The 71523-nt window shown below is 42.9% G+C and overlaps 2 long non-coding RNA genes and 10 other non-coding genes across 14 annotated transcripts; 5 read left to right on the forward strand and 7 right to left on the reverse strand.

Annotated features, from left to right (window-relative positions):
• Positions 1 to 4702: 4702 nt before the first annotated feature.
• On the reverse strand, positions 4703 to 7925 carry LOC120318849. 3 transcript variants are annotated; one of them, XR_005559611.1, is made up of 4 exons: positions 7412 to 7925; positions 7168 to 7336; positions 6841 to 7074; positions 4703 to 5581 (listed from the first exon to the last, which is right to left on the reverse strand). It is a non-coding gene; the product is annotated as an uncharacterized LOC120318849 (long non-coding RNA). The 3 variants fall into 3 exon arrangements; XR_005559610.1 differs by lacking the exon at positions 4703 to 5581 and having other exon boundaries at positions 6207 to 7074; positions 7168 to 7316; XR_005559609.1 differs by lacking the exon at positions 4703 to 5581 and having other exon boundaries at positions 6207 to 7074.
• On the forward strand, positions 5334 to 5406 carry TRNAA-AGC. The gene has a single exon. It is a non-coding gene; the product is annotated as a tRNA-Ala (tRNA).
• A 9600-nt stretch (positions 7926 to 17525) lies between the features above and the next one.
• Positions 17526 to 17598, reverse strand: TRNAA-AGC. Its single transcript has one exon. It is a non-coding gene; the product is annotated as a tRNA-Ala (tRNA).
• A 2912-nt stretch (positions 17599 to 20510) lies between these two features.
• TRNAA-AGC lies at positions 20511 to 20583 on the reverse strand. The gene has a single exon. It is a non-coding gene; the product is annotated as a tRNA-Ala (tRNA).
• Positions 20584 to 23155: 2572 nt separating this feature from the next.
• TRNAA-UGC lies at positions 23156 to 23228 on the forward strand. Its single transcript has one exon. It is a non-coding gene; the product is annotated as a tRNA-Ala (tRNA).
• A 1788-nt stretch (positions 23229 to 25016) lies between these two features.
• On the forward strand, positions 25017 to 25089 carry TRNAA-UGC. Its single transcript has one exon. It is a non-coding gene; the product is annotated as a tRNA-Ala (tRNA).
• Positions 25090 to 26818: 1729 nt separating this feature from the next.
• Positions 26819 to 26891, forward strand: TRNAA-AGC. The gene has a single exon. It is a non-coding gene; the product is annotated as a tRNA-Ala (tRNA).
• Positions 26892 to 29774: 2883 nt separating this feature from the next.
• On the reverse strand, positions 29775 to 29847 carry TRNAA-AGC. The gene has a single exon. It is a non-coding gene; the product is annotated as a tRNA-Ala (tRNA).
• Positions 29848 to 33407: 3560 nt separating this feature from the next.
• Positions 33408 to 33480, reverse strand: TRNAA-AGC. The gene has a single exon. It is a non-coding gene; the product is annotated as a tRNA-Ala (tRNA).
• A 4058-nt stretch (positions 33481 to 37538) lies between these two features.
• LOC120318847 lies at positions 37539 to 42433 on the reverse strand. The gene is made up of 3 exons (XR_005559608.1): positions 42331 to 42433; positions 38673 to 39032; positions 37539 to 38032 (listed from the first exon to the last, which is right to left on the reverse strand). It is a non-coding gene; the product is annotated as an uncharacterized LOC120318847 (long non-coding RNA).
• TRNAA-UGC lies at positions 41415 to 41487 on the forward strand. Its single transcript has one exon. It is a non-coding gene; the product is annotated as a tRNA-Ala (tRNA).
• A 5675-nt stretch (positions 42434 to 48108) lies between the features above and the next one.
• Positions 48109 to 48181, reverse strand: TRNAA-UGC. The gene has a single exon. It is a non-coding gene; the product is annotated as a tRNA-Ala (tRNA).
• Between the last annotated feature and the right edge of the window lie 23342 nt (positions 48182 to 71523).

The following is a 71523-nucleotide window of genomic DNA, read 5'->3' on the forward strand; positions in this document are numbered from 1 at the left end:
TTGGAATTCGGAGGAAGTGAATTGAGGGCCGTTGTCAGACACAATGACATCTGGAAGCCTGTGTGCAGCAAAAATCCCCCTCAGTACCTGAATAGTCTTTGCAGTGGTGGTGGATGAGACAGGTACAACCTCAAGCCATTTGGAATGGCTGTCAACAAGGACCAAGAAGAACTGGCCCTGAAAGGGTCCAGCGTAGTCAATGTGCACCCTAGACCATGGGGACTGTGTTTCCTCCCATCTGTGCACGGGAGCTTGGGGCATCTCTGGGCGAGATCGTTGGCACAGGTGGCCTGCATGCACCTTAGCCTCAATATTTTTATCTAAACCAGGCCACCATAAGTGGCTGCGTGCAAGAGCCTTCATTACGAACAATGCCAGGATGACCCTCGTGGAGGGATTTCTAAGACCCTATTCCTCTTGAGGTGGTGGAATGACCAACTCTGTTTCCCCAAAGCAGACAACCCTGAGGAAAGGACAGTTCGTTGTCTCTATATTGAACCAGAAACTCTGAAACTCAGGACTTAGGTGCAAGGTGCTCAGGGCCACCCGGACAGGACCCAGGAGCTGACACTTGAAAGTGTGGTGAATCTGTACCCGTTTCAGCGGTAACATCCCGAGCACTAAGAGGGAGCTCGGGCAAGGCTTGGATTGATAGAATGTTGACAGCTGGCGCGGGGTCAGCTTCTACTACTGGCAGAGGCAACCTACTGAGGCCATCAGCATGGCCCATTTCTTTCCCATGCTTGTGGAGTAATGAAAAATCATATGCAGACAAGAAAATAGACCACCTAAGCATTCTAGGGGAAATGATGTGGGGAGTCTGCTTACGTGTGGTAAACAGTCCCCCAGATAGGCTATCTTGGATACAGTAAGACCGTGAAATGCCTGCCATATAGAAAATCGTGGAATTTTTTAATTCCAGCAACAACAGCCAGAGCCTCCCTGTCTATCTGAGCGTAGTTGCGCTCGGCAGAAGACAGTGTTCTGGAGTAGTATGCAATAGGAACCTTAGTTCCATCAGACCTGAGGTGACTCAGGACAGCTCCAACCCCGTAGGGGGACGCATCACAAGCGATGCACACAGGGAGAGACTCGTTGAAATGTGCAATAACACTGTTAGAAGTGAGCAAGGCCTTGACTTCTTTAAAGCAAGCCTCATGCGCTTGTGACCACAGCCACACAGCCTGTTTGTCTAGTAGCCTGTGAAGAGGCTCAGCTACACTAGCTTTATGTGGAAGAAAAGATTTGTAGAAATTCAGGAGGCCTAGGAAGGCCTGAAGTTCGGCCTTAGACTTTGGCCTGGGTGCATCTAAAATAGCAGTTAGTTTGGATTCAGCAGGATGAATCCCATCAGCATCAATTTTGAATCCCAGAAATTCAGTAGAAGGCACCCCAATCTGGCATTTGTCTTTTCTGAGCTTGAGGCCTGATTTCCTGAATCTTAACAGGACAGCCCTAATCCTTTCAGCTAGAATGTGTGTGGAGTCTCCTGCAATCAAGACATCGTCAAAGTAGGGGCAGACCCCTGGTATACCTCGTAGTGTGTTTTCCATAACGCTTTGGAAAATCCCAGGAGCGACATTCACTCCAAACTGTAGCCTTTTTACCTTAAAGGCTCCCCTGTGTGTCACAATGGTCTGAGCTATGGCAGCATCATCATCAACAGGCAGCTGTTGATATGCTTGAGCTAGGTCAAGCTTTGCAAAAACACGCCCCCCCTTGAGAGAGGCCAGGATGAGACTGACCACAGGAACAGGATAGGCATGTTGCTGCAATGCCTTATTGAGTGTGCATTTGTAATCAGCACAAATGCGAATGTCCCCATTTGCCTTTTAGTGAGGCGTGAAAATGGGGTCTCCACGGGCTGGAATCAACAGGTTCAGGATGTCCCTTTTGGATTAGTTTGTCTAATTCAGTGTCAATCTTACTTTTGAAAGCAAAAGGGACCCTTCGTGCTTTAATCCTAATGGGAGTGACAGTGGGGTCTAGCTTTAAGGACACAGGTGGTCCTTTGAATGTGCCCAGCTGGGGGCTGAAAACATCTGCAAATTCTTTGCAGACTTCCTGTAGGTCGAGTGTTTGTAGGCTGTTGAGCCCCGTGACGTGTATCCCCAAGGCCTCAAACCAATCGAGTCCTATGAGACTCGTTCGTTCACCCCCTACTACTAATAGTCTAGTGGACCTTCAAAATTCTTATACTGTACGTTCAGGGTGGCCTCCCCCTTAACACACACTCTTGAGTTCTGAAATCTGTTTAATACAATCTCAGACGGCCTTACTGGCCTTAGACCCACTTCCTTGAAACAAATCCTTCCTAAATGTATGCAATGAAATGATGGACAGGGCAGACCCTGTGTCTAGTGTTCGCATAGATAATTGACTCCTGTAGCTTCACGTTGAGTGACAGCTTTTTCTTCATGGGCTTGTGTGTGCCTGTTCTACAGATGCTTCTTCGCGAAGCGCAAAAACCTACCCTATTCTGGCTGGGTAATCTGGTACCCTTCAGGCGTTCTTCTTGGGGTTGTGCCTTTCGTCGGCCCAGGCACACAGCTGCAATGTGCCCTTGTTTACCGCATGCCCGGCAGGTAGCGGAGCGGAACTTGCAGTCGGTTCTCCTGTGGCGACCTCCACAGACGATGCACTTGAGCGGAGCCGAAGAGCTTCCCTTCTTGGTTCTCTCTCCCTCGCTGGGTGTAACGGGTCGACTTCTCGTCCCGGATCCTCCTCGGTGGTGATTTCGTTTGGACGTCTTCCTGGTGGGCACGGACGCACCCTCTGCACTGTTTCTGATCGGCTCCGCATGTTTTTGACGGCGCCGCCTGCTGCTTCTTCTGCGGTGACTTCCTTAAGTCGTCTTGGAAGGATAATTCTTCCTTTGCGAAAAGTCTCTGTTGTAGCTAGCGATGCCTTAAACCGCACATGAATCGGTCCCTCAGTCGTTCTTCGAGGTCCTTGAACTCGCAGGGCTTGGCGGCCTTCGTAACGCGGCGATGTATTCCTTGACTGACTCACCGGACCGTTGATCCCTTTGTTCGAAGGTGTGGCGCCATGAGATAACGGACACCTTGGGATGGAAATGCTCCTTCAGCAGCTTCTTCAAGTCTGCGTAGCTTACAGACTCTACTGGGACAGGTGCTGCAAGGTTTTCTGCGATTTTGAAGGCGTCTTGGCCGCAAACGCAAAGCAGGGTGGCCGCTTGGGTTATTTTTAAGACTTCAACTTGTCTTCCCTCACTTGGTTTCCTTGAAGTAGTTCTCCCATTCTGGATACGTTGGGACTCCCACCCGCTCTGGATGTTAGAAAACGTCGAATTCCGAAAGCCTTCCGATTTTGTCTGCGTGCTGCGAATCGTTTCGGATGCTTCAGGAGACAGGTTCTATCAGACCAGCCTTACCCCCGAAATGTCGCACTGGCGAATTGTGGCGGGCATGCTGCCGAGAGTATCAGACTCCTGTTCCTCTCTTCGAACCGCTTCAGGACTCCTTGGGTAAGCTTACCTTCTACGTTTTCCTTTCCAGGTAGTGCAAGGCATCCCATCCTCGTCGCCAGTGTTGCGTCCTTGGCGGGAAAACAGACACGAGAAGCAGCTGGAGTTCTCAAGTTCTTTTATTCAGCGTTCAGCTTACAGGAAGATGGCTTCAGCTCAGCCCAACGCCTCACAGCCTCTTATATAGGCAACTCCCGGGTAAATGGGTTACTTTTCCCGCGCCAGCACCCGCGCATGCGCACGGCGCTGGCGACAGCCTGTCTGGTCCCGGGCAGCTTTGCACCTGCCCGGGACTGCCTGCAAACGCCCAAGCCGTTTGCAAAGGCTCGGGACATAACAGGGTGGGCGCAGTTTCAGCATGACGCATCCAGCCTGCAGGCCGGCAGTTTGACATGCCTGCTTTAAATTTTATCTCTGACATTTTCCAACCTATCTATAATCTCTGATGTCTGTCTGTCTGTCTGTCTGTCTGCCTGCCTGCCTGCCTGCCTGCCTCTCTGTCTGTCTGTCTGCTGTCTGTCTGTCTGTCTATCTTTCAATCAATCATCTCTTTGACAAGGTTTTAAGAACCAAATGTGTGTTGTGCTGTATTGTGGAGCAATGCAAGAGGACAACAATACAAGATTATGCGAAGAGGACATAATCAAATGCTGAAGTGCCACCATCAGTTTGTAAAACAATAGTTCTTAGATCACCGTGATAATAATAACAACAACAACAATAATAATAGAATTGGAAGGGACCTTGGAGGTCTTCAACTCCCTGCTCAGGCAAGAGAACCTATACCATTTCATACAAGTGATTGTTCAGTCTCTTCTTAAAAACGTCCAGTGTTGGAGCATTCACAACTTCTGGAGGCAGGTTTTTCCACTGATTAATTATTCTAACTGTCAGGACTTCTCCTTAGTTCTAGGTTGCTTCTCTCCTTGATTAGTTTCCATCCGTTGCTTCTTGTCCTGCCTTCAGGTGCTTTGGAGAATAGCTTGACTCCCTCTTCTTTGTGGCAGCCCCTGAGATATTGGAACACTGCTATCATGTCTCCCCTAGTCCTTCTCTTCATTAAACTAGACATACCCAATTCCAGCAACCATTCTTTATACTGTATGTTTTAGCCTCCACTCCCCTAATCATCTTTGTTGCTCTTCTCTGCACTCTTTCTAGAATCTCAACATCTTTTTTATATCATGGTAACCAAAATTGGATGCAGTATTCGAAGTGTGGTCTTACCAAGGCGTTATAAAGTGGTATTAACACTTCACGTGATCTTGATTCTATCCCTCTGTTAAATGCAGCCTAGAACTGTGTTGGTTTGACCTGCCTGAAGTTTCACTTGGGATATGAGCAAGAGATTTTCTTTTCATAACTGGAAGCAGCAGGATTTTGACCATATTTGTTAGGTTGCTAGAGAAGCTCTCTTGCTTTGGAGGTGAAAATGTGTCAGCTAACCCTTGATTGGCTGACTATGGTTTAATGATTTCCCCAACTGACTGGATCATGACTTAACCAAATCCACCTGAGGTGGTGGGATGCCTCTTAGTGCTAATTCAGGCATCCCTCTAAAGATCTAAATCAGGGGTGTCAAACTGGCTGCCTGCGGGTTGGATGCGTCATGCACAGGCCATGCTCACCCTGGTTCCACAAAGGCAAAAAGCATGATATGTTACAATACATCACGATGGAGTTTAACACCCATGATCTAGATGTATTGACTTAGGGGTTTCCTTTGATGTAGGTAGGTTAGATTGCACTCTCTGTATGACACACCAATCTTCCCCTGCTAGTTTCTGTATGTTATCTTGGTTTCTTTCTTTCTTGGGAAATTGTGCAAGAATGCTGTCAGACAGCTGGGGAATTAGCTCAAATGGTAGAGCGCTTGCTTAGCATGCAAGAGGTAGCAGGATCGATGCCTGCATTCTCCAGCCATTCTCCTTTATTTTGCTCCCTCCATAGAAAGTCCTTCATCCAGTTTCTTCATCTCCTGCAAGGTTTTGTCCATGTGGTGCTTCTAAGTTGCTGAAAAATGTGTCCTAAGTCTGGGTGACCACTTAGCTTGAAGAGATGATGGGATCTTTTTCAATACAAGCTTTAGTGTAGCTGTGTGTGTAAAGGAGAGAAATAGATAAAGGGAAAGCAGTAAAGAAATGTTTGTTGTTACTGCTTGCTGTGTGGGCAGGAACCAACACTGTGCGAGCAGTGCTTATCAGACACAGCAAACCCAGGCTCCTTTCATTTTGGAACAAGAGTTTGTAAGGCAGACTTCTGAATCCTATAACCTGGAGTCACAGAGATGGATGACAGTTCTACACATCCTGGAAAGGATACCCCCATTTGCTTTACTGGGCATTTCAGTGTTTGCCATTGACAAGGGAGAGGTGGAACATTAAGCAGAAAGTGAATGATCAAACTAATGATTGCAACATTCTCTTTTACCTCTGTTAAAAGAGTTGCTGCTTTGCTTTCTGTTTTAAAACCTGTAGATGTTTTCTCTACCACGTCAGACTCTAAGATTATACTGGAATCCCCTACCTGCACCCTTATTTAATGAAGAGACTAGATAAAAGTGGGAGGACTTATTTGGTGATGGCTCTAGCTCAGTGTTTCTCAACCTTGACAATTTTAAGGCATGTGGACTTCAACTCCCAGAATTCCACAGCCAGCATTGCTGGCTGTGGAATTCTGGGAGTTGAAGTCCACATGCCTTAAAATTGTCAAGGTTGAGAAACACTGCCTAGCTCATGCAGTGTGCTCACTAGACAGAATCACCTTTTGATCTTTTGTGCAAGATGAAAAGTTTTTTTTTCTCTTTCCTAGGAAAGACTGAGATTTTTTAAAATGCTTTTCTATCTTTGTATTGTTCAATATTGCTGCTAACTTGACATTGCTTTTTGCTGCTGTGCTCTTCTTAATGTCATGTTCTTGTTTTTTTTTTTTCATTTATTTTTCAAAATACCTGTCCCTCCAGAAAACTTTAGGCAACAAAAAAAGTGCAACCTTACATGATGAAATCTGTTTCAGGATGCTGTATTAGCTTACTAGAGAGAATATTTATAGAAATCATTTTTGTTCTGGCATCCCCTTTTCTCTGTTGTGGGACTTTTTCCTTTCTCGAATGAAGGCAAATATACCTGTCCCAGGATAATGTTGTAGGAGCCAATCTGGGTCTTTTCACCAGGACTACAGGTTTTGACTTCCCAGCCCAACTTCAGGGAACTTCTTTCTAGCAGAGTGTGTGCTGTTCTGTGTGTGGTATTTACAGTGCCCATTGTAAGGGGCTTTTTAGATGTTGATTGGGGTGTGTTGATCACTAGCTTTTAAGTCATTAGCTGTTGTTTGCTTGTACTGCCTGCCCTCACCTTCTAAGTACTTGATAGGCTGGTGATGAACTCCAATCAACTCCTGTTGACTGACAAGAGGCCTGGTTCCCAGTTTTTTTTTTTTTTTTCCCTTTCTCATTCCATAAAGGCCTCTGGAATCCTCTTTGTTTAAAGTAAGACAGCAGAGCGGGGATGGTGGAATAGCTTAAGTGTGGAAGCTTTCCACCCCTGTTATAATGTGAGGGAATTTCCAAAGCAGATCTTCTCCTTTTCCTGTGGAAACAGTGGGAGAAAGCAAACTTTGTAGCAAGCTCTACTTTGCAGGATCACTGCTAGAGAAATGCAAATTCGAATACATTCTCAAACCTGGATTAGTAGCAGTACTTGGGTAAAAATGTCTCGAACAGTCACTAATTGCGAGCAGAATAGGATTCAGCAGTGTGAGGCGGTTGTAAGAAAGGCACACAACATTTTAGGCAGCATCATGAGAAGTTTCAAACAACAGTGGGGATCACCTGGGATCAAAAACCAAATTCTATGAGGAAAGATGGAAGAACTTGGGAATTTATAATTTTGAGAAGAAGAATAAGAGCGATAATATAACACTGACCTTCAAACTTCTGAAAGTCTCTCTGAGAAGCTCTTTTGAGAGTGAAACCCGCTGATGCAGAATGAGGTTGAGCTTCCTTCCTTATGCCTTCAAGCAGAGGGTGGACAGCCAAACCTTGGATATGTTTTCATTTGGATTCGTCTTCTGGGCAGGACTTTCTTTCCTGTTATTTAATTGGAAGGGTGAATAATCATGTTTTTTTTTTCTTTACAGAATCACAGGCAAATGTACCACTAACAAAACATTTTTCGGGGTGAACCCAGTGACATGAAGGCCACTGTGTACAGAGTTATTGATTTGTTTGCCAACCCCTGGGACTTTGTTTGGCTGCAGTATCAGCCTCTATTCCCAAAAGAAAACATACGCAAGAATCTTTTCCCCATGCCTTATTGGCTGATCTTGAAAGTTTGGTGAACGCACACTAGAAACCCAATCCCAGCTTGGAATTCTGTTCTTTATTCACTTTTTTGCTTGTTAATATTGGCTCAGGACATTTCCGCTTCAGATCCTAAAACAGGATGAATGTGATTTTTCTACTCGGGTTCCCTGCCCTGCTCCTCTGCAGTACTGGTAGGTATTTTCATGACTTTATAGACAGACAGTTTGAATCACAAGCCAGAGGATATGAAAAACTCTTGTAGGAGCATGTTGACTGAGCACCTAGCTTTGGGAAGGCCTTCTGTATTCTAATAGCATCAGGGAATGGATGGAAGGATAGAAAAAGAAGGGATTCAGTAAATAAAATGGCCGGTTGGTAAGATTCAAAATGGTGCTGATAGGCAGGAACCTGAAAAACTCACCATGGATGAGATTAGGTGGTGTGCCTAGTTCTGCAGAGCACACAGAGATATTCTAGGAATTCTCATCCATATGAAATGAAATTCAATGGTGAAAAAAGTAAGGTTCTACATTTAGGCAAGAAAAACCAAATGTACAGGTATAGTATAGGGGGTACCTTGCTCAATAGTAGTAACTGTGAGAGGGATCTTGGAGTCCTAGTGGACAATCACTTAAATATGAGCCAGCAGTGTGCTGCAGCTGCCAAAAAAGCCAACACAGTACTAGGCTGCATTAACAGAGGGATAGAATCAAGATCACGTGAAGTATTAATACCACTTTACAATGTCTTGGTAAGGCTACACTTGGAATACTGCATCCAGTTTTGGTCACCACGATGTAAAAAAGATGTTGAGACTCTAGAAAGAGTACAGAGAAGAGCAACAAAGATGATTAGGGGGCTGAAAGCTAAAACATATGAGGAATGGTTGCTGGAATTGGGTATGTCTAGTTTAATGAAGAGAAGGATGAGGGAGGACATGATAGCAGTCTTCCAATATCTCAGAGGTTGCCACAGTTAGAACAATTAACCAGTGGAACAACCTGCCTCCAGAAGCAGTGAATGCTCCAACACTGGAAGTTTTTAAGAAGAGACTGGACAGCCATCTGTCAGAAATGGTGTAGGATTTCCTGCCTGAGCAGGGGGTTGGACTCAATGACCTCCAAGGTCCCTTCCAACTTTATTGTTGTTGTTGTTGTTGTTGTTGTTGTTGTTGTTGTTGTTGTTGTTATTCAGATGTTTTCCCAGAATTTATCTATACATGAAAGGGAGAAATGATTTAAGCCAACGGTCCCCAATCTTTTGGGTACCAGGGACATGGAGAGAGGTTTTTCTGTGGACTGGAGGGGGTCTGGTTTTGCATGCTGCCTGCACTCTGCATCCTGCAGATGGGGCTTTGCTTGTTTGCATGGCCAGATTTCTGATATATTGCGGCCTAGTGCTGGTCCACAAGTCAGGGATTGGGGACCACTGACTTAGGCTGTCTACTCTGTCTACCTGTTTTTTCTAGGTAGATTCAAAACATCTCAGGATTTATTGTTTTCCAATCCTGTTCAAGATGTTCCTTCCCCTGGGACACCTCATTCATAGCTTGCATTTCCCATAGAATGAAGTAGACCGTGGTCCATCTACACTTGCCCTGTGCAACATGTTTATTGCTCCAAAGAGACTTGTTTTTATTAAGCAGTTGGAAGCTTCAGCTTTTCTTGACCTGCTGCCCAGCCAAATCATTTAACTGGGGTTAATGATGATTTGAATTGTGCAATTGCTTCAGTTTTTGAGGATCGAGAATGAGTATTAAATACAAAAATGGCAGCTCCCTTTCTGATTTTTGTTGACTGCAGGACCAAGTGGAGTACAATAAAAGGCTTAAGGTTTCCCACGTTTTCCATCTATTTCCTTACTAAAATTGATTTCTGCTCTTAATGCCATTTAAAAGCTTCATTAACTATTTTAAAGGGGCTCTAGAGCAGAAATCAGTTATCTTCATTGTAATTACAAATAATCTTTGTAAGAGGAAAACTGAATTTCCCAAAACAATCTGTAGAAGGTAGAGATTTAATCTTCCCTACATGCACAGTCATCTTAATTGTGATTGACAGAGAAGAGCAACAAAGATGATTAGGAGACTAGAAGCTAAAACTTATAAAAAATGGTTGCTGGAATTGGGTATGTCTAGTTTAATGAAGAGAAGGATGAGGGGGGACATGATAGGAGTGTTCCAATATCTCAGGGGCTGCCATAAAGAAGAGGGAGTCAAGCTATTCTCCAAAGCACCTGAAGGCAGGACAAGAAACAACCGATGGAAAATAACCAAAGAGAGAAGCAACCTAGAACTAAGGAGAAATTTCCTGAGAGTTAGAACAATTAATCAGTGGAACAACCTGCCTCCAGAAGCTGTGAATGTTCCAACACTGGAAGTTTTTAAGAAGAGACTGAATAACCATTTGTCTGAAATGGTATAGGGTTTCCTGTCTGATCAGGGGTTGGACTAGAAAACCTCAAAGGTCCCTTCCAACTCTGTTATTGTTATTGTGATTGGTTTCCAACTGCTTGCGGTGCTGTTAAAAAGATAAGTAAGATCTATCTTATCACTGTCTATTTTTTGCCTGAACAATTTGGATTTTCCAGTAATACTTTGCACTTGTTCCTTCTTGAAAATTGTCATTGGATTTGGCTGGCTGTTATATTTTATATACATTTTCTAATTTAGGGTTTTTATTTAAGTTAGGGGCACAAAATTGTGTCTAAATTTGCAGTAGGAAAATGTTGCTGTACAGTCAAACTCCCCCCCCCCCCACTCTCTCTCTGTGGCAAATCTCTGCCTCCTTGAAAAACATCTAAATAGGGTTATGGGCATCTTTTAGATATGCAGCATTGATGGGAAGCAAAAATGGTCTCAAATCAGGCAGAGAAAGAGATTTCTTGCAAAATGCATCAGCTTATCAAAACTTCCTCTATTAGCAGACAATTGTTGCTTCTCATTCCAACTTGAGCAGAACCACTTCAGATGCTCCTCACCTTTGTTTGCTGGGGTTTTTTGTTTGTTGGTTTGTTTATTTGTCCCTTTAACGGTCTCCTCTTCTCTGTCAGCCCAAGGTATCATCTGTAAAGTCTGTGACTCTGGAAATGACAAAGGTTGCTATGACAAAGAAGAGACTTGTAAGACTTACTCTGGACAATGTTATACATATGCAAGTTATATGGGTAAGATCCAAGGATGAAAACATGCAATAAAAGAAAGAAAGCCAGCCAGATATAGTGATGTGAATACAGTTTAGCACAGGCGAGGATCTTGAATGGTGGTTTTGATATTTTAAGAATGGTTCTTTTTAAGTTTGTCTAGGCTAACAGATGGTTTTCCGAATGGAGCATTTGACGATCATGTGATTCCACACATCACAGAGTAGTTGTTATTCTTTGCTTCATCCTGTTCAATGTTGTCTACATTCATCTTGTCCAACTCACAGACCTGTGATCCCCTCTTCTAGGTGGCACACAAGTCATGCAGTTAGTTCTATTACCATCTGCACACAAATGTGCCCTTCTTGTTGAAGGCAGAGGTTAAAAATGATGCAGACCTGGGCTAAAGCAGATGTCAGCAGACTGATTTCTTCTTAATCAGCAGCCAGTGTGGACAAGTGGCCAAAGACTATGAGAACTGTAGTCCAAAAGATCTGGAGGTTACTGACCCCTTGGATAGAAAAAAGATGGGCATTATTGTTATGATTGGCATGGCATGCAGTTGGTGGGATGTGTGGGGCAAATGTTAAAATTACACAGATCTTAGAGAACGTTTGGCACTGACCCACTGAAAGTCTTTTTAAAAAACAAGGATGGGAAAAACAAGGATGGGAATTGAAATCTTAGCAGCAAAATGTAGCTACTGAACTCCCATGGTAAGAACCACACTGATCTAAAATGGGATTTGGAGAGCTGGTTGTTTATTTTCTGGTATAGTCCAAACATTCTCATGGACAGCATTTTATGCTTTGGCCTTTTTTTCTTTTTCCTTTCCTTTTCCTTTCATGTAGACAGGGGACCATTGTTACTGTGAGATCCTGCTTTTATTTTGTACAACTCAAGGCAGTGTACACCCCAAGTGGGGATGACCTGAGAAAGAGTAATTGTCTCAAAGACACCAGCCAGCTTCCATGATTAAGGAAGAACTAGACTCACATTCTCCTGGTTTCTGGTTCATCACCTTCAAACTGGCTCCCACACTGAGTTGCATTTGAAACCACGTCATTGGGTGTATGTCTTCACATGTGTGTTATTAGATTTCAATCCCACATTTCTTTTGTACAACTCAAGAGGATGTGTGTAATGTTCCTACCTTTCACTTTCCCACAACAACAACCCAATGGTGACTTGAGAGGGGGACAGATCATCTGTCATCCAGCCAGCCTTCATGTCCAAAGTAGAACTGCAATTCATGATCTCCTAGTTCCTAGTCCATCACCTTCACCCAACAGGCTTCATCCATCTATCTTCCCTGATCCCCTCCTGCCACACTGAAAAGGCAGCCCCTCCCACAGAGGAAAGCAGCCAACAAACCTTGGTGTTTGCTCTAAAGCAGGTTCATTGGAGGGCCTGGAAACCTTTCAAGGTAGCGTTCTCACTTGGCAAGAGTTACTCAGCCAAAGAGATTGCAGGGACAGTAATAAGTAACAGAGAGGCACGAGGTGATTTCATTGCATGCAAGTTTTCAAAACACTCTCCCACGGTGTTATGTATATTTATATTTTAATGGTTATTTAAAGTGTGTTTTTACTGTGTTTTATGGCAAGCCTTCCAGAGTCACACACATAAGATGGGCAGCTATATAAATTTGATCAACCAATAAATAAAGTAACTGGTGTTCCCAGAGTAAGATTCAGGGATCACCCCCTGGTATCACTTACAATGTCCTGAAGATGTCTCATCAATTCTTTTTAAGAGATGTGTCTTCACAACATCTCTTCCAACTCATGTGCAAGCCTGTTGCAAATGCAGCCTATAGTCATCTTTAATTGTTTCATAGTGCTTTTTGCTCTCTTTTCAGTACAAACTTTGCTGTCCAATCTATAATGACTTGGTGAGGATTCTGCCAATGAACTGCCAAGCTACAATTAGCTGTTTAAGCCTGCTTAAAGCCATGATCCCCATTCCTATGTAGACCCTGGGCATTACCTTCTGTGTGAAAAGTTGGTTTCCTTCTGCAGATCCATTTGCCTATGTAATGCTTAACACTCACACACATACACACAAAGATAGACACACATTCTCTCTCTTTCCTCTGTCCTCTGTCTATCTTTGGCTGGAAAGAAGATAGAATGGAGAAGGGTGCAAACTCGAATAGGAGGGAGCTTGAATACACATTGACAGAACTCCCAATTTACATTAGATGGAGCTTATCTTATGCCCTACTAACATATCAACAGTGAGTTTTGTGTTATGTTGATCCCCATAGAAAACTGATGTGGGACATATGGGACATAATAAGACACTTTTGTACAATGCAAGCTTCAAGAAGAAGGCAGCTGCTTCCAAAGGAAACCTGCTGGGGGGGGGCTTTGTCAAGATATAGCTCATATCCCCAACATTATGTCAACAGTCAACTAGATCACTCTACTCCAGGGATCTTCAAACTTGGTCCTTTTATGACTTGTGGACTTCAACTCCCAGAATTCTTCAGCCAGCATGCCTGGCTGAGGAATTCTGGGGGTTGAAGTCCACAAGTCATAAAGGGGCCAAGTTTGAAGACCCCTGTTCTACTCCATCACTTATATCAAGCTTACAAACCAGTGGATAAAGACACTGGATCAGTCATACCCATTGGCTCCAAGCAGCACAGCCAGTGCCGAGAGAAGTTGATCAGTTACATCAGATAGACAGCGTTCCCTATTTTCTTGCCATTTTTTTTGAAGCTACACATTTCACATATTTTTATATTTCCCCTTGCAGATGGTGACCTCTACTTTGTAAGGTATACCTGTATCTATAGCAGCTTTGGAAACTGGTTTTGCAATAGAACAACGAAGGCAGATCCATATGTTCGTGTTTCAAGTTGTTGCACCACTGACAAATGTAATGGAGAAATACCATCTTTTCCTCAAAACTGGAATTAAAGAAAGCTGTTAAGTATTGTGGCTGATGTTCTCTGGGATTCCCCAGAAATTTCTTTGGTCATCTGAAGAACTTGTCAAGACCATCTAATATCTACAGCATTAGTCTCTAATCTGTATCTTGCTGCTCTTCTAATCTAGAGAGTAGCAATGGGAGCTCTTTCCAGATTTTATTGAATGCCAATTCCAAACATCCTGAGCAAGCACAGCCAGTGGTGAGGGATGTGGGGATTTGACATCCAACAACATCTGGAGGGACCATATACTGCTCCTCCTTGATTTAATGAAACTTATTCCTGAAGATATCTGCATAGGGTTGCAGCCTACATGTTGTATAATACATATTTAAAAGGCTTTTTATAATGGCTCATTGCACAAAGTAATTCCTCTGCTTAGCTCATATTAGTGATTTGGTGCAATGATTTAAAAAAAATATCTGCACTGTTTATATTCTTCTTGTAACTTGCACACTCAGAGCACATCTCCAAATAAATTTGATGTGTATTTCAGTTACCTTTTCATCTTGCCTGTTGTTTCAGATGTGATTAGAACAACAGATCTGAATACAAAACAAAAAAACCTGAGCAATCATTCTAGAGAAGATACATAGATTGTTCTTGTAGCTCCCTCATGCCTCTTTAAGCAGATATGGGGGGGGGGGAATATTGAAGTCCTAATGTTTTTAGGAGACAAGTTTCTGAGCTAATTTTTTTATTGTAGCTTCAAAGGTTATACGTGATCTGGAGCTGGGGGATATTACTATCAGCCCTTTACCTGGACATATCACTCCCTATTAACTATTAAGTTCGCCTGTTGCACCAGTTGCGACTCTACCTGGACCGGGAGGCTCTCCTTACAGTCACTCATGCCCCTGTCACCTCACGTTTGGACTACTGCAACGCGCTCTAGATGGGGCTACCCTTGAAAAGTATTCGGAGACTACAGTTGGTCCAGAATGCAGCCGCGCGAGTGATAGTGGGTGCTCCTCAATACACCCACGTTACACCTATCCTCCGTGAGCTGCACTGGTTGCTTATTGGTCTCCGGGTCCAATTCAAGGTGTTGGTCATTACCTTTAAAGCCCTATATGGCTCAGGGCCAGGCTATTTGCGAGACCGCCTACTACCTCATAGTTCCCTACGTCCGGTTAGATCCCACAGGCTGGGCCTCCTTCGGGCCCCGTCGGCCAAGCAGTGCCATTCGGCGGGGCCGCGGAGGAGGGCCTTCTCTGTGATGGCGCCCACGCTTTGGAATCAGCTCCCCCCGGGAGACTAGGACCGCTCCACCCTGTTGGTCTTCCGTAAGCTACTTAAGACCTGGCTTTTCCGGCAGGCCTGGGGTTTATAAAACCTTACCCCTGGATGATTGTTTTTGTATTGTTGTTGTGTTATGTTTTATGTGTTTTTTATTGTTAGCCGCCCAGAGTCCTTCGGGAGTGGGGCGGCTTATAAATTTTAAAAATAAAATAAAATAAATAAATAAATAAAATAAAAGATGGAGGTTTTGGTGGCAATTCCCTGCCAAAGAAAGAAAAAAACCTGTTTGAAGAGCTAACTCCAGGAACTTGATGGACCTGATCAAGTTTCAAAGGGAACTTGGGGTTGACCCTGAGATTCTTATGTGTGGTTCAATTGAAGCCTATTTGTATTGGAGCCTGGTTAATTAGGGATAACTCATTCCAGACAGAATCTGTTCACCCAAAATATTCCCAGAGTGGCTTTCTGAATATTATTGATCAATTAAATGCCATCAAGTCAGTGTTGACTCTTAGTGGCCACATAGGAAGACATTCTCTGTGATCATCTGCCCCTTACTTGGTCTTTTATCTCTTCCAAGGCTTCCTCCATCACCACAGTAACAGAGTCCGTCCACTTGCTGCTGGCCATCCTTCTCTTCTCTTCCATTCCACTGAAGGGATCAAAATATAATCATTTATGTATAACCCAGCCATTGTTCATTCTTTCTTCTTTGCACTCTGTACTTTGCTCAGAGATAACTTAGTAAAAATTGTGCTGAGAAAGAAAAAGCTTAACTTTCAGTGTGTTTGCTCTAGCTTGCAATGTATCGTTCTTCTGCTTGAAAATGTATCTGCTCAAGGAGAAAGTTCTCAGGCTGTGTGCCAGCAATTGTGTATTCAAAGCACGGCTTCTGGAACAAGCTGTAACTGACCTAACCTGGTAAAGAAAATACATATTCAGGGCGAAAAGGGAATCTTTTAGCCTGCGAAAGTGCCTTAGCTATAAAAAGAAAAAAAAACTTTTTTAGTGTCTGCCTCTCTTTTCTCCTTTGTCTTTCTGCATTTGAGATTAGAAGCACCCAGCCTTGCCTTTGATCAAGGAATAAAGCTGTTTCTTTGCAGTAGCTTTGTGTTCAGAGTCTCTTGGGAACTTATTTGGATTCTGAGCTGAAAAACCTTGCACCACCATTTCCAGCATCAGAGCCTTCCCCAGATAGCCAGGTCTTCACCTAATGCAGTGTTTCTCAACCTTGACAATTTTAAGGCATGTGGACTTCAACTCCCAGAATTCCACAGCCAGCAATGCTGGCTGTGGAATTCTGGGAGTTGAAGTCCACATGCCTTAAAATTGTCAAGGTTGAGAAACACTGACCTAATGCATCCAAAGTCAGATTGAGCCTGGTCCTTGTGCTGATATTTACATGATTATAGTATAATGGCATCCTTGCTTTATGACTCTTGTGATGTATTTCCTTATTCTGATGACTGCACTATTTTATTGGTGCATTTGTATGTTGCTGCTGATGAGCGTTAGAGAGCATCAACAAATCTTTCTCTGTAAAAGAATATTTGTAAGAAGGAAAAACAAGAAGCTGGAAGGAAGGAAATTGTCCAGTGATTTAGATGGGCAAGGAAGGAAGCTTGAAGAACTAAGAGGAAAAGGTGCAGGGTTCAAATGTGTCAGGTGGAGGAGACCCTGTCCAGGAAGAGCGACTGAGAAGCTAAGAAGAGAGTGAGAAGAACTGCTACATAAAACTGTTGCAGAGACATCTATAGCTGAGAAAATTTTGGGAAAGTGGAGAGGGGCTGAGAGGGATTAGTTTCTTCAAATATTTATTTATTTATTTATGAGACTTATATACCGCTTTAAGTGCAAGCACTCTCTAAGAGGTGTACACCAGTAAGCAATGTATATATATATTTACATTGCCCCCAACAATCTGGGTCCTCATTTTACCTACCTCGGAAGGATGGAAGGCTGAGTCAACCTTGAGTCGGTGAGATTTGAACCGCTGACCTGCTGAACACAGTCAGCTAAAGTGGCCTGCAGTACTACACTCTAACTGCTGCGCCACCTCTTCTGTGCTTTTGAAGCATAGCACACTCTTGACACTCCTGAGTCTGTTCTGTTCAAAAATACAACCACAAAACCAGCCTTTCTATAGAACAAATGAACTTTCATCCGAAAGTGATTTTGTTTTTGAGTCATATTCAAAAAACAAGCAGCGTTTGGACAATTTTGGTCTCCAGAGGGAGCTATTCCATAAAGCACAGCTTACAGAAAAAGGATCCATCATCTCTTCAAGCTAAAGCTTGCAGCATTAGGCTGAGCTTCTCAGCAGCTAAGGACCATCACACTGAAAGAACCTTGCAGGAGATGAAGAAACTGGATGAAGGACTTTCTACGGAGGGAGCAAAATAAAGGAGAATGGCTGGAGAATGCAGGCATCGATCCTGCTACCTCTTGCATGCTAAGCAAGCGCTCTACCATTTGAGCTAATTCCCCAGCTATCTGATAGCACTCTTGCACAATTTCCCAGGAAAGAAAGAAGCCAAGATAACGTACAGAAATTGACAGAAGGTTGGTGCTCCTTGAATCAATACATATGGAGCTTCAGAGGGACACCTGGATTAGCAGTAAGAGAATCCCTCCACCTCTGGTTGATCTGGCAAAGTGGGATGTGGGCATCCAATCACTAGGGGATAATCATTAAACCATGGTTAAGAAAGGGTTAGATGATACATTTCCGAGGTAACATACAAAGCAAAAGAGCTTCTCCATAAACCTACCAGATATGGTCAGAATCCTGCTCAGATGCTGCTTCCAGCTACAAAAAGGAAATCTCTTCCTCAGTTTCCAGGTAAAACTCAGCTGAAGTGAGCCAAATCCTACACAGTGCATGGTGATATAAGAACTATTACTTTATAAAAAAGTGGAGGCACTTCAAAGTTGATTGTGTCTCATTGATATTTCTTTCCAATATTGTAAATACTATATAACCTTTTGTTTTTCAGCCATGCAATTCAGCGATCATGGTTGTTGACCAAACTGGTATTTCTCTCAATGTAACCAGCACAGCACAGCACAACACAACACACATTTGTTCCTTGGAATCTTGTCACAGAGAGGACATGACAGTAGCAACCAAGTTTATTGATCTTGGATTGGTTTGTCTGGAAATGTGACAATAGATGATAGAGATGATAGAGATAATAGAAATTATAGACAGTATGGAAGAATGGGCTAACAATTGAAAACTCATGTTGACTAACAAGAGACTTCCTCCTTCTCCTCCTTCTCCTCCTCCTCCTCCTCCTCCTCTTTCTATTCAACCACTTGCATGGAAGTGACAATCCCAGTGCCAATCCACTTCTCTAAATGTCCTGAAACAAGGGCTGTACTGGTCCGTTCCCCACACACACACACACATACACACACACATGCACATGTATGGCAAGAGATCCAGAGGTGTTTATTCAACCCCCCAAAACAGGTTATCAGAAAGCACCCCTCTTGCACAGGTCTGGATTCTGAGATCAGCATGGAAAGAGTCACTGTGTAAACCAAGTCCAGAAAAGCAGTCCACAAGTCAAATGGGTCAGGATATACAACATGAGTATACAAGGCACAGAACTGGGCATGTTGCTTCAGCAGCACTCAAGTACCCAGGGTGGTATTAAGTAGGCAATGCTAGTGCAGCCCTTCATGAGAGACAAGGTTGCCTCATCCTAGCTGACCAGCATTGTGGCTGTCTCCTCTCTGCTCTACATGTCCTTGGATCAGGAGGAGGCATGGATTCTACTTACTCCTCATTGCTAATAGGAAGCAGCTGCTCCCTATCCTCCTGGCCAACTTGCTGCAGCTATGGCTCACCTCCCTCAGTCTCAGCCTATCACTGGTCCAATCAATGGTGAAAAAGCTCTGATACGGCGTGCGAAGTCATCTGACGTTGCAAGTTTGACATGCCTGTTGTAGAGAAAGACTGAAAATTTGTTGTGGAGATGCCAGCTAGGCTGGAAGGAGGGGTCAAATGAGGGCCTAGCTTGGAGTTGTTGCACAGCTCAACTGGCATAAGTTTGACTTGCCCCTAAATCCATCCATGAAGCCCTTATCTGGTTGTTCCCAGGACAAGTCAAGAAGTCTGGTGAAATTAGTGTAACATAAGTGTTAGACAATAAAGCTACTGGTTTCATGAGTCATGAGTGGTTCTAGTTGCTTGCTCTCACAGGGTGAAGGATTCCCCAGTTGCTTCTCAGAGGTAGTTCCTGCAACATACAAAAGGTACACCTATCCTCCGTGAGCTGCACTGGTTGCCTATTGGTCTCCGGGTCCAATTCAAGGTGTTGGTTATTACCTTTAAAGCCCTATATGGCTCAGGGCCAGGCTATTTGCGAGACTGCCTACTACCTCACAGTTCCCTTCGGCCGGTTAGATCCCACAGGCTGGGCCTCCTTCAGGTCCCGTCGGCCAAGCAGTGCCATTTGGTGGGGCCGCGTGGGAGGGCTTTCTCTGTGATGGCGCCCACGTCTTGGAACCAGCTCCCCCCAGAGATTAGGACCACTCCCACCCTGTTGGTTTTCCGTAAGCTGCTTAAGACCTGGCTTTTCCGGCAGGCCTGGGGTTTATAAAACCTGACCCCTGGATGACTGTAATTGTACTGTTTTGTTTGTCATATTTTATGTTGTTTTTATTGTTAGCCGCCCAGAGTCCTACGGGAGTGGGGCGGTTTATAAATTTTAAAAATAAATAAATAAATAAAAGACAGATACAAACTAATGTGTACAAATGGATTCAATTAGGTTGAATTAGTGTATGGATAGGAAAAAATGAGCAGAGAGTTGGCTGGAGAATATGGGCATCGATCCCACCACCTCTTGCATGCAAAGTCAGTGCTCTATCATATGAGCTAATTCCAAGCTCCAGGTAGGTTTCAGGCACCAAAGTGCAAGAACTCAGGACAAGATGCAGAAACTCAAGAGATAAAAGTGATCCAATAAACTGGCAAAATGAGCTACATGTTTGTCTCAGAGAATGCAGGCACTGATCCTGTTATCTCTTGCATGCAAAGCAAGCACTCGATCATTTCAGCTGATTGCGCCACATCCTAGCACATCCTGCTCCATCATTTCTCTAAAAAGAGCCACATAGAACCCAACATGCAGAATCACAGGGGCCTGGCTAGGGTGCATCTTCGGTATGGATGGTTAAAATCAAGCAAAATTGTATCTGGGGAAGACAGGCACCGATTCTACAGTCTACTGAAGCAAAGAAAGAGTTTAGTATTGTCACTAATTCCAACTGTCTGCTTGGGCTGCTTTGCAACAGTGTAGAAATTTAGGATAGTATTTAGGATAATAAAATGTAGGATCACATGCACAATTTGCCTGTATGAAAGCCAAAAGTGAATAGAGACCGATTGGAGAATGCAGGCATCGATCCTGCTCCCTCTTGCATGCTAAGCAAGCGCTCTACCATTTGAGCTAATTCCCCAGACATCAGGCAACCTTTGCCCACCAAACTGCAAGGATTTAAGATAACATTCAAGAGCTGAGGAAATGAAATTATAATATTATCATCCCCATCAGAGAAAAAGTCAAATCCAAACATGCTAGAGAATTCCTGGAAGCCTGGCACTCTGACAAAACAGCCATCTATGGGCACATACTGTACACATAGACAACATCTACATATATACCATCAAGGACCTCTCATCTTCCAGTGTCTGGATAAATCCTTTCAGTTCACAAAAAAGGGTGGTGATTCTGCTAAGTTAAAGACCAGTGGGGATTTAGCTCAAATAGCAGAGCGCTTGCCTAGCATGCAAAAGGTAGTGGGATCGAAGCCTGCATTCTCCAGTCTCTATTTACTTTTGGCTTCCATACAGAAAATCTTCATGCAGGCAATTTTTGCATATTTTCCTGGACTAGGAATTAGTGGCAATGCAAAAGTCTTGCTTTGCTTGCAAGAGACGGTGGGATCGATGCCCACCTTTTCTAGACAGGCTTTTGATTGATTTTATCATCCTGCCCCAAAATCCACCCCACTCCACCCCTCTGATTCTGCATACGATTTTCTGTGTGGGTGTTTCTTAAGAAATGGTGGAGCAGCAATGCTAGGATGCTATGCAATTACTCAAATGGAAGAATGATTGCTTAACATACAAGACGTAGTAGGTTTGAAGCCCAAATCTACCTTTACCCTGTTTTACCCATTTTATTAGACCATTTTATGTATTTTTTTAATTTAAAGGATTTATAGGATCATCCATCCTCTGCCACATGACTCTGGGTGTCAGCTCCATTCATGCATGAGAGAAGAGAAGACTTTGTGGGGCAATTTCACAGTCCTTCAGGCTTCTCCATGCCAAAAGCTTTTTCAAAGGGATGGAAGGCCTGAAGCAGCATGAAATCGCTCTCCCAAAGCCTTTCGTCCCTTTGCAAAAGCTTTTGGCACGGAGAATAGAAGCCATTGGGGGTATGGTCTCATACTCCTTCAGACTCATCGAGGCTCCCCAATGTTTCAAACGTGGATCAGGTGTCCTGTGCAGCAGCCTCAGTGAATCAGCAAAGCTGACTTGTCCCACTCAACCTCTGCCCCCAACTCTCCAATTTTGGAGCATCGGGAGCAGGCAGTTTGGTGGCCCAGCTGGGAGGGAGGAGAAGTGGGCTGTGAGTGATGGGCCCAGTGGTGGGATTCAGATATGTGAACAACAGGTTCTCTGTGTGGATGCCACTTATGGAAGTCCATTCTGGGCCTGGGTAACAAAAAATTAGCTACCGGTTCTGCCAAACTGGTGCGAACCGGCTGAATCCCAGCACTGGATGGGCTGGTACACACGCACATGCATGGAGCTCCACTTGTGCAAGAGAGAAGCCTTTGGGGCACCACCCGCGCAAGTGGAGCTATGCACCAGCCCGATTCCGAATAGGCTGGCGCCTGGTAGTGGGCCATAGCCTGGGGGTTGGGGACCCCTGGGCTAGGCACAACCCATCCTATTCCACAAAAGCCCATAAAGTTTTACAGCCTCAGAAACCTCATTCATTCCCCCCACCCATCTGCCACCAGTTTGCAGTTACAGGCAGTTGGGGAATTAGCTCAGCTGGTACAGTGCTTGCTTAGCATGCAAGAGGCAGCAGGATTGATGTCTACATTCTCCAGTCAGCTTCTGTTCAGTTTTGGCTTCCATAGAGAAGATCCTCATGCTGGCAAGTTTTGCATATTTTTCTGGACTGGAAATTAGTGGCAATGCAGAAGTCTAGCTTTGCTTGCAAGAGATGGTGGGATCAATGCCCACCTTTTCTAGATAGGCTTTTGGTTTGGCTTTATCATTTTATCATCCTTCCCCATCCTTCCAGAACTGGCTTTTCTCCAAGATACTAGGATAGAAAGCAAAACTTAAAGGAAGCGATCTGGGAGGTGCCTACTCCATCCAAACTAGAGAATGGGCAGATACACCAGAGAGAGGCAGTCTGTCAAATAACCTGGCCCTGTGCTAGATAGGACTTTGAACATGATAAGGAGCACCTTGAATTGTACTGGAGAAAATCTGGAAGCCAAAGCAGCTGGCATAACAATAATGCAACATGTGCAAAGTGGGAGGAAGACAGAAGGGGTTGCTGTCTGAGCTTGGGAAAAGCAGCTGCAGCCAAGTAGTAACGCTTCCCACCCCTTACCCCAAGATTAGACTCAGCTCAACCTTTCTCCAAAGGGCCATAAAAGGTTGTTCAGCCCCAGAAACCTAAAAGGAGATAGGCTAATTCAATTCCGTCCCCCTTCACACCCGCTGCCAGTTTGGTGAGAGAGGTTTCACCCTCGCAGGCATCCATGCTGACAACTCAGCAGTCTGGCACAGATCCAGAACTCAGGTGCTTTAATTCACAGCTGTGAGGAACTTGTCCACTTTCTCTGGATCCACCTGCTCAAGCTCTTCCCGAGTGATGGAGCTCAGATATGTCTTGGTCATTTCTAGCAGACTTATTAGTTGGCATCTAATTTCATCTCCTCAGTTTGTACTTCTTGTCCTGAATTCTTGCAGTTTGGTGAATCAAGGCTGGCTGGAGCTGGGGAATTAGCTCATATGGTAGAGCGCTTGCTTTGCATGCAAGAGGTGGTGGGATCAATGCCCACATTCTCCAGATCATTTTTTTATTTATTTTTCCAAAGTATTAGACCATTTTCATCTACTCAGTTTCTATACCTTGTCCTGAATTCTTGTAATGTAGTAGAAGAAGCTTGACAAGGCAGTTGGGGAATTAGCTCAAATAGTAGAGTGCTTGCTTAGCATGCAAGAGGTAGCAGGATCGATGCCTGCATTCTCCAGTTAGTCTGCATTCAATTTTGGCTTCCATACAAAAGATCCTCATGTAGGCAATTTTTGCACATTTTCCTGGACTTGGATTTAGTGGCAATATACAAGTTTTGCTTCGCTTACAAGAGGTGATGGGAATCAATGCCCACCTTTTCTACACCGGCTTTTGGTTGATTTTATTATGCTTTCCCACCCCATTCCACCCCTGTGATTCTGCATATGATCTTCTGTGTGGGTGTTTCTTGAGAAATGGTAGAGCCGTACTACTAGGATGCTCTGAAACTAGCTCAAATGGAAAAGTGTTTGCTTAACACACAAGAGGCAGTGGGCTTGATGCCTACATTTTACAACCACCCTTTATCCTTTTTTGCCATGCTATTAGAGCACTATTTCTTTATTTAAAGCAGCGGTTCTCAACCTATGGGTCGCGACCCCATTTGGGGTCGATCGCCCATTTTTCGGGGGTCGCCAAAGGCGGCGATCCGCCATTTTTCACGGTGCCGTGCACGCACGCCGCGCATGGGGGCGGCGCCACGCATGCGTGCCGTGCATGGGGGCAGCACTGTGCACACGCGCCGCGCATGGGGGCGCCGGGCATGCGCATCGCGCATGGGGAGCGCCATGCACGCATGCCGAGCATGGGGGGCTCGCGCATGCGCATCGCGCATGGGGGCGCCCCCATGCGCGCGGCCCGGCACATGCGCAGAATATTTGTGTGACGGGGGTCGCCGTCACACAAACGTTGAGAAGCACTGATTTAAAGGATATATAAAATCATCTTCTGCCACACAACTCTGGATAGCTAACAACAGTGATAAAAACATTGAAAGTAATGTAACAAACAATAAAGAAAAACCAAGACCCCAGTCCACCAACAACATCCATTCATCTATACAGTTTTTTCAAAATTTACAAAATAATAGAGTTGGAAGGGACTTTGGAGGTCTTCTAGTCCAACCCCCTGCTCAGGCAAGAAACCCTATACCATTTCAGACAAATGGTTGTCCAATCTCTTCTTAAAAATTTCCAGTGTTGGAGCATTCACAACTTCTGAAGGCATGTCATTACACTGATTAATTGTTCTAACTGTCAGGAAGTTTCTCTTCAGTTCTAGGTTGCTTCTCTCATTGATTAGTTTCCATCCATTGCTTCTTTTCCTGCCTTCAGGCGCTTTGGAAAATAGCTTGACTCCCTCTTCTTTGTGGCAGCCCCTGAGATATTGGAACATTGCTGTCATGTCACCCCTAGTCCTTCTCTTCATTAAACTAGACATGCTCAATTTTAGCAACCGTTCTTTCTAGGTCTCCCATTCTTTGGGAGTTAAGAGGGTGGGGCCTGCCAGAACTCAAGGGGAAGGTGTCCAATAGGGCATAAGCATTGTAGATCATCATCCAACATGTTTGGCATGCTCCAGAACTCAGATGGCCAAACTCACAGCTGTGAGGACCTTCTCCACTTCCTCAGGATAGACCAAAATGTCTGCCACATAACTGAGTTCAGTTGTGTCTTAGTCCCTTCTAGTGGATCTGACCAGCTGGCATCTAATTTTGTCTGCTCAGTTTCTGCATTTTGTCCAGAATTATTGCAGTTTGGTGGGTCAAGGATACCTGGAGATGGGGAATTAGCTCATATGGTAGAGCGCTTGCTTTGCATGCAAGAGGTGGTGGGATCGATGCCCACATTCTCCAGTTGAATATTTATTTTGCTTTATAATCGGATTATTTTCATCTCCTTAGTTGCTGTCTCTTGTCCTAAGTTCTTGTAACACAGTTAATCAAATCTGCCAGGCACTTGTGGAATTAGCTCATATAGTAAAGCACTGGCTTGGCATGCAACCGATGACAAGAAGCAACGGACAAGAAGCAACGGATGGAAACTAATCAAGGAGAGAAGCAATCTAGAACTAAGGAGAAACTTCCTGACAGTTAGAACAATTAATCAGTGGAACAAACTGCCTCCAGAAGCAGTGAGTGCTCCAATACTGGAAGTTTTTAAGAAGAGACTGGACAGCCATCTGTCCGAAATGGTGTACGGTTTTCTGTCTGAGCAGGGGGTTGACTTGATGACCTCCAAGGTCCCTTCCAACTTTGTTGTTGTTGTTGTTGTTATATGATGGGATTGATGCCAACTCTCTGCTCATTTTTTTTGATCCATACACTAATTCAACCTCATTGAATCCATTTGTACACATTAGTTTGTATCTGCCTTTTCTTTTGTATACCATGGAAAGTACCTTCAAAATGCAACTGAGATGAAGTCTCAAACCAGAGACTTTGAGATGAAGTAACTAAAGCCACTCATAAAGTCAGTAATTTTATTGTCTACTACTTATGTATAAGAATCTCGCCAGACTTCTTGACTTGCCCTGGGAACAATCATAGATGGATCTTGGGGCAAGTCAAGTTTATGCCAGTTGCAGCTGAGCAACAACTCCAAGCTAGGCCCTCACTTGACCCCTCCTTGCAGCCTAGCTGGCACCTCCACAACAATTTTCCAACTTATCTCCACAAGAACCCTCTGTTGTCTCTTTTTCTCTCTGCAGAGTCAATTCTATTCTTTGTATGTAATCACAAGTCTATACTTGCCTCAGGACATTCAGAAAACTGATTGGGACTGGCGTTTCCATGTAAGAGGAGAAAGGATAGGGATAGAGAGAGAGGGAGGGAGGGGGAGGAGGAGGAGGAGCAGGAGAAGAAGACAATATCTTATTAGTCAATATGAATCTTTAAATGTTAGCCTTGCCATTCTTCCTCCCTTATTATAATCTCTCTCTCTCTCTCTCTCTCTCTCTCTCTCTCTCTCTCTCTCTCTCTCTCTCTCTCTCTCTCTCTCTCTCTTTCTCTCTCTGACAAACCAGTCCAAGGCCCAAAGTCAACAAACCTGGTAGCCATTATCATCTGTCTGTGACAACATACTAAGGAACAGATGTGTGCTGTGCTGTGCTGTGCAAGTTACATTGAGAGCTAGAGGGCCTCAGGTCAAAAACGTCAGTTTTGTCAGCAGCCAACGATCACTGAGTTCCATATCTGAAAAACAAAAAGTTAAATAGCAATTCAAATATGGAGAAGAAACATCAAAGTGACATAATCAACTGTTGAATTACCTCCAGCTCTTTGTCAAATAATATTTCTTAGATCGCCATGGCCTCTTGAGGACCTGGCTCTCTTCAGCTGAGTTTCACTTGGGAACTGAGGAAAAGATTCAAGTTATGCTCTGACCTGGAGAAAATGCTGAAGCCCAAATATTAGGAGACATTCTGGATGGAGGTTTTACCTGCCTGATTTGGAGGGATTCTCTTACTGCTAATCCAGGTGTCCCTCCAAAGGTCCAAATGTATTGATATAGGTAGGTTGGATTGCACTCTCACCATGGAGTACCAACCTTCTGTCAATTGTGCAAGAGTGCTATCAGATAGCTGGGGAATTAGCTCAAATGGTAGAGCGCTTGCTTAGCATGCAAGAGGTAGCAGGATCGATGCCTGCATTCTCCAGCCATTCTCCTTTATTTTGCTCCCTCCGTAGAAAGTCCTTCATCCAGTTTCTTCATCTCCTGCAAGGTTCTTTCCGTGTGATGGTCCTTAGCTGCTGAGAAGCTCAGCCTAATGCTGCAAGCTTTAGCTTGAAGAGATGATGGATCCTTTTTCTGTAAGCTATACTTTATGGAATAGCTCCCCCTGGAGACCAAAATTGTCCAAACACTGTTTGTTTTTTGAATATGAGTCAAAAAGAAATTCACTTTCAGATGAAAGTTAATTTGTTCTATATGAAAGACCAGATAAGGGGCAGATAATCATGGAGAATGTCTACCTATGTGGTCACTAAGAGTCAATACTGACCTGATGGCACTTAAACAATAACATGGGAACAATCATAGATGGATCTTGGGGCAAATCAAGCTTATGCTACTTGCAGCTGAGCAACAACTCCAAGCTAGGCCCTCACTTGACCCCTCCTTGCAGCCTAGCTGGCACCTCCACAACAATTTTCCAACTTATCTCCATAACAACACTCTGCTCTATCTTTTTCTGTCTGCAGAGTCAATTCTATTCTTTGTATGTAATCACAAGTCTATACTTGCCTCAGGGCATTCAGAAAACTGATTGGGACTGGCGTTTTCATGTAAGAGGAGAAAGGATAGGGATAGGGAGGGAGGGAGGGAGGAGGAGGAGGAGGAGGAGGAGGAGGAGGAGGAGGAGGAGGAGGAGGAGGAGGAGGAAACAATCTCTCATTAGTCAATATGAATCTTTAAATGTTAGCCTTGCCATTCTTCCTCCCTTATTATCTCTCTCTCTCTCTCTCTCTCTCTCTCACACACACACACACACACACACATACACACACACACACCAGTCCAAGACCCAAAGTCAACAAACTTGGTATCCATTCTCATCTGTCTGTGACAACATACTAAGCAACAGATGTGTGCTGTGCTGTGCTGTGCGGTGCTGTGCTGTGCTGTGCTGTACTGTGCGGTGCTGTGCTGTGCTGTGCTGTACTGTGCAGTGCTGTGCAATGCAAGTTACATTGAGAGCTAGAGGGCCTCAGGTCAAAAACGTCAGTTTTGTCAGCAGCCAATGATCATGAGTTCCATATTTGAAAAACAAAAAGTTAAATAGCAATTCAAATATGGAGAAGAAACATCAAAGGGACATAATCAACTGTTGAATTACCTCCAGCTCTTTGTCAAATAATACTTCTTAGATTTCCATAGCCTCTTGAGGACCTGGCTCACTTCAGCTGAGTTTCACTTGGGAACTGAGGAAAAGATTGGAGTTATGCTCTGACTTGGAGAAAATGCTGAAGCCCAAATATTAGGGGACATTCTGGATGGAGGTTTTACCTGCCTGATTTGGAGAGATTCTCTTACTGCTAATCCAGGCGTCCCTCCAAAGCTCCGAATGTATTGATATAGGTAGGTTGGGTTGCACTCTCGCCATGGAGTACCAAACTTCTGTCAATTGTGCAAGAGTGCTATCAGATAGCTGGGGAATTAGCTCAAATGGTAGAGCGCTTGCTTAGCATGCAAGAGGTAGCATGATCGATGCCTGCATTCTCCAGCCATTTTCCTTTATTTTGCTCCCTCGGTAGAAGGTCCTTCATCCAGTTTCTTCATCTCCTCCAAGGTTCTTTCCGTGTGATGGTCCTTAGCTGCTGAGAAGCTCAGCCTAATGCTGCAAGCTTTGGCTTGAAGAGATGACGGATCCTTTTTCTGTAAGCTGTGCTTTATGGAATAGCGCCCTCTGGAGACCAAAATTGTCCAAACACTGTTTGTTTTTTGAATATGAGTCAAAAAGAAAATCACTTTCGGATGAAAATTAATTTGTTCTATAGAAAGACTGGTTTTGTGATGGTATTTCGAACAGAACTCAGGAGTCTCGAGAGCATGCTACGCTTCAGAAGCATAGAATATATTTGAACAAATCAATTTCTCTCAGTGATGGAGGAAGCCTTGGGAGAGATGAAAGACCAGATAAGGGGCAGATGATCATGGAGAATGTCTACCTTTGTGGTCACTAAGAGTCAATACTGACCTGATGACACTTCATCAATAACATTCAGAAAGCCTCTCTAGAAATATTTTGGGTGAGCAGATTCTGTCTGGAATGAGTTATCTTAAATTAACCAGGCCCCAATACAAGATGATTATCTTGAATAGCCTATAAAAGCCACCAGGCAACCAGTGCGGCTGCCACCATATTGATAATAGTGGTCGGCACAAGATAACATGCTCTTTCTGAAAGTTTTTTCGAAGGCAGTCTCCTATGCACATACCATTGCAGATGGTTTGAGATAACGCCTGCATGATAATAATGTCTTCTACTCCAGGAGCATTTTTGTCAATAAGGCCAGCCTCCCACTCTAAGCTAAGATCAGTTTGCCAATAGGTTGGCAGACTCCACATTGATGAGGAAGACTGACATACCTACAAAGAGCAATAAAGGTCTTAGGGATTAGAGTCTCAGAGCATCTGAAGCTTGGTAGGTTTAAATATTAAATAGATTGTAAGTGGTTTATTTCTTTGTATAAATTAATTCCAGAAAGTATTAGTTCAGTAACTAAATTAAATATGCACCCAGCCATAAACATGAATATCTCATTCTCTAGAAACATATTTTTCTTAAAAGAGCCACATAAAACATGACATGCAGAATCACAGGCGGTTGACTGGGTTGGATCTACAGTATGGATGGTAAAATCAAGCAACAGGCCGTCTGGAGAAGGTGGGCATCGGTCCCATTAACTATTGAAGCAAGCCACTGCTGCTAATTCCCAATTACCTTCCTGAATTGCTTTCCAACTCTGTAGAAAAAATTGCAAAATTTGCCTTCCACAGGATGTTTTTGTATGGAAACCAAAAGTGAACAGAGACAGCCTGGAGAATGCAGGCATTGATCCTGCTACCTCTCGCATGCTAAGCGAGCGCTCTACCATTTGAGCTAATCCCCCAACCCATCTTTTAAAGCCTCAGTATAAGATGAAGAAACTGGGGACAGGTAAAGGGTCTACTTCTTCAGCTGCCAAGCAACCATGACCTAACAAAATGTAGGACAAAATTCAGAAACAGAGGTGATGGAAACTAAGGGCCAACTGGCCAGATTCCTTGAAAGTGACCAAGACACATCTGAGCTCAGTTATCTGGAAAGAGTTTGAGCTGATTGATCCTGAAGAAGTGGGCAAGGTCCTCACAGCTGTAAGCTCATCTACCTGAGTTCTGGACTCATCTCCTTCTGGGTTTGCTAAAGCTTCGGAGTTTGCATGAGATTGAATTCAAGTGCTGGTTAATGTCTCTTTGTGAGAGAGAGCGATTAGGGTGCCGATTTGCCTCTGGGTGTAATTCAAGGCATTGGTTATTTCTTATAAAGCCATGCATGGGATGGGTCCAAGTTACTTGAAAAATTGGCTTACTCCTGTGGGACAGGCCCACCACACTATATGCTGGTAGAAGGAGCCTGCTGTCAGTCAACTTCTACAGAGTTGGAAAGCAGTTCAGGGAGGCAACTGGGAATTAGGCACAGTGGTTTGCTTCAGTAGATAGTGGGATCAATGCCCACCTTCTCCAGACAGCCTGTTGCTTGAAGATGCATACCGAAGATGCACCCCTGGGATTCTGCATGTCAGTTTCTCCATGGCTCTTTTAAGAAAAATGATGGAGCAGCTCTGCTAGGATATTGTGCAGTCAGTTCAAAGGATAGAGCACTTGCTTTACATACAAGAAGTAGCAGGACCAGTGACTGCATTCTCCTAAAGAAAGTTTTATCTTTTAGCAGGTGATTAGACAATTTTTTCTCTCTCTAGTTTCTGCATCTTGTCCTGAGGTCTTGTAGTTTACTGCCTCAAAGCTACCCGGAGCTGGGGAATTAGCTCATCTGGTAGCTTTGCATGTAAGAGGTGGTGGGATCAATATCCACATTCTCTGCATGAGATGGGCCCAGCTTACTTGAGAAACTGTCTCATTCCTATGGGAAAGGCCCTCCCTCTCTATGCTGCCAGAAGGGACATGCTGTAGGTCCCATTGGTCAAGGAATTTCAGCTGGCAGAGTCCATGAGAAAAGTATTCTCTGCTGTGCTACCCACTCTTTGGATATCTTGCCCCCTGAGATGACATTGGCTCCCATCTTCCTGACTATCCACCAGAACCTGCAGAGCTGGCTCTGCCAATTGGCCTGGAGCCCCAAAGGGAGAGTATCACACTGGAGGTGGTAATATGAGAGAGTAGTTGGGGAATTAGCTCAAATGGTAGAGCGCATGCTTAGCATGCAAGAGGTAGTAGGATCAATACCTGCATTCTCCAATTTGTCTCTATTTACTTTTGATTTCCATACAAAACATCCTGTTCCAGGCAAATTTTGCATATTATTCTGGACTTCTACAAAGCTACAAAGTAGTCCAGGAAGATAATTGGAATTAGAGGCATTGGTTTGCTTTAATAGGTAAGGAAATCAATGCCCACCTTCTCCAGATGGATCTAGGAGAATTAACCACAGCCACATGTCTGTGCCAACTCTACTGGGGGGGAGGGGAACTGCAGCCAGCCCATCCCAGGCATTTATCATTGGCTGGTCCTTTGCCAGAGCCCTTTCCAATCCAACACACCTTCCTCCTGGGCAATTTGCTGAAAGATACTTGTCTCCTGCACAATATCCTAGCAGAGCTGCTCCATCGTTTTTCTTAAAAGAGCCACGGAGAAGCTGACAGGTAGAATCCCAGGGGGCTGGCTGGGGTTCATCTTCGGTATGCATCTTCAAGCATTGATCCCACTATCTACTGAAGGTGGGCACTGATCCTACTATCTACTGAAGCAAACCACTGCCCCTAATTCCCAATTGCCTTCCTGAACTGCTTTCCAACTCTGTAGAAGTCCAGAATAATATGCAAAATTTGCCTTCAACAGGATATCTTTGTATGGAAAAGCAAAAGTGAATAGAGATAGCCTGGAGAATGCAGGCATCGATCCTGCTACCTCTCGCATGCTAAGCAAGCGCTCTACCATTTGAGCTAACACAGTTCTACTGTGTTACAAAACCTTGACCGACAGCAGGCTCCTTCTACCAGCATAAGTTTGGTGGGTCTGCCCCATAGGAGTGAGCCAGTTTTTCAAGTAACCTGGATCCATTCCATGCAGGGCTTTATAAGTAATAACCAATGCCTTGAATCGCACCCAGAGGCAAACCAGCAGCAAATGAAGTTTGTCCATGGATGTTTCGATGAAGTCACCAGAAGTCAAGCTCAGTCTGGGAGTCCCTACTACTATTCTTGTTAAAATCTAATAACTACATTAGCGCCTATGGAGATTCCCAATCATCCAGGTCATGATTGTCCCAAATGTCCTATTTTTCTTTCCTCAAAAGGCAACTGGACTTTGCTTCTTTTCCTTTGGAAATGTTTCGCTTCTCACTCAGGAAGTTTGTTTGTTTTTTGAATATGAGTCAAAAACAAAATCACTTTTGGATGAAAGTTAATTTGTTCTATAGAAAGACTGGTTTTCTGGTTGTATTTCGAACATAACTCAGGAGTCTCGAGAGTGTGCTACGCTTCAAAAGCATAGAATATATTTGAACAAATCAATTTCTCTCAGTGATGGAGGAAGCCTTGGGAGAGATGAAAGACCAGATAAGGGGCAGATGATCATGAAGAATGTCTACCTATGTGGTCACTAAGAGTCAATACTGACCTGATGGCACTTCATCAATAACATTCAGAAAGCCTCTCTGGAAATATTTTGGGTGAGCAGATTCTGGAATGAGTTATCTTAAATTAACCAGGCCCCAATACAAGATGATTATCTTGAATAGCCTATAAAAGCCACCAGGCAACCAGTGCGGCTGCCACCATATTGATAATAGTGGTCGGCACAAGATAACATGCTCTTTCTGAAAGTTTTTTCAAAGGCAGTCTCCTATGCACGTACCATTGCAGATGGTTTGAGATAACGCCTGCATGATAATAATGTCTTCTACTCCAGGAGCATTTTTGTCAATAAGGCCAGCCTCCCACTCTAAGCTAAGATCAGTTTGCCAATAGGTTGGCAGACTCCACATTGATGAGGAAGACTGACATACCTACAAAGAGCAATAAAGGTCTTAGGGATTAGAGTCTCAGAGCATCTGAAGCTTGGTAGGTTTAAATATTAAATAGATTGTAAGTGGTTTATTTCTTTGTATAAATTAATTCCAGAAAGTATTAGTTCAGTAACTAAATTAAATATGCACCCAGCCATAAACATGAATATCTCATTCTCTAGAAACATATTTTTCTTAAAAGAGCCACATAAAACATGACAGAATCACAGGGGGTTGACTGGGTTGGATCTACAGTATGGATAGTAAAATCAAGTAACAAGCTGTCTGGAGAAGGTGGGCATCGGTCCCATTAACTATTGAAGCAAGCCACTGCTGCTAATTCCCAATTACCTTCCTGAATTGCTTTCCAACTCTGTAGAAAAAATTGCAAAATTTGCCTTCCACAGGATGTTTTTGTATGGAAACCAAAAGTGAACAGAGACAGCCTGGAGAATGCAGGCATTGATCCTGCTACCTCTCGCATGCTAAGCGAGCGCTCTACCATTTGAGCTAATCCCCCAACCCATCTTTTAAAGCCTCAGTATAAGATGAAGAAACTGGGGACAGGTAAAGGGTCTACTTCTTCAGCTGCCAAGCAACCATGACCTAACAAAATGTAGGACAAAATTCAGAAACAGAGGTGATGGAAACTAAGGGCCAACTGGCCAGATTCCTTGAAAGTGACCAAGACACATCTGAGCTCAGTTATCTGGAAAGAGTTTGAGCTGATTGATCCTGAAGAAGTGGGCAAGGTCCTCACAGCTGTAAGCTCATCTACCTGAGTTCTGGACTCATCTCCTTCTGGGTTTGCTAAAGCTTCGGAGTTTGCATGAGATTGAATTCAAGTGCTGGTTAATGTCTCTTTGTGAGAGAGAGCGATTAGGGTGCCGATTTGCCTCTGGGTGTAATTCAAGGCATTGGTTATTTCTTATAAAGCCATGCATGGGATGGGTCCAAGTTACTTGAAAAATTGGCTTACTCCTGTGGGACAGGCCCACCACACTATATGCTGGTAGAAGGAGCCTGCTGTCAGTCAACTTCTACAGAGTTGGAAAGCAGTTCAGGGAGGCAACTGGGAATTAGGCACAGTGGTTTGCTTTAGTAGATAGTGGGATCAATGCCCACCTTCTCCAGACAGCCTGTTGCTTGAAGATGCATACCGAAGATGCACCCCTGGGATTCTGCATGTCAGTTTCTCCGTGGCTCTTTTAAGAAAAATGATGGAGCAGCTCTGCTAGGATATTGTGCAGTCAGTTCAAAGGATAGAGCACTTGCTTTACATACAAGAAGTAGCAGGACCAGTGACTGCATTCTCCTAAAGAAAGTTTTATCTTTTAGCAGGTAATTTAGACAATTTTTTCTCTCTCTCTAGTTTCTGCATCTTGTCCTGAGGTCTTGTAGTTTACTGCCTCAAAGCTACCCGGAGCTGGGGAATTAGCTCATCTGGTAGCTTTGCATGTAAGAGGTGGTGGGATCAATATCCACATTCTCTGCATGAGATGGGCCCAGCTTACTTGAGAAACTGTCTCATTCCTATGGGAAAGGCCCTCCCTCTCTATGCTGCCAGAAGGGACATGCTGTAGGTCCCATTGGTCAAGGAATTTCAGCTGGCAGAGTCCATGAGAAAAGTATTCTCTGCTGTGCTACCCACTCTTTGGATATCTTGCCCCCTGAGATGACATTGGCTCCCATCTTCCTGACTATCCACAAGAACCTGCAGAGCTGGCTCTGCCAATTGGCCTGGAGCCCCAAAGGGAGAGTATCACACTGGAGGTGGTAATATGAGAGAGTAGTTGGGGAATTAGCTCAAATGGTAGAGCGCATGCTTAGCATGCAAGAGGTAGTAGGATCAATACCTGCATTCTCCAATTTGTCTCTACTTACTTTTGATTTCCATACAAAACATCCTGTTCCAGGCAAATTTTGCATATTATTCTGGACTTCTACAAAACTACAAAGTAGTCCAGGAAGATAATTGGGAATTAGAGGCAGTGGTTTGCTTTAATAGGTAAGGAAATCAATGCCCACCTTCTCCAGATGGATCTAGGAGAATTAACCACAGCCACATGTCTGTGCCAACTCTACTGGGGGGGAGGGGAACTGCAGCCAGCCCATCCCAGGCATTTATCATTGGCTGGTCCTTTGCCAGAGCCCTTTCCAATCCAACACACCTTCCTCCTGGGCAATTTGCTGAAAGATACTTGTCTCCTGCACAATATCCTAGCAGAGCTGCTCCATCATTTTTCTTAAAAGAGCCACGGAGAAGCTGACAGGTAGAATCCCAGGGGGCTGGCTGGGGTTCATCTTCGGTATGCATCTTCAAGCATTGATCGCACTATCTACTGAAGGTGGGCACTGATCCCACTATCTACTGAAGCAAACCATTGCCCCTAATTCCCAATTGCCTTCCTGAACTGCTTTCCAACTCTGTAGAAGTCCAGAATAATATGCAAAATTTGCCTTCAACAGGATATCTTTGTATGGAAAAGCAAAAGTGAATAGAGATAGCCTAGAGAATGCAGGCATCGATCCTGCTACCTCTCGCATGCTAAGCGAGCACTCTACCATTTGAGCTAATTCCCCCACAGTTCTACTGTGTTACAAAACCTTGACCGACAGCAGGCTCCTTCTACCAGCATAAGTTTGGTGGGTCTGCCCCATAGGAGTGAGCCAGTTTTTCAAGTAACCTGGATCCATTCCATGCAGGGCTTTATAAGTAATAACCAATGCCTTGAATCGCACCCAGAGGCAAACCAGCAGCAAATGAAGCTTGTCCATGGATGTTTCCATGAAGTCACCAGAAGTCAAGCTCAGTCTGGGAGTCCCTACTACTATTCTTGTTAAAATCTAATAACTACATTAGCGCCTATGGAGATTCCCAATCATCCAGGTCATGATTGTCCCAAATGTCCTATTTTTCTTTCCTCAAAAGGCAACTGGACTTTGCTTCTTTTCCTTTGGAAATGTTTCGCTTCTCACTCAGGAAGTTTCTTCAGTTCTGAGTAGTGGGGAATAGAAGGATTTATATTCTTTACAGTCATCTGGCTGTTAGCTCTGTGAGAGTTGTTGAAGCCACATGGGGATTTATCAGTATCCTCAGAGTCACCTGAACTAGAGCGCAAATTGGTGTGTATCCTTCTTGAAAGGCCTGCATTGTAAACAGAAGATAGGTGGTGTCGTAAAGGTAGGATATAAACCCTTCCATTCTTCAGCAGATAATATGGCATAACTGTTCTTCCACATATATCAAGGCGGCTTCAACACCCTTCCCCAGAAAGGGAAGATTGATGAAAGTTGTCCAACACAGTAAGGTTCAAGGACAGGTTGTTGAGAAGGCACTCCCTGACTCTTCAAGGCTGATAGAATCACTCTCTCCCTCAAAGAAGCATTAACCAGCACTTGAACTCAATCACATGTAACCTCCCTATCTTTAACAAGCCCAAAAGGAGATGAATCCAGAACTCAGATGGCTGAGCTTACAGCTGTGAGGACCTTGCCCACTTCTTTGGGATCAACCAGCTCAAACTCTTCCCAGATAACTGAGCTCAGATGTGTCTTCGTCACTTCCAGGGGAGCTGGTCAGTTGGCCCTAATTTCCATCATCTCTGTTTCCTGAATTTTCACATGAATGTTTTTTGCTATGTCATGGCTGCCTGGCAGCTGAGGAATTAAACCATTTACATCTCCCCAGTTTCTGCATCTTGTCCTGCAATACTGTGACATGGTAGAAGAAGGCTGCCACACAGTAGGGGAATTAGCTCAAATGGTAGAGCGCTCGCTTAGCATGCGAGAGGTGGCAGGATCAATGCCTACATTCTCCAGTTTGTCTCTATTCACTTTTGATTTCCATACAAAGACAGGCAAATTTTGCATATTATTCTGGACTTCTACACAGCTGCAAAGTAGTCCAGGAAGACAATTGGGAATTAGAGAGTGGTTTGCTTTAATAGGTAGTGGAATCAATGCCCACCTTCTCCAGATGGGTCTAGGACAGTTAACCACAGGCATATGTCTGTGCCCACTTTACCACAGGCACCCCACTGCAGCCAGCCCATCCCAGGCATTTATTATTGGCTAGTCCTTTGCCAGAGCTCTTCCCAATCAAATGGTCTATGCACCCTCTTCCCAGGCAATTTGCCGAACGATACTTGTCTCCGGCCAATCCATAAAAGCAGGACAAGTAACCGGAATATCAACATTTTTGCGAGAGGTGCCATGTTTGGAATTGTACAAAAGTGGAAGTAGGAGCAATGCTCCTGATTGAAAGCAGGCCTCCATGTTGCTTCTCCTTCTGATTTGTCTCCTGGATTCGCTTAATTTTACATTCCTCCCTTGTATCACTGAGCCCTAACTGGATAATAATTGAGAGATGAAATATCTATTGGACTATTTGGTTCATCATTGTGTTTTACTCAGGATGTAACAGAAGAAAACCCTGGAATCTAGTATTAAGGTCCCTATCTCTCCTATTTGGATTATTGCCTTTATCAAAATGAAGAGCAAAGGAACCCGGTGATTATACTTAGAAGCTGTTTATTACATGACAAATAATCAGCTTGACTGAGAGTCATGGCGGAATGGGATACTACCGAAGGACACTGCATGATGGATGGAGGGCTTCTGAGAAGCAGATGTCTCCCTGTGATAATGGAAGGTTCTTCGAAATCTCTCTGTCTTCTGGAAGGTACTTGGATGGAGTAAAAGCATTGCAGTGAGAATTTTTGCAGCAACATGTGATTTCTTTATAGATTATGTCTTCTATTTCGTGAATCTCTGTTTGGCTGCCTTTAATGTCACTGTGGTCCGTGGTGTATTGGGTGGTTCAAAGGAAGAATATATTTTAAAAATAAAAGTTTGATGGGGGAGAAAAAGAGGAAAGGTAGGGGGACCGCATGAAATTCCAACCCACCTCAACACGCACACACACACACACACACACATTGCCTTGGAGCTCCATGTTTTACCTCCATAAAGAGATTTCTTGAAACAATGATCTGTGCTGCAAGCATAACAGGCAGCAGTAAATGGACCAGGAAATCTCTGGAAGCTATTGTAGCACCAGGTACAATGAGCTGAAACAAAGAAGGTTAAAAAGGTCAAGACCTGTAAACTACAACAGGGATTTTGCATGATTTGACTCATAGCATTCTTATTATGGCTTGTCACACCATCAGACAGATGTTTAGAGTGGTTTTGGCATTTTTATCTGCCTATTGAATCCTTACCAAGGATCTGGACAGGCAGATGTTTTTGATTATTATTATTAATATTTCATTACATATTTTTATGAAGGGGAGATTTGAATGCTGTATGCTTGGCTATGCACCTATACATACTGCTGCTAGTTGGTCCAGTACAACTTCTCAATCCTTACTGCTTGCAATGTAGATTAACAACATCAAATGCAAGTTCATGGTCTGAGTGTTGATCCTACCCAGGGCAAATTTCACTAAACTTTCTTCTCCAGATATTGTATCTCCTGCTGTGCCGAAATATAGCAGATGTTGATGCTCCCCTAAAGAATGAATTGTCCTCTATAATTTTCCTGGTCTTCAAGTCAAACTGAGGATCAACCAAAATCCTTGAATCCATAGTATTTCTGCATGCAAATGAGCTTCTACTTTTAGGGGAAGGAATCAAATCTCAGCTAAAAAGTTTCCAAATCCAACCATGAAAAATTTCCCTAAATATCAAAGACTGTTATTTACTTACCTATAGTGCCAAAGAGCAGGCCAACGATCCCAAAGAGGAGAATCTTAGCCATCTTTAATTTCAAATGTATGGCTTCTTAGCTTGAGAAATGGTGATTTGTCCACTGCAATGAACACGTGTTGAGTAATGGAAAAGGGTAGAGTTTTGGACTCTTTTGAAATGATGTACGAATATGTTCTGAGAGGCCTTTCCTCCAGCAATGTTCTTCCAGGAGGACCAATATAAAACTTGTGGTGATGTCACTTGCTAGAGTCCTGAGAAACAGAGGATTGCTTGTGCCAAAGAAAATGAGACATTCTTTTCCTGCTGTGGCAGGCACACAATCTGGACTTGAAGTTTATCTCAAGACAATATGGTGCACTGAAATGACAGGAACAGAGAGACCAGGTTGATGTATTGCCCAAAGAGCACCCATCCATGTTTTCTTCACAGGGAAGCTCATATAATAACATTCATATTTCACAATATAACAATAAGTTAGTTTTCAAAATGATACACCTGAGCAGTTGCAGTCCCTGAAAGAACATTGATATCTACAGGACTTCTTGAATGAGCTTGTTAGTGTCCTTCACCCAAGATCAACTTTAATATATGGCTAGTTGTGTTCCATTCCATGGTTTTGTGTCTGACCCCCACACCACTGTGGTGAGGATCTCTCTTCTCTGCTTCCTTTTACCTATTGGCCCTCCAAGAGTAGGTGCACAATCCATCTAAAACCAATATGGGCCAAAGAGCAAAGAAACCGCAGGATCACACTAAATGAGGTTCCTTCCTGGAAGGCAGAGTAGAAAAGGAGAGGATTCTTTAGCATCATGACAAATTAAAAATCACCCCAGAGCCTGCCCACCCCAGTAGTGAAACAGACAGAGTCCAATCAATGTCCAGAAAGATGTTTTGGGAACGTCTCTAGTTCAGGTACTCTGTGCCACCTTCGTGCATGCCATTCCCAAGATGGTTGGCCTTGAACCTGTGAAACAACCCATGCTGGCCCCTCTTTCTTCCATAAGTCCAATCGTCCCCATCAGTTCCCAGCATTTCCACTTTCACCCCAACTGCACATTTCCCCTCCCAAGTGCCCTTGCTCCTCCCCCCCCCCCCATTTCCATGGCAGCTGGCAGCAAGCTTAAGGAAAAGTGAAGATGGCCAGGTTGACACTTGGTTGACTGTGCCATGAACCCTAATAATATATTAAAGTCAATGCAGCCTGACTTCCAGCCAAATGAAGGTGATTTGGCTAAGCTAAACCTCTTTATTGGGATTAAAACCCTCAAGAGTTCCCCAAACCTGGTTCATCCATCTGTTACAAATATTGGAAGGAAGGAAGGAAGGAAGGAAGGAAGGAAGGAAGGAAGGAAGGAAGGAAGGAAGGAAGGAAGGAAGGAAGGAAGGAAGGGCTTGTAAGATTTTAGGAACTGTGAATAATGTCTTTCCTGGGTCCTTGCTTGCCAAAATGTTACGTAATGAAGTGTTGGAGCATTCACAACTTCTGAAGGCATGTCATTACACTGATTAATTGTTCTAACTGTCATGAAGTTTCTCCTTAGTTCTAGGTTGCTTCTCTTCTTGATCAGCTTCCATCCATTGCTTCTTTTCCTGCCTTCAGGCACTTTGGAAAATAGCTTGACTCCCTCTTCTTTGTGGCAGCCCCTGAGATATTGGAGCACTGCTATCATGTCCCCCCTCATCCTTCTCTTCGTTAAACTACACATGCCCAATTCTAGCAACCGGTCTTTCTAGGTCTCCCATGCCTTGGCCTTACTGTTCTAGCAAAGGGGGGAAACCAGCTCTTCATGACTCCTTGGAAAGTTAAGAGGATAGGGCCTGCCAGAACTCAAGGGGAAGGTATCCAATAGGGCATAAGCATTGTAGATCGGCATCCAATATATTTGGCATGCTCCAGAACTCAGATGGCCAAACTCACAGCTGTGAGGATCTTCTCCACTTCCTCAGGATAGACCAAAATGTCTGCCACATAACTGAGTTCGGTTGTGTCTTAGTCCCTTCTAGTGGATCTGACCAGCTGGCATCTACAGTAGTGGCCAAAATTATGGAAATCTTTTGGGAAAAGTGTACATTTGCGGTTTGATGGCTTATAACACCACTTTGTTTAGAGTAGTACCATAAAAGTATATATCAATGGAAAGATAATTTAATCAAGAATGTAATGCAACAAAGTTTGTTCTGTTATCTGTAGTCTATGAAAAGTTATAGCCAAATAACCAGAAAAAGGAAGCACAATTTGCTTAGGCAGATATCCGGTAACTTTCCTTCATCTGATTGTAGCCAATGAGCGTGAGTGTTTAGAGAGCCAATCAGGTATCATCTTGTTTTGGCAATGGGCCAATTAGATCACAGTAGGATTCAGTTATTGATGTCATATATTGAAGCTGAGAGGAGGACATTTGTCAGTGTGTTATGTAACTGCTATCAAGCTGGTTGGGGTTTTTTTTGTGTTCTTTCATTTAGTGAGCTTATAAAACGTAATAAAATTAAAGTAATGGTGCAAAAAGTTGACTGATTGCCCAGAAAGCGATGTAAAATACTATTATTAAGTGAACAAGGCTACAGTTATAAAGAAATCAGAAGAAAAATTGGTGGAAACTTAACCAAAGATGACATTTCTACTGTACACTTTTCCTAAAAGGTTTCCAAAATTTTGGCCACTACTATAGCTTCATCTGCTCGGTTTCTGCATTTTGTCCAGAATTATTATATTTTGGTGGGTCAAGGATGCCTGGAGCTGGGGAATTAGCTCATATGGTAGAGCGCTTGCTTTGCATGCAAGAGGTGGTGGGATCGATACCCACATTCTCCAGTTAAATATTTATTTTACTTTATAATCAGATTATTTTCATCTTCTTAGTTGCTGTCTCTTGTCCTGAGTGCTTGTAACACAGTTAATCAAATCTTCCAGGCAGTTGGAGAATTAGCTCATATAGTAAAGTGCAACCGATGAGGGGATTGATGTCAACGCTCTGCTCATTTTTTTTATCCATACATTAATTTAACCTCATTGAATCTATTTGTACACACTAGTTTGTATCTTGCCTTTTCTTTTTTATACCATGGAAAGTACCTCAAAAAGCAACTGGGGAATCGTTCACTCTTTGAGATGAAATAACCAGAGCTACTCATGAATAGCCACTCATGAAATCAGTAATTTTCTTGTCTACTACTTCTGTATAAGAATCTCGCCAGACTTCTTGACTTGCCCTGGGAATAACCATAGATGGATCTTGGGCCAAGTCAAGCTTATGCCAGTTGCAGCTGAGCAACAACTCCAAGCTAGGCCCTCACATGACCCCTCCTTCCAGCCTAGCTGGCACCTCCACAACAATTTTCCAACTTATCTCCATAACAACACTCTGCTGTCTCTTTTTCTGTCTGCAGAGTCAATTCTATTCTTTGTATGTAATCACAAGTCTATACTTGCCTCAGGACATTCAGAAAACTGATTGGGACTGGTGTTTCCATGTAAGAGGAGAAAGGATAGGGATAGGGAGGGAGGAGGGGGAGGAGGAGGAGGAGAAGAAGAAGACAATATCTTATTAGTCAATATGAATCTTTAAATGTTAGCCTTGCCATTCTTCCTCCCTTATTATAACTCTCTCTCTCGCGCGCGCGCGACAAACCAGTCCAAGGCCCAAAGTCAACAAACCTGGTAGCCATTATCATCTGTCTGTGACAACATACTAAGGAACAGATGTGTGCTGTGCTGTGCTGTGCTGTGCTGTGCTGTGCTGTGCTGTGCTGTGCTGTGCAAGTTACATTGAGAGCTAGAGGGCCTCAGGTCAAAAACGTCAGTTTTGTCAGCAGCCAACGATCACTGAGTTCCATATCTGAAAAACAAAAAGTTAAATAGCAATTCAAATATGGAAAAGAAACATCAAAGGGACATAATCAACTGTTGAATTACCTCCAGCTCTTTGTCAAATAATACTTCTTAGATCTCCATGGCCTCTTGAGGACCTGGCTCACTTCAGCTGAGTTTCACTTGGGAACTGAGGAAAAGATTGAAGTTATGCTCTGACTTGGAGAAAATGCTGAAGCCCAAATATTAGGGGACATTCTGGATGGAGGTTTTACCTGCCTGATTTGGAGGGATTCTCTTACTCCTAATCCAGGCGTCCCTCCAAAGCTCCGAATGTATTGATATAGGTAGGTTGGATTGCACTCTCATCATGGAGTACCAACCTTCTGTCAATTGTGCAAGAGTGCTATCAGATAGCTGGGGAATTAGCTCAAATGGTAGAGCGCTTGCTTAGCATGCAAGAGGTAGCATGATCGATGCCTGCATTCTCCAGCCATTTTCCTTTATTTTGCTCCCTCCATAGAAAGTCCTTCATCCAGTTTCTTCATCTCCTCCAAGGTTGCTCAGCCTAATGCTGCAAGCTTTAGCTTGAAGAGATGATGGATCCTTTTTCTGTAAGCTGTGCTTTATGGAATAGTGCCCTCTGGAGACCAAAATTGTCCAAACATTGTCCAAGCTCATAAATAACACTCATATTTCACAATATAACAATAAGTTAGTTTTCAAAATGATACACCTGAGCGGTTGCAGTCCCTGAAAGAACATTGATATCTACAGGACTTCTTGAATGAGCATGTTAGTGTCCTTCACCCAAGATCAACTTTAATATATGGCTAGTTGTGTTCCATTCCATGGTTTTGTGTCTGACCCCCACACCACTGTGGTGAGGAACTCTCTTCTCTGCTTCCTTTTACCTATTGGCCCTCCAAGAGGAGCTGCACAATCCATCTAAAATCAGCATGGGCCAAAGAGCAAAGAAACTGCAGGATCACACTAAATGAGGTTCCTTCCTGGGAGGCAGAGGAGAAAAGGAAGAGGAGAGGATTCTTTAGCATCGTGATTGGTGACTGGCACACTGTCAGTGATTGACCCAAAGCAAGGTCAATGATCAAGAAATAATCAAGAAATATGGCACATGAGAAATCTCATCCTTGCAATGACTTTTTGTCTTGTTGCTAGTACTGGATTTTCATTTTTCTGTTTTGTATTTTATTCTTGTTGATAAAAAAAATCATTAATTAAAAAAATAAGGGACATGAGAAATTTCACCCTTGAAATGGCTAGCTATTGTTTGTTTCAGGATTTGATGTTCCTTCAAAAATGATACTCGAAAATAGTAAGCTGGGTTGGTATATAATTTATCCACTCCTTCCGTATAGCTGTCCTGTCTGAGTGGAGATGAGAACTTTGAGGAGATGAAGTTGCTCTTGATAGCCCCTTTGTGTGAGCTCCCTGATTTCAATTCCCTGTGTGCCTGACATCATTCCTTTCCTTTTGGAAAGAGAAACAAAAGCAAACAAATGTTCATTTATGTGCTTTATTTCAATACAAAGAACCTCCCCATTGACATTGTGTCCTATTATACTGTACAAGGTAACACAATTGGTAGTTTCTGTCCCCACTGTCCCTACCATCCTGGATAATTTATTCTTGTCTTAATTATCCTTGCTGATAATTCTTCAACTTCAACATTTGAAGAACATAAACTGCCTAAGCCAAGATACAACTACATATCCCTCCTCCATTGGTTCTTTTAGGAACTTCGCCCCAAAACAATGGGGTTATCAAATCTACACAGGGGTTATCAGATCTACACAGATTCTAGACATTTTCCCTCTTGTTCAGCCTCACCCCTTCTGCCAAGTAAGGAATCTGAGCAAGAATGAAGAGTACTTATCTGTCAGTTATTTTCTCTACTTTCCTTGTCCTTGGGTAAATTTGAAGAATTATTTATGATAATGGCTTTTACTAGCACTCAGAAAGAGTGGGAGACAGAAGGGTTGGAAGCAAGGTCCTGAAAAACGAGGTGATGGTGTGGGTGGGTGGGAATAATCATCATTTCTTATTTTTGATCTCATACATGACGGCTAACCAAATCAAAATTTGAACGTTTCCAAATGTTAAAGTGCAGTTTATCAGCTACAGTTATGCAAAATAAATCACATTTGTGAAAATCAATCGCTGGGTAGATAATCTAAACATTTGTTTATGAAAATGTGTATAGCCAACCAGCTCACTCTCAGTGACTCAGTGACTCTGGGCAGCTTACAAGGACAGACCTGGTGTCAGGGCTGCCTTAGATCAATTCCTAGGAAAGAAAATCCTTGACTCCATAGTTTCAGAGAAAAGGTACTGAATGCAGCAAAAGTCAGGCAAGATCTGAAGAAAAAACACATAAAAAACAACAAATTGAAAATCACCCCAGAGCCCGCCCACCCCAGTAGCAAAACAGACAGAGTCCAATCAATGTCCAGAAAGATGTTTTGGGAATGTCTCTAGTCCAGGTGCTCTGTGCCACCTTCGTGCATGCCATTCCCAGGATGGTTGGCCTTGAAGCTGTGAAACAACCCATGCTGGCCCCTCTGTCTCCCATAAGTCCAATCCTCCCCATCAGTTCCCAGCATTTCCAGTTTCAGCCCAACTGCATGTTTCCCCTCCCAAATGCCCTTGCTCCTTCCCTCCCCATTTCCATGGCAGCTGGCAGCAAGCTTGAGGAAAAGTGAAGATGGCCAGGTTGACACTTGGTTGACTGTGTCATGAACCCTAATAATATATTAAAAGTCAGTGCAGCCTGACTTCCAGCCAAATGAAGGTGATTTGGCTAAGGCTAAACCTCTTTATTGGGATTAAAACCCTCAAGAGTTCCCCAAACCTGGTTCATCCATCTGTTACAAATACGAAGGAAGGAAGGAAGGAAGGAAGGGAGGGAGGGAGGGAGGGAGGGAGGGAGGGAGGGAGGAAGGAAGGAAGGAAGGAAGGAAGGAAGGAAGGAAGGAAGGAAGGAAGGAAGGAAGGAAGGAAGGAAGGAAGGAAGGAAAGGCTCGTAAGATTTTAGGAACTGTGAATAATGTCTCTCCTGGTCCTTGCTTACCAAAATGTTACGTAATGAAGTAAAGCTGGAGAGAGGCAGTAAATATAAATGTTCACCAATTCATTCACTGACTCTTCTTTCCACTGCAGTCATTGGCTCTACTTTCATGGAGCTGTCTTCACCATTGCTTCATCAGAAGCTGTTTTAATGTGTCTGCTAAGGTTTCCACCCTGGGAGTTCTAGGAGGTGAGGAGTTGTTAAGCATCTTATGGCTCCTACCTGCATTGCAAGCCTTAATGACACCCATTTCTTCCCTCCTCTCCCTTGATTTGCATCTCTCCTCTTACTGAAAAAGGAACCCATCATGTCTTCATTGGAAAAAGACTTTCCATGAATGGGGCAAAGTAAAGAGAATGGCTGGAGAATTCTTTTTCTTCTTCTTGTGCCATATCCGTTATCAGACTTTGGTGATCATGTTGGTGATCCTGTTTTTATCAGCAGCCGCACGAAAAAGTGCTGCTGAGTTTTGTCCAAACCAGTCCCTTAGATTTTTGAAGTCATGATGTCCTTCTTCTGCCTGGACCTCGTTTGCCTTCAATCTTTCCCTGGAGGATTAAATGGAGTTGATCCTGCTATCTCTCACATGCTAAGTGAGCGCTCTACCATTTGAGTTAATTCCACAACTCCCTATCAACCTTGTTCTACCCTGTTACAAGAATTCAGGAAAAGATGCAGAAACAGAGGAAATGAAAATGATCCAATGATATAGCAAAATAAATGTTTGTGTCATGGTTCCGGTTGACGATCCCAACTAAGTAAGCACACTGGAGACATTCCAATCTCTCATGCAAATCTTTATTGGCCGAGCATACTGGAACTTAACTAAGTGGGAAAATAGTTCTGAGTTTGGGTGCCAGAACAGTAAATTAAAAGTATAGAAACTTCCTTCCCTCCTGACACTGCTAGTCACGTTCCCCAATTAAGCACCTCCATTTCCTAGCAACAATCTTAAAGAACATTTCTTCCCAGACTAAACTACTCCCCATACATTCCAGTGATCTCTGCTCCCACCTGCTGGCAAGCAAACTGGCAAGCAAACTGCTGAAACAAAATAAGAAATTTTGAAGCTTGACAGGTTGACTGGAAAATGAAAAACCCTAACTTTTCAAACAGCCATGAAGAGCTGGCCTTTCCCCCAGCTACTAGAGTAGTAAGATTGGAGCATGGGAGACTGTATAGATGAATGAATGTTGTTGGTGGATTGGGGTCCTGATTTCTCTTAATTTTTTGTTGTGTTGTTTTCAGTCTTTCAGCTGAGAAGATCATAGGAAGCTCGCTCCCCGGTATTCAGGATCCTTATAAGCACTATGTGCTTAGAGCAGAAAGCATTGTTAGAGACCCCCCACACACACACTTCACGGTCTGTTTCTGTTGCTTCCCTCTGAGAGGAGGTTTTGAAGTATTTCTAGCAGGACTACCCGATTCTGTAATAGCTTTGTTCCCTATGCCATCCGTCTGGTAAACTCGCAAGGTTTGTTTCTCTCGCCATGCACATGTATACATAACCCGAACTAGACTGTTGTTTCTCTGTGTCATATAATATATGTGGGTATATGCATAATTCTGTGTTTGTTTGTTTGTTTGTTTTTGTCATATTTATGTGGCGCATATCGGAGGTGGTGACCCTTTAAGAGCTGTATGCAATGAAATTTCACTTTAAGGTATGCCGATTAGTGTACATTCAACGTGACAATAAAGTATTATTCTCTCTATTCTCTCTGTGTGTGTGTTTTTATCACTATTGTTCGCTATCCAGAGTTATGCAGAAGAAGATGGGTGGCTATAGAAACCCTTTAAATAAAGACATATATAAAAATGGTCTAATAATGTGGCAAAATAGGGTACAGGTTGATTGAAAAGGGGAGACATCAAACCTACTACCTCTTGCATGTGAAGCAAGCAGTCTTCCATTTGAGCTAGTTTCACAGCATCGTAGCAATGCTGCTCTATCACTTCTCAAGATACACCCACACAGAAGTTCATATGCAGAATCACAGGGGTGGAGTGGGGTGGATCCAGTGGTGGGATTCAAATATGTGGACAAATGGTTCTCTGTGTGGATGCCACTTCCAGAAGTCTATTCTGGGCCTAGGCCACAAAAAATTAGTTACCAGTTCTGCCAAAGTGGTGTGAACTGGCTGAATCCCACCACTGGATTTTGGGGGCAGGATGACAAAAATCTACCAAAAGCCTGTGTAGAAAAGGTGGGCATTGATCCCCATCATCTCTTGCAAACAAAGCAAGACTTCTGCATTGCCATTAATGTCCAGTCCAGGAAAATATGCAAAACTTGCCTGCATGAGGATTTTCTGAACGGAAGCCAAAACTGAATAGAAACTTACTGGAGAATGCAGGCATTGATCCTGCTGCCTCTCGCATGCAAAGCGAGTACTCTACCATTTGAGCTAATTTCCCCAACTGCCTTGTCAAACTTCTTCTGCCACATTACAAGAAGATGCAGAACAAGATGCAGAAACTGAGGAGATGAAAATGGTCTAATACTTTGGAAAAGTAAGTAAAAAAAAAAAATGATCTGGAGAATGTGGGCATCGATCCCACCACCTCTTGCATGCAAAGCAAGCGCTCTACCATATGAGCTAATTCCCCAGCTCCAGCCAGCCTTGATCCACCAAACTGCAAGAATTCAGGACAAGAAGTACAAACTGAGGAGATGAAATTAGATGCCAACTAATAAGTCTGCTAGAAATGACCAAGACGTATCTGAGTTCCATTACACAGGAAGAGCTTGAGCAGGTGAATTCAGAGAAAGTGGACAAGTTCCTCACAGCTATGAATTGAAGCACCTGAGTTTTGGATCTGTGCCAGACTGCTGAAATGCCAGCATGGATCCTGCGAGGGTGAAGCTTCTCTCATCAAACTGGCAGCGGATGTGGAGGAGAGGAATGAATTAGCCCATCTCCTTTTAGGTTTCTGAAGCTGTACAACCTTTTATGGCCCTTTGGAGAAAGGGTTGAGCTGAGCCTTGTCTTAGGAAAAGAGGTGAGCAGCTCAGACAGCAACCTCAGCTTCCCTTCATGCCTTGTATTTTACATTTGGACTACTGCAATGTGCTCTATGTGGGGCTGTCCCTGAAGACCAAACAGAAGTTACAAATGGTCCAGCATGAGGCAGCTTGTACAGTTTTGGTGCCCCTCGGCTTGCTCACATTGCATTGTTGTTATGCGAGCTGAATTGACTTCCAGATTCTCTCCAGTGCAATTCAAGGTGCTCCTTAAAAGGTGCACCTTTTAAGTCCTATCTGTTAAGGAGCAGCAAACATGATTACAGAACTGGAGGCTAAAACATATAAAGAACAGTTGCTGGAATTGGGTATGTCTAGTTTAATGAAGAGAAGGACTAGGGGTGACATGATAGCAGTGTTCCAATATCTCAGGGGTTGCCACAAAGAAGAAAGAGTCAAGCTATTCTCCAAAGCACCTGAAGGCGGGACAAGAAGCAGTGGATGGAAACTAATCAAGGAGAGAAGCAATCTAGAACGAAAGAAAAATTTCCTGACAGTGAGAACAATGTATCAGTGGAACAAGTTGCCTCCAGAAGTGGGGAATGCTTCAACATTTGAAGCTTTTAAGAAGAGATTGGACAACCATTTGTCTGAAATGGTGTAGGGTTTCCTACTGAGCAGGGGTTGGACTAGAAGACTTCCAAGGTCCCTTCCAACTCTTCTGTCCTATTCTATTATCTGGCACAGGGACAGATTATTTGCAGGACTGCCTCTCTCTATGGTATCTGTCCATTCTCTAATTTGGATGGAGTAGGTATTTCCCAGATCTCTTTCTTTAAGTATTGCCTTCTATCCTAGCATCTTGGAGAAAAGCCAGCTCTACATAACTGTCTGGAAGATCAAGAGGGGAGGGCTTGCCAGATCTATGAAGTTCCTACCCTATGGTACACTTTCCCCTTGTGATTTGGCAGCGCCCCCCCCCTCCCCTAATCTTCCAGACAGCCATGTAGACCTGGCTTTTCTCCAAGATACTAGGATAGTAAGGTTGGAGCCTGGAGGATTATATAGATCAGGGGTGACATTGGTGGATTGGGATCCTGTTTTTGTTGATTTTTTTTGTTGCATTGTTTTTAGTGTTTCTGTTTTTAATCATTGTTGTTAGCCACCCAGAGTCATGTGGCAGTGGATGAAGGATCATATAAATCCTTTAAATGAGAAATATATAAAAATGATCTAATAAAATGGCAAAACAAGGTAAAGGTATTGTTGAAGGAAAAGTCTTCATCATGGTTCAGTCCAAGCCAGGAATAAACAACATGGCGACTGCTTTAGAAAGAAGGATTCAGTTTATTGATGAGGAGAGGAAGATGGCTCTGGAAGAAAAGAGAGTGAGCACACGTAGGGAGTGGGTTTTTATATCCTTTGAGGTTCGAGGTTGTTTCCTGTTCCTGTTTGAGGCTTTGTATTTCCTGTGTCATGTATTCTGACCTGAATCTGGGTGTGCCCTTTGGCATCTGTGGGTTAATCCTATCATATCCTGTCTTAGAGTTTGGGTGGGGTATGTAGATTTTAGGTGTCTTTGTCTTTTTAATCTTTTAGCTAGGGGCCTCCAACCTTCCTGGATGGTTTACATCTGCATTTCTGCTTGGGGGAGGGAGACTTGGGGCTATTAAGAAAACTGGGCATGCTTTTCTGCCTCTTTAAGATCCTTTTAGGAAATATATTTTTCTGCCCTTTTAATATTTCCTTCTCTGGGGGGGGGGGCTGACTTCCCACAGTAGATTTGGGCATCAAATCTATTACCTCTCGCATGTTAAGCAAGCATTTTTCCATTTGAGCTAATTGCATAGCATCCTAGCATTGCTGCTCCATCATCATTTCTCAAGAAACACCCACAGAGAAAATTGTATGCAGAATCACAGGAGTGGAATGGCAAAGGATGGATGGCCATGTAAATCCTCTAATTAAATATTAAGGTGACAACTTTTTTACAATGAAAAGGAGGACACAAATAAATTGAAGAAAAAAATATCGTAAAAAAAGAAATATTTTATTTATTGCAACAATAATACAGAATACACTATAATATGATAAATGCATAATAAAAAACATTTGTAACAATAACATTTTATATTGTAATTATACTTACATATGCGCCTCTGCCCGCAAACGCCCCACCAGCACTGCTGCCCCGCCGTGTAGAGTGGGCCCTGCAGCTCCCAAAGGACCAGCTGTGCTGGCTCCAGCCCCAGGGGGCAGCCCGCCGTCGACACACCCCGCCTGCAGCCACCCCACCAGCACCACTGCCCACCCTGCACAGCCCCATGTAGAGCAGGCCCCGTGGCTCTCACAGCATGGGGGGCAGTCGGCCACTGCTACCCCTCACACCCCCACCCACAGCAGCCTCGCTGCCCCTGCCTCTTGCACCCGCAGCCATTATTGCCCTAGCAGGGCCGAAGATCAAGAGAAAGTTACTGTGGCGTCGCCGCTCCAGTATCCTCCAAGTATCTTCGGGACTAACTAGGAGATGGTGTAGTTGGGTAGCAGGGAGGGGTGCAAAGTTCCTGCCAATTCGCCTTCGCTGCAGACAACTTGCATGTGCAAAGTTTACCGGCCGGGTGTTTTGGTACATTCAGCAGCAATTCCTATTGGCTTTCAAAAGCCAATAGGGGGAGTAGCACAGCTCATGCAAAAGTTGAAAAAAAAACCATCAAAAAAAGGTGCCGGAACGTCATTCTGAGCGTTCTATGAGAAAAAAAAGCCCTGAAGATTAGTCTTCAAATATTGAAAAGGAGGACATGTAGGAGAACACTTTTCGAGGGAGGACAGAACTCACAAAAGGAGGACAGTTGGTCACCTTAAAATATATAATAATAAATAGTGTTAAAGGTAGGTTTGGGCCTACTGCTTCGTTTGTGTTAAGCAAGCACTCCTTTAATTTGAGCTAGTTTTACAGCATCCTGTTCTACAATCATTTCTTAAGAAACACTCACACAGAAAATCGTATGCAGAATCAGTGGGGTGGATCTTGGGAAAGGATAATCAAATCAATCAAAAGCCTGGCTAGAAAAGGTGGGCATTAATCCCCATCATGTCTTGCAAGCAAAGCAGGACTTTTGCATTGCCACTAATTATTTCTAGTCAGGAAAATATGCAAAACTTGCCTACATGAAGATTTTCTGTAATGGAAGCCAAAACCAAACAGAGACTGACTGGAGAATGCAGGCATTGATCTCGCTACCTCTTGCATGCTAAACAAGCGCTCTACCATTTGAGCTAATTCCCCGCTTGGCTCTAATTTGGCAAGATCTTTATACTCCTTTTGTGAACTGAAAAGATTCATCCAGATACTGGAAGCTATTAAAAATCATTGCTATTGCAATAAAAATCAGAAAGATTTGATTAACTGTTTTATTCTGGAAATCTAATTCCAGAAACTTCCCAATCAACATCCTTCTGTAAATAACTCTTATCTACACCAAGTAACATAAGGAACATTTGATCTCGCAACCTTTCTCCTTGGAATTTGGATTCAGAAAATTTGAGCTCCATTTTCCCACACTCCTATGTAGACAAATCTTCCCCTCTTCAATTTCTCTCTCTCTCTCTCTCTCTCTCTCTCTCTCCCATGTTTATGAATATATGAAGGGCAGAATGATTCATAAAAAATGAAAGCATTTTTGTCACATGGTAAAGATATTCATAGTTTTCAAGATTGAGGAGCAAAGTCTCCAAAGAGACATAGATCAGATATGCCAGGGGTGTCAAACTCAATTTCATTGAGGGCTGCATCAGCATTGCAGTTGCCCTCAGGGGGCCAGGTGAGTGTGCCCAGGGTAGGTATGGCCTACTGGGTGGGCGTGGATGGAGTGGGTGTGGCCTACTGGGTGGGCGTAGCCAGCTCTACATCGTTTGCATCAAGGGTGCCTGTGGGGGCCTGGGCAGGAATGGGACAGATCTGAGGGTCTCTGGCAGAAAGGGGTGGGACCAGGGCAAGTGCCAAGGCATGGTCCACTGGAGGAGCCTCACTGTTCCTTTCAGGCTATGCGGGGGGGGGCTGGATGGTGGTGTGGGCTGCCTGGAGCCCTGGGCGGCAGAGGTCAAATGCCCAGCCTGGCCCACGAGCACCCGCAGCACCAAGCCCAGCCCCACTTCCCCAAGGGGGCACCCAGCTGCACTTACCTCCTCCTCAAGGCTTCTGCTGCTGTGCTTGCTCTTCTTAGCCAGCTTGCTCATGATGAGAAGAAGGGCAAAGTCAGAGGGAGGCCCATTCCCTCTCCATGGGAGGAGACACAGCTTTGTAGCCAAAGCTTCCTTAGCCATAGGATGGGAGACCCCCAAGATAGGCCAGGAGGAGGGGAGAAGGGGATGGTGAAAGGGCAGCAGGATAGGACTAAGGCAGGAGTTCCCTCAGACCCTCCCCCTCCTTCTTTCCTTCTTTCCTTCCTAAGTACAGAGTGGTGGGAAAATATTTGAGATAAGGGAGGGAGAAAAACAGACAAGAAATGCATCTGGGGAAGTGTCACCCTTTGTGAGGAATAAAGAAATGCACCATCGCCTGGAAGTGGCCAGCACATGGCCCTCACCTACTTCACATATGTAGCTTGGTGGACTCTGGGGGAGGGATTGCCATAAGCAGCGCGAGAGTCAATGTTACCTGCTCAATGCCACCCAGTCCAGTTTCGGCAGGCAGCAAGGCACTCTCCTCACAGCGCGACGACGCCCAACCCCCAGCCTGCCCATTTTCAGCAGGCAGCGGGGTGCTTTCCTTACAGCACCAAGAGCTGAGCCGTGTGGTGCGAATCTGATGAGAAGCGCAATGCTGCCTAGCCTCCAGCCTGCCCAGTTTCAGCAGGCAGCAAGGTGCAAAGCTGGCGAACTTCGCACTGCCTGGCTCAACCTCTCGGCACTGTGAGGAGAGCGCCCCACTGCCTGCCAAAACTGGGCAGGCTGGGGGCTGGGTGTCATCGTGCTTCTTTTTGCATTTGCACCACCTAGTTCAGCCTCTTGGCACTGTGAGGAGAGCACCCCATTGCCTGCCGAAACACCTCCCCCAGAGCTATCAAGCCGGATATGTGAAGTAGGTGAGGGCCATTTGCTGGCCACTTCCAGGTGATGGTGCATTTCTTCATTCCTCACAAAGGGTGACACCTCCCCAGCATGCACCCAGGGGGCAGGGGTGACGCGGCAGGGGCTCATTCCTCGCTGTTTCCAGATGGCCTTGTGGAGCTAAAACTGAATGCATTTCAGCATAGATGGCCACCACAAAATTGTACATTGGCTCCTGGCCAGCTTGGGCCAGGGCCAAAGCAGCAGGGGCCATTCCCTCGCTGTTTCCAGGATGGCTTCACGGGCCACATGAAACCACTTTGCAAGCCATATCCATTCTAAACTTTATAATCCAAGAACTGTTTCCAATTAGAATTACATTTTGCATCAGATTTACCTTTTTATATAAGAAGTTATTCTGGACTTCAAAGCATACTCCCCTAATTTAACTAGCTATTCTTCCAAAGAAGGAATCAAAGTTGTTTTCCAATAAAAAACATAAAATCCTTGTAACTATTTTCATATGTAGTACTAGTTCAGGGACATACTAACACAGAGATCATTTAGGTACTGTCACCTAGCTGGACAATAATATGGGAACAAGTTTCAAAATTCTTTGAATCTTAAAAGCACCCTATATTCTACATTCTGCCACTAGAGGACAGAAAAAGTACTTTTAATGTGAAGTTGAAAAACAGATGAGGGCTTTAAGGAAAGGGAGGGAAGAGGGTAAATGAGATAGGCACGGCAACCCAAAATTTAATTTGTGATCTTGTGATGAACAACTATGTATGCATTTGGATGACAATCCACATTTTGTCTTTTCAACAGTACTTATTTCTTTATTTCAGGCCAATGCTATCAGCATACTCATAACACTTCACCCCAAATTGATGAATTATCTTTTCCAGCCATTTCACAGAGGTAAATAACACAGGTAGACCCCTGAGTCTTCTATCTATCTATCTATCTATCTATCTATCTATCTATCTATCTATCTATCCATCTATCTATATATCTATATATCTATCTACTTACCTACCTACCTATCTACCTACCTACCTATCATCTCCCACCTTTATTATTTTTATAAATAACCCCAAGGTGAAAAAAATGTGTGACTAGAATTCATAGTCTCCTGGTTTCTCTCCTGGCGCTTTAACTACTAAACCAAACTGACACTTGGAGCAAAAAAAGATTTGAATGCTCTCCCCTGCACCCAGGATTACAATCTGAAATGACTTACTCCATAGGAGTGCAACCACTATAAAATGTACTTCCAACTCCCAACTCAATTGGATATCATGGTCAATGGTTTAAATGTCCAGACCCAGGGTCCCCAACCTGTGGGCCATAGCCCAATACTGGGCCGTGGCGGCTTGGCCACTAGGCCATGTGAAAGGATGGCCAGTGCATACGCAAATGCACATGCACTCATCCCACACGCGTGGTAGCGCCACCCTGAGCATCTGGCAGGCACTAACACCACTCCGCTCCGAGCGTCCCATCAGCACTAGCGCCACCCCGAGCATCCTGCTGGCACTAGCACCACCCCAACCCCGAGCGTCCCACCGGCGCTAGCGCTGCCTCGCCCCCGAGCATCCCATCAGCACTAGTGCTGCCCCGAGCATCCCACTGGTACTAGCACTGCCCTATTTGCAGCACTTGCACCCATGCAGCCCTGTTTGCATGTGCACATGTGCTCACATGCAGCTGTGTGCATGTGTTCATGTGTGGCTGTTTGTTTGTGTGCATGTGCATGCACTCACGCATGGCCCAATTGTGTGCATGCGCACGGGGCTCATTTTTGTGCACACATACACGCAGCCCACTTGTGCATGCGTATGTAGCGATGCCTGCCTTCCTTTCCGGGCCGCCAAATCAAAAACACTGGAGACCTCTGACCTAGTCTAAATATGTATTCGAATATCAATTTAAGACAGCAGAAAGATCATACAGTCCAGCACTCAGGTACTTAGCAACTGAGCAAAAGAGTGTCAAGAAAGGCTATTACCACTCCTAAGCCTGTAGAATTAATAGCACGAGAGGAAGAAACTAGCAGCAAAGTACTTTCTATTATAAGCAAAGTATGACCAATTTAAGTTACTTAAGTAGAAACAGAAACAGAAAACAGACAGCAGAAAAAGACCCAGTGGTCCATCAAGTCAGCCCTTTCAGTGTTTTTGTTTTATTGCTTTCTTTTTAATTTATTTATTCATTTTTTTATATTTTAATTTTTGATCTAATTTAATTTTTGTCAGATGATATACATGTTTTTAAACTCAGTGAAGATTGACTCTACTACTTCCGCTGGATGCTAAGTGCCAAGAATTAAGTTAAAAAATTATTAGAATACATATTTACACTCAGTCACTGCAGACAGATACACATATAAATAAGTGCTTAAACACATAAAATCTTGTAAATAAATTTGTACTTTGCTTCCATAGCAATGAATAGCACTATATTCATTCATTAGTGTGTGCATTGTATTATTAAATAATTCCTATTTTCTCTGTTCAACAACTTTTAGGCGTTGCCAGTAATTATACATATATAACTCAAGTCAGATGAGACGTTAGCATTGGATGGGAGCAAAAAGTTAACTTTCCAATAATTTCCATACTTGTGGCTTTGTCTTAAATTTTATTATAAGTGATCATAGCTACATTCATTGCTAATGGGGATAGTGGACATTTGTACTGGATGAATCTACAAGCCTTGATTGATTTGAGTGTGTCCTCACTTCTGTGTTTGCTGGCAACACCCAGGGCTATTTTCTCAGCTGACAATGTGCTTCCATGCACATGTCTGCCATCTAGCTAGGGAAATCTATTGAAATAAGTTGATTTGAGGGGTCCTTGCTTGTTTTCTCACTAACACTGATGATATTACCAGTTTGGGTAATGAAACATCTGCAAGAAAACAACCAAGCTCAGAGAGCACCAAGGACCCCTCATGTCAATCCTGAGCTTACAAATATTCTCCTTTATTAAATAAGTTGATTTCCAGATTTTTTTTAAAATACAATCCAAACACAGCATGGAAAATTATGGTGCTTAAATTGTTCAGACTGACTCGGATCTGCTCTCATTCAGTAATTTCCAGCAAAAAAATAAAATAAAATCAAGCTGACTGGTCTGGACTGGGACAATTTGCCATGGCCAACTCGCCTTGCTCAAACGCACCATGGGACAATTCAAACAAATACAAAAGTTAAATTAATTTTGACAGAACCATGGCCAGTAATAATAAAATAAAGTAAATCCAGAAATACAGACGTTATAATAATCTCGATGGAAATGTGATCACCAATAATAAAAGTACCTGAATGAACAATTCATACAACTTGGAGGTTTCCCATAACAAAGTGTCCTGCAGCTAGTTGGCCACGGTGAGTAGTTGGCTGTGGCAAGTTGTCCTAGACCAGGGGTAGACAACCTTGGCTCTTTTATGACTCGTGGACTTCAACTCCCAGAATTCCTAAGCTAGCATGGCTCAGATTGGAAACCTCTCCCTTTCCCCTCAGCATGGCTGGCTCAGGAATTCTGGGAGTTGAAGTCCACGACTCATAAAAGAGCCAAGATTTCCTACCCCTGGACTAGACCCAATTGGCCTGTTTTTTTTTTCTGGCAAGCTTTGGAATGGCTGAGTATGTACTTTGATATTGCTATGCAAGCCACATCACACAGTATATTATCTAGTCCTTCTTTGCTCCAGGTAAGACCACACCTCGAATACTGTAGCCAATTTTGGTCACCATATTACAAAAAAGATGTTGAGAGTTTGGAAAAAATTCAGAGAAGAGCAACTAAGATGATCAAATACCTGGAGACCAAAACTTACAAAGAACGGCTGAGGAACTTGGGTTTGGCTAGTCTAAAGAAAATAAGAAATAGGGGAGACATGATAGCAGTGTTCCAGTATCTGAGGGACTGCCACAAAGAAGAGGGGGTCAGATTGTTCACTAGAGCACCAGAGGGAAGGATGAGAAACAATGGTGGAAACTGAACAAGAAGAGAAGCAACCTGAAATTAAGGAGAAACTTAGTGACAGTGAGGACAGTGGAACAACTTGCCACCAGAAGTTGTGGGTGCTCCGTCACTGGAGATTTTCAAGAAGAGACTGGACAATCACTTGTCTGAGATGGTATAGGTTCTCCTGCTTGAGTAGGGTGGCTGGACTAGAAGACCTCCAAGGTTCTATTCTATTCTATTCTATTCTATTCTATTCTATTCTATTCTATTCTATTCTATTCTATTCTATTCTATTCTATTCTATTCTGGCCTTTAATTCATATTAGTGTTTGTTCCTTGTCTGATGGAGGCTGCTGGGAGAAATTTGGTTAAAATCCATTCTTACTTCTTTTTTCTTGAAAATAAGTGCTCATTTGAGGTCCTTTTTTCTTTTCTGTTGCCTCTAAGAATTGCTTACATTTCTCGGTTTGATGCTCATTGATCGTTGTCAGATTTTACATATTGTCATGTCATCCCCTGTTGCAATTTCTTAGCCAGAAGAATTTTTCAGCATTTTTTCCCCAAACTATTATGTGTCTTTTCTTTTCTTTCTTTTTAATATTGATACATTATTTTCTTTCCAACTTTTCCTATTTCTGCCTGGCAATTTGGTCATTTGTATTTGTTCTCACTTAATTGAGGTTTGTTCAATAAATGCAATACTTTTGACATCACAAAATGGGAAGGGGAAAATACTTACTGTGCCAAGATTTTGACAAACTCTGAAGATGACAATTGTGGATGTCAACATAGGATGCATATATCTCTTTCTAAAACTAGGTGTGGTTCAATTCTTTTGTCCAAAAGACTGTGGATGACAAGCAAAGAATCATTCATAACATGTGAGGCTGCCTTTGTGAACTTCTCATTGTAAAAAAGGATGTGTGCGTGCACACACACACACACACACACATTGGAGACTTCTTAAAAATTCTGTTAATCTGTTAATCTGTTAATCAATAAAGTTGTACTCAACAAAATGCTCACATTTGTGTGTCCATGAGTAACTTGTTAGAAACACCTTATCATTAAGTAAATATATTAAACACTTCTTGGAGTAAGATATTGACTCTTGCTGGGTTTTTGAGGGCAGGCTAGATCACCCATTACTCAACTGTTTTTCTTCTACACAACTACACATACACTTAATATCCACTGTCCCTTTTTATTTCCAGGTGGAAGAATTTGCAACTGGAGCTAAGGTTAGCTCTAAGCAGCTTTAAATGCCATTCATTAAAGCATTACAGGTACTTCTTCTTTAAGTAGTGATCTTCATAATTATGACAGTGATGAAAAAGGTAACTTTAGAAACAATATTTGTATTTACTTCACTGGCCTGTAAAGGAAAGCTGGTGTAAGATCATAAGCACAATTGTGGTTTTACTTAGTGACAATTTTATTTAACGACCAAGGTCCTGGTCCCAATTGGAGTTGTTAAAGAAGACTACCTATATTTAAAGCATTACTTTATACCCAGACCCAGGTATTTATAACAACTTTTAAATTATTCTTATTCTATATGAATATTTTTAAACTAATTATTTCCACAAACACATAGGACTGGTAGTATATAAAGAAATATGTGCTACTAAAAATGCTGTGTTTTAGTCATAAATTGTAGGAGTTGGCTATTTGCCTACCTGTAAGATTGTGTCTTTATTTCTCTGAAATTCTGCTTCAGTTTTCTCTGTTGTCTTTTGATTTTATAATGTAGGAAAACTGTATTAATACCCAGGCTCTGGAACAATGTTTTTCAACCTTGTTAATTTTAACCTTTGTTAACTTTAAGTTTTCTAGATATTCATGGTCTCCCAAGGATCTAAGAGTTGATATATTTATGTGTTCTATTTTTGCTTTCTTAATACACTGACTTTTGTATTATGCTAAATAAAATAGATACAACTGTCATACATGACATTAAATCACACCCTTAATGTCATCTCTTCTTACCTTCACCAGCCTGTGACATTAGATTGCAACACTCATTATAATAATAATAATAATAATAGTAAAGTTGGAAGGGACCTTGGAGGTCATCTAGTCCAACCCCCTGCTCGGGCAGGAAACCCTACACCATTTCGGACAAATGGACAAATGGCCCAGGCACATGGGAGTAGAATGGGAGTTGTTTCTCGCTTCTCACGATCATGTAGAAAGATCTTCCTCTAATTCTTCTGGAATATAAAGGATTGATCTGGCATGAGGAAAACACAACGTCTTTTGTTCTTTATTCTCATGAAGTCTACTTCTGATCTAAATATCTGTCATATTTTCTAGTGTGTCCCTCCCAAGACATTCCAATTTGTTGAGAAGGCAAGGGAAAAAAGTAACTTGGGTGTGTAGCATGGGCTTTCTTAGGAATGTTTGTACGTAGACAGAAAAAAAGAGATTCAGTTTCACAGATACACAAGCTTCCATTCTTAGTCATAGAAATGGATGACAAAATACGAAAACGTCCATTGTCATTTATTCATGCCATGATGTCACAGGAAAGCTCCTAAGGATCAGAGCTTGGGTTGTAATAGTAATAGTAGTAAAGTTGGAAGGGACCTTGAGGTCATCTATTCCAACCCCCTGGTCAGGCAGGAAACCATACACCATTTCGGACAAATGGCTGTCCAGTCTCTTCTTGAAAACTTCCAGTGTTGGAGCATTTACTGCTTCTGGAGGCAGGCTGTTCCACTGATTAATTGTTCTCACTGTCAGGAAGTTTCTCCTTAGTTCTAGGTTGCTTCTCTCCTTGATTAGTTTCCACCCGTTGCTTCTTGTCCTGCCTTCAGGTGCTTTGGAAAATAGCTTGATTCCCTCTTCTTTATGGCAGCCCCTGAGATATTGGAATACTGCTATCATGTCCCCCCTTGTCCTTCTCTTCGTTAAACTAGACATACCCAATTCTAGCAACCGTTCCTTATATGTTTTAGCCTCCAGTCCCCTAATCATCTTTGTTGCTCTTCTCTGTACTCTTTCTAGAGTCTCAACATCTTTTTTACATCGTGGTGACCAAAACTCGATGCAGTATTCCAAGTGTGGCCTTACCAAGGCATTGTAGAGTGGTATTAATACTTCACATGATCTTGATTCTATCCCTCTGTTAATGCAGCCTAGCACTGTGTTGGCCTTTTTGGCAGCTGCAGCACACTGCTGGCTCATATTTAGGTGATTGTCTACTAGGGCTCCGAGGTCCCTCTCACAATTACTACTATTGAGCATGGTGCCACCTATGCTGTAGGTTGTGATAATATGATGCTCAATTTCTCAGTTGCCTCCTTTGCCCACCATTTATTTACATCTGTATAGATGTATATTTACGCAGGTAGTCATATTGATACTATCAAGGTATCAACCATTGATTCAGTAGACTTGATACATTTCTTTTTTATGGATTATTTGCATGTTGTAGAAATACAAATATTAACTACAGTTTAGGACTGTCTCTGCCTCACCTTTACTTTTTACAACTGAAGATGGTATACGTAATGCTATCTCTTCCTGGTCTTTTGTACCTCACACAATCATATTTAAATTATTTATTATTTTAAATTATTTATCAAGTTTATTGGCTCCTCCTCTTGTCACAAGGGCAGCTAAAGATAATCCCAAGGTGGTTTACAAAAAAAATCTAAAGTCATTAGAAAAGATGAGTAAAAAAAACCATACACACGCCTCAAGTAAAATCTATCATTAATTCCATTTGTTGAGAATGGCATAGCTTAGTTAGAAGTCAAGTGAATTGCAGTAGTGTAAAGCCAGAACCAAGAGTTCGCGCCATATTTTTGCCAGTTAACTTGCCTCCCTTGGTCCCTCCCCACTGTTTACCTCTCATTGTCCAATCAAGTTTAAACATGATGTTTTGGAAACAGTCACTCTACCTGTTGCCATTCTTCTCCCAGGAAAATGACCTGGATTCTCACAGAGGTATCTTCTCACAATTCGGTTTCACAGTTCAGTTTCACTTTTCCTCCAGGCCTTCATCCTCTCTTCCAGCTTTCCCCCATGGTTCATGGCAGAAAGGCAGTGAGGTGGCAATTCTGGCACTGTGTTTAATGGCAGGGCCTTGATTTTAAGGGATGTTTCTATCATTGCATCAAGGAGGATAGCTTGATTAATGTCATTGTGATCAAACAAATAAAGCCCGTAGAGCAGCGTTTCTCAACCTTGACAATTTTAAGGCATGTGGACTTCAACTCCCAGAATTCCACAGCCAGCATTGCTGGCTGTGGAATTCTGGGAGTTGAAGTCCACATGCCTTAAAATTGTCAAGGTTGAGAAACACTGCCATAGAGATAGCTATATGATGATGATCATTGTTAGCATCATCACCACTACTACCACAGCTGAAGTCCTGAGTTGAAATTGGTGGATTGACCCATTCATTCAAGTTGAAAAAGAAAGTCAGCTTGCTACCAGCATCTTGCTAAGGGGAAGGCAACAACCCCTTTTAAGGTAAAGCCTTTCCTGATCACAGCAAATAAAGGAAAGAGATATTGATTGAGCCATGATACTTATCCATGCACAAATCAGTGTTATTTACTGGGTAACTTCTCAAACAGAGGCCTTTTTCATCCAGTAAGGCTATGAGGACAGAAGGTCAGTACTCACAAACCAGGTTGGACAAGAGAAACCCTGGTTTTGGACTGGGATTAAAGAAATTCAATTTCTGGGTTTCTCTCTCAGCCAGACATTCTCTTTCAGCTGAACCAACAATGAAGGGTTGAGCACCAACAATAAGCAATATGTGAATGTAGAAGGGAAAAGGAGCTTTTGAAAAGAAACGCTCCTGTCTACAATGGATGCTATGAGAATTGTGACCTATGTCACATTGCTGAATAGTTGCTGTGGTTGTTGTTTGTTTATTTCTTCTGCCAATAGAGGGAGAGACATGTCAAAAATTCTCAGTAGGAAATAGTAAAATATTTTTATTTTGTTTTGTCACTTAGGAGATTCAGAGATGATGGAAGACATGTTAGTAATAACTTCTTCTCTGATTGTGTCTCTTCAGTATATTTAAAAGCTGGGAAGGTAGAACACAATACTGTATTGCAAAGGGATTGCTCAAGACACATGATTGTTTGTTCACTTGTTCATTCTATTTATATACTATTTCACTACCACCACCACCCCAAAACTACAATGTACAATAGATGCTATTGCTGACTATTCCAATAATTAAGCAAGATCACCCTAAACTTGCACTACACAGGATCCAATCTGGATTGGTCACTTGGACCAGAGGTTTTGTCTTCTAAACTTTCAGACTGGTGCTGGAGCCCTTCTTCAGGGAACTTCTCTCTTTGCTAGTCCAAGTCCAAAAACTTGGCACAACAAACCTCTGGTCCTGGTGACAGACCCATATTGGATCCTGCAACATTATCCTAGGACATATATATTTGCCTTCATTTGCTCTAGACACTCCTATTAGCAGAGAAGTTTTCTAATCATGGACTTATTAGTTTCTCTCTGGATGACAGATGAAGACATCACAGATTGAAGAACTGGCTAGAGATAATAATAATAATAATAATAATAATAATAATAATAATAATAATAATAATAATAATAATAATAATAATGAGGAGGAGGAGGAGGAGGAGGAGGAGGAGGAGGAGAAGAAGAAGAAGAAGAAGAAGAAGAAGAAGAAGAAGAAGAAGAAGAAGAAGAAGAAGAAGAAGAAGAAGAAGAAGAAGAAGAAGAAGAAGAAGAAGAAGAAGAAGAAGAAGAAGAAGAAGAAGAAGAAGAAGAAGAAGAAGAAGAAGAAGAAGAAGAAGAAGAAGAAGAAGAAGAAGAAGAAGAAGAAGAAGAAGAAGAAGAAGAAGAAGAAGAACAACAACAACAACAACAACAACAACAACAATAATAAGTTGGAAGGGACCTTGGAGATCATCTAGTCTAACCTCCTGTTCAGGAAGGAAACTCTACACCATTTCAGACAAATGGCTGCCCAGTCTCTTCTTAAAAAAAACCAGTGTTGGAGCATTCACAGCTTCTGGAGGCAGGTTGTTCCACTGATTAATTGTTCTAACTTTCAGGAAATTTCTCCTTAGTTCTAGGTTGCTTCTCTCTTTGGTTAGTTTCCATCCGTTGCTTCTTGTCCTGCCTTCAGGTGCTTTGGAGAATAGCTTGACTCCCTCTTCTTTGGGGCAACCCCTGAGATATTGAAACACTGCTATCATGTCACCCCTCATTCTTCTCTTCATTAAACTACACATACCCAATTCCAGCAACCGTTCCTTATATGTTTTAGCCTCCAGTCCCCTAATCATCTTTGTTGCTCTTCTCTGTACTTTTTCTAAAGTCTCAACATCTTTTTTACATTGTGATGACCAAAACTGGATGCAGTATTCCAAGTGTGGCCTTACCAAGGCATTGTAAAGTGGTATTAATACTTCACGTGATGACAGGACCTGTCGTTCAACACATGTTCAGAGAATCATAGGGCTGGAAAGGACCTGGAAGGTCTTCTAGTTCAATCCTCTGTTAAAGGCAGGAATCCTTATGCCATCCTGGACAAATATGATTGTCCAATCTTTGGTTGAAAATCTCCAGTAATGGAGGATCCATAACTCCAGGAGGCAAACTGTTCCATTGATTAATCTTCTCACTCTCAGGTATTCCTCCTAATTTCCAGATTCAATCTCCCTCTGATGAGCTTCCACCCATTGCTTCTTGTCCTGCTCTTGGGTGCTTTGGAGAATAAATCAGTGTCCTCTTCCCTGTGATACCCTTCAAGAATTCAAAGGATTGAGGACCCAAAATTGGAAAGACTGTGACAAATGTACTTTGATTTCTGGGCTCTTCCCATTTATAAAGATGCCTGTTTGACCCTTACTTGAAGGGTTTGGGGGATGGGTTCTGCAAACAGACCTAGATCCAGATTCCAGGTAACCTCATTTATTTATTATTATTTTAAGCCAATTGTGTCATCAGTGTACCTAGGTCAGAGTTACAAGTACCAGGATGAGGAAGGAAGAGCTAGTTTATCATACAGTAAAGCAAATAGGTATATGTTGACATTTGGAGGTAAAGTTCATGAAATCTTTAGAAATGAAGTCTAACAATTATCTAATTGTTTTAATGCAGTTTTAAAATGTTTGACAGCATCTCAGGCTTGACATTTTAACATTGTTGTCTGGTTTTTGGTGCTGCTCTTGAATTAAGTTATGATGCCACCCAAAGATCACATCTTCTGGGCTGTGTGCAAGAGTTGGGTATTGTAGACACATTGTGTTGCAGTGAGAGATTTCAGGTGCTGGTGGTAGGTGTCAGACTCCTCCAATCTATTTGCCTGCATATTGTTGCTTTGCCTGTGTATTCATTTTTGGGGTCTGGCATTCTGGTGGTAGGGGGGATGACCAGCTGGGGAATGTATTTGCCTTTCTCTGCTCTGTCCTCTTTGAAATGTCCTCCCTTCATGAGAAAGGAATGTGGTTTGAAACATCTGCCTTATCTCCAGACAATGTAGCCTGGGACCATTGGTAAATGAAACTGAGAGACCTAGGGTTGGGTGCTAAATCACCAGGTTCTCAAAACATCCTAGCACCTGTGGATTGTCTGGATTTCAACTGGACAGTTGGACACTGGGGGAGGAATCCTGAATGGGCATTATGATGTAAATTTTTGTGCACAGATTTTTCAGACCTTGCTTTGCTCTACTGCTATCACTAACTCTCAATAAAAGTTCTTTTTGAAACAATGCCTGTTTCAAGAGTTCTGCTTTCTTGGGAGGTCTAGTTGAGGCAAGTCCTTACAGTAGGGAAATAAGGTCAGTCTGTGTTAGTCCTTCAAAGAAAGCCAGATCAATAAACAGATCCCAGTGGAATTCTTTAAATACTACCTTATTGTTGTGAGGTATATTAAGAGAATCTTGAAAGCCTGTTCCAGATCTAAGGGGCTGCCATAAAGAAGAGGGGGTCAAACTATTCTCCACACTAACTGAAGGCAGAACAAGAAGCAATGGATAGAAATTAAGAAGAGAACCAATCTAAAACTATGGAGAAAGTTCCTGTCAGTGAGAACCATTAATCAATGTAACAACTTGCCTTCAAAAGTTGTGGATGCTCCATCACTGGAGATTTTTAAGAGGAGACTTGACAGCCACTTGTCTGGAATGGTATAGGGTCTCCTTCTTGAGAAGAGGGTTGAACTATTAGAAGACCTCCAATATCCCTTCCAACTCGGTTATTCTGTTAAGATCTTTACTGCCCCTTTTCAAGGTCGACTGCAGAGCTGTTGTGGGTCTATTTGTCATGCTTTCTACTTTACTTTTCCAAGGCAACCATTTCACTTCTCCTTCCTCCTCTCAATTGCTTTGCAACCTAGTAAGCATTTCCTTGTGGGGTCCATCATGTCCCTTATCCCAAAGGTGCTTTTTCACAAGGCAACTGGTCTTCCCTGATTTTCTTTGAAGAGTCAAAGCAGCTTTTTGGAAGAGAAGCAAAGAAAAAAAAGTCCAGTTGCCTCGTGAAAAAGCACCTTTGGGATAACTATGTCCTGGGGGACTGAGAATCTCCACAGACATTATCTCCCTTCCAATTTTCAACAATAAAAATAAAGCCACAAGAAGAGGTCATCTGTTGGTTCTTGGAGAGATATTATCAGTACATGATGAAACACAATTATCACTGGATTCCCCTTTTCCACTTACCAGAGAAGATTGTTGAGAAGGTGCAGCTTCAAAAGGCAGCAGAGGAAAAGTGGTTTTCTGGACCCATTTCAGTTGGGTTTCAAATCAGTTTATAATACAAAGACAGTGTTGGTCATGTTTGTGGATGACCTCTAGTTGAGCTAGGATGGAGGTGGTATGTCTCTTCTTGTTCATCATCTCTCAGCAGCTTTCAATGGCCATAGTATCCTTTAGGACCCCCTGCACACATTTAAGAGTGGGAAACACAGTTCTTCTCCTTTCTTTGTGGACAGCTCCAGTGGGTGTTGATAGGCAGGAGAGATCAAATCCAAGGCCCATATGTGTGGGGGTCTCAACACTCATCTCCTGTTTAGTATCTAAATGGGGCCACTGTAGTGCGATCGTCCATCATTTCTGGAGCAGGTGGCATCACTACATTTATACATAATACCGATGTATATCTTAACCCCAATCAAATGAAGCCTTATCTGGTGGCTGGCAAACCTTCAAGGTAGGCTACACTTGGATATTAAAGTTATGAATATTAAAATTACAGGGTTATCCTAACAGAATCTTGCAAATCAGAAAGTGTCTCTTCCTTCCCAGCCTTTATCCTGAAATAAAATAGGGAAGAGCAAGTGAGACATTTTTTTCAAATACATTCTTGCTTTGGATTCATGTTTCTCTTATCTAACTGTTGTCATGGCTTTAGCCTTCCTGTTCCTCAAGATTATTATCACAGCCCATTATATCTGGTAACCTGGATTGGAAGGTGCTAGCAAACATGCTCCTATCAGCATCTGGTCGGACTACTGCAATACAGTGTACATGGAGCTGCCTTTAAAGATTACTCTGAAGTTGCAATTGGTCTAAAATAGTCTAACCTGGTTGCTAGCATCAAAACCTGTGCTCTTGGGCTCACAATATTAATGTTAACTAACTAGCAGGGCTGCACAATTTGGAAATTATTGAAGTGCTTTGGACCTTGTACAAATTCAGAAGTTCTCTGGTATCTATTATAATTATGTTATCTGAACTGCAAACATCTACTAGATGGAGATCGAAGCCAAGTGTTAGAATTGACTATTCTCTTTGCTTCCATCTAATGATTCCTGGGATTTTTGCAGCCCTAACCAACCGACTCTTTGTTTATTAAACCATCCTGTTGCTTTAAGAGTCATGTTAACTTGAGCAAGTGGATGCCTTAAACTAGAAACATCTTTTTACAGGTTCTGTGGATACCTGAAAAAAGTTGGACTTCTTTACTGAATAGTAAAAAGATGTACATGTTCAGAAACTTGATGTCCCTGTGTGCCAGTTCCTATCCTATTTCTTCCCTTTTCTGTGCACTGGAATAATCTAGATAAAATGCCATCAAATTATTGAGCTTGATGTAAGTACCGTATTTATTGTATCCTACTTTGGACACATGATGTGAAGACCCTGGAAAATTCTGTAATGTTGTGAATGGTGGAAGGAAAGAGAAGAGGACAACCAACAGCAACATGGAGGGGTTCAGTTAGAGGGGCAGCATTGGGAGACCAGAAAGACCAGTTTATGTACAGCTTAACATGGAAAATATCTGTCTGCTAGGAGTCAAAAATAACTTAATGGCACATAATCAATAAATCAAGTTAATCTACCACCAAAGCACAATTCCAAGAGGAAGTTGCAATGAAGGAACACAATCTAGTTGGGCATCCAAAGTGCCACATTGCAATTTTGGAAGGTGGTATCAAAAACATTTAATCACTTTGTCTAACTATCCAGATATTGGAGGAAATAGGAGCTTATTTATAGTTGCTACAATTGCATACAGGATCAATACTTTAATTAATTAATTACCTGAGGATAATTACCTGAGGATTGGAAAAGGGACGATGTGGTTTCCATCATCAAGAAAGGAAAAAAACAGACCCAGGAAACTACAGACCAATCAGCCTAACATCAATACCTGAGAAAATATTGGAAAAGATAATCAAAAAACATATCTGCAAACATCTAGAAACAAATAAAGTTATAACTAGTACCAGCACAGGTTTGTTAAAAACAGATCTCTCCAAGCCATTCTTATGTCATTCTTTGACAAAGTGACTAAATTAGTAGACCAGCCAAATGCTGTGGACATAGTATATTTAAACTTCATCAAGGTATTCAACAAAGTAGACCACAACTTACTTCTTGGTAAGCTAGGAAAATGTGAGATAGACAGCATCACCACCAGATGGATTTGTAACTGGCTGACAAACTGTATTCAACGAATAGTCCTTAATGGTACTACATCTACGTGGAGGGAAGTAAGCAGTGGGGTACCACAAGGTTCTGTCTTAGGCCTAGTACTCTTCAATATCTTCATAAATGACTTAGGTGAGGCAATAGAAGGGGAACTCATCAAATTTGCAGATGACACTAAGTTGGCAGAAATATCCAACACCCCAGAAGACAAGCTTAGGATCCCAAAAGATCTTGACAGACTTGAACAATGGGCCCTATCCAACAACATGAAATTTAATGTGGAGAAAAGCAAGGATTTACACCTGGGAAGGAAAAACCAAAGATACAAGTAAAGATCAGGTGAAACCTGGCTCAAAAACAGTAATTGTGAGAGGGACCTTGGAGTCCTAGTGGATGATCACTTAAACATGAGCCAGCAGTATGCGGCAGCATCCAAAAAAAATTAATACAATCCTGGGTTGTATAAACAGAGGCACAGAATCAACATCACTTAAAGTATTAGTACTGCTTTATAAAGCCTTAGTAAGGTCACACCTGGAATATTGCAGCCATTTTGGTCACCACATTACAAAAAAGATGTTGAGACTTTGGAAGAAGTACAAAAAAGAGCATCTAAGATGATTAAAGGCATGGAGACTAAAACATATGAAGAACGGTTGCAGGATTTGGGTATGGCCAGTCTAGAGAAAAGAAGGAGTAGGGGGAACGTGATAGCAGTATTCTAGTATTTGAGAGGCTGCCACAAAATGGGGGAGGGGGTTTATTTATTTTCCAAAGCACCAGAGGGCAGGACAAGAAACAATGGATGAAAGCTAATGAAAGAGAGAAGCAACCTGGAATTAAGGAGAAATTTTCTAACAATGAAGAAAATTAACCAGTGGAACAGCTTGCCTTCAGAAGTTGTGGGTGCTGCATTGCTGGATGTTTTGAAGAAGAGACTGGACAGCCAGCTATCTGAAATGGTATAGGGTCTCTTGCTTGAGCAAAGGGCTGGATAAGAAGACCTCCAAGATCTTTTCCATCTCTATTCTAATTGACTGATTCAGTGGGAGGAGCTGAAACATGTTCACTATTATTTTCTTCTGTGAAAGACATGGACAGTTGCTGCAAGAGTCATTGTGATTATGCAATATGGTGTGTTCATGGAAGCTTTCAGGTCCCCAAAACAACAGAAGGTGTGGAAAATGGCTTATGAGCCCTACCTAAAAATGTCATAGTTTTTCATTGACTCAGATTTCTCCCAGGCAATTTCCATGCATCTTTCCCATACAATCCTCTGTCATAATTCTATCCTACAGTTGGATTCTTCCACAATATAGAAGAAGACCCTGACTTTGAGGGAAAGTATTATCTCAGGACTTGCCTCCTATTCTAGGCCCTCTATAAGAACCTCTGTCTATATTAGAGCTTCCAAAGCTCAAGTTCAAAAGGGTGTGTTGTTGTAGCTGCACCTCCACCCACTGTTATTTTAGTAGAATTTGATGTTGACATCTGACAGCAACAATATATAAAAGGTGGTAAAATTAAGCTCCAGACATTGCTTCAAACAGAGTGGATGCCACTATTTCTTCATTCACACGGCTGTTGTACAGCTGCCAATCTGTCTTCTGACTGCTTTGACATTCGAAAATCTGAGTTATGGAGAAAAGAACTAGACTCTTGAGCATCTTCTTAGCAGTGTCCTTCTTCCAAATAGGTAAGTTGGTGTTTATTTTAATTGATTTTTGAAAACCAGGCTATTGTGCTGAATATTACTTAATGCTTAGTGAGATGCAAAGAACAACTAAGATGATCAAAGGCCTGGAGACAAAGCCACATGAAGAGTGGTTGCAGAATTTGGGTATGGCCAGTTTAGAGAAAAGAAGAACAAGAGGCAGTGGTGGGATTCAGCCAGTTCACACCACTTCGCCACAACCGATAGCTACTTTTTTGTTGCCCAGGCCCAGAATGGACTTCCGGAAGCAGCATCCACACAGAGAACCGGTTGTTCCCATATTTGAATCCCACCACTGACTAGAGATGACATGATAGCAGTATTCCAGGATTTGAGGGGCTGCCATAAAGAAGAGGGCCAGCTTATTTTCCAAAGCACCAGAGGGTAAGACAAGAAACAACTGATGGAAACTAATTGAGGAGATAAGCAACCTGGAATTAAGGAGAAACTTCATAGCATTGAAGACAATTAACCAGTAGAAATTTCACAAGTTGTAGGTGTTTCATCACTGGGGGATTTAAAGAAAAGATTGGATGGCCACCTATCTGAAATGGTATAGGGCATGGGTGTCAAACTGCTGGCCCATGGGCCGGACGCATCATCCGGAAGCTGCGCTCACCCCATTGCTGGCAATGGCAATACCGTCCCGATACGTTGCACGACATCACATGACGTCGCGAGTTTGACATGTCTGGTATAGGGTCTCTTGCTTGAGCAGGGGGTTGGAATAGAAGACCTCCAAGGACCCTTCCTACTCTGATTAATTGATTGAGATATGCTAAGTGTGAGGTGGTATGGTGTGTCCAGGGAGGGGAAGTATCTCTGATGGAATGGCCCACCATACTCTTTTTAGGGCTGCTTGTTCACCTTTGATCCCCACCTGGTGTTCCCCCTATGGCTCCAAGTAGATGTAGAACACAGTCAACTGTCTTGGCAGATGTGCCAAACTAGGTGAGTCTTTGATCCTCAGTGAAGTAGAGGATTTATTTAACCAGCATGTAAGCTCTGGCCCTGGCTGATTGAGTGGAGAAGACCAATCAATGGTTCAATGGTCAAGAAGGTAGACCCAGAACAATCTACCTGCTGCTACACATCCTGACTGTAGCTAGGCTTGCTTTAGCGCAAAAATGGAAGAGCAAGGAAATTCTCACAGAGGAAGAGTTAATACATAAAATATTAGCATGTGCGGAAATGGACAGGCTCACAATGATATTAAAAGATAAATGTGGATCAGTTTATTATGAAACCTGGGATAAATTTTACTGCTGGAGGAATTGAAGAGGACGGTCGGGATTAAAGATGAATGTTAAGATAGAAATATATGTTATTTTAGAACAAGTATTGTATATAAAA

The sequence above is a fragment of the Crotalus tigris genome, unplaced genomic scaffold (assembly GCF_016545835.1).
Source record: "Crotalus tigris isolate CLP2741 ecotype Arizona unplaced genomic scaffold, ASM1654583v1 scf7180000020497.760770, whole genome shotgun sequence".
In the NCBI taxonomy this organism is placed as follows: Eukaryota; Metazoa; Chordata; class Lepidosauria; order Squamata; family Viperidae; genus Crotalus; species Crotalus tigris.